The sequence below is a fragment of the Sphaeramia orbicularis genome, chromosome 17 (assembly GCF_902148855.1).
Source record: "Sphaeramia orbicularis chromosome 17, fSphaOr1.1, whole genome shotgun sequence".
Classification (NCBI taxonomy): Eukaryota; Metazoa; Chordata; class Actinopteri; order Kurtiformes; family Apogonidae; genus Sphaeramia; species Sphaeramia orbicularis.
In genome coordinates, this window is record NC_043973.1 from 53,872,816 (window position 1) to 53,944,904 (window position 72,089).

The 72,089-nt window shown below is 40.9% G+C and overlaps 4 protein-coding genes across 16 annotated transcripts in view; 2 read left to right on the top strand and 2 right to left on the bottom strand.

The window, feature by feature from the left end:
- The window catches only part of LOC115437206 (tripartite motif-containing protein 16-like), a 12,114-nt gene extending 1,576 nt beyond the window's left edge, over window positions 1-10,538 (bottom strand). Inside the window, exon 1 of one of the 2 annotated variants that reach the window (XM_030160413.1) lies at window positions 9,068-10,526. In XM_030160413.1, the coding sequence (XP_030016273.1) occupies window positions 9,068-10,505 (1,438 nt within the window). In that variant the 5' untranslated portion in view covers window positions 10,506-10,526. Of the gene's footprint in view, window positions 1-7,801 lie in introns of those variants that run through there. The other variant, XM_030160414.1, reaches the window with a different exon arrangement.
- A 6,206-nt stretch (window positions 10,539-16,744) lies between these two features.
- LOC115437179 (amphiphysin-like) lies at window positions 16,745-56,456 on the bottom strand. 12 transcript variants are annotated; one of them, XM_030160359.1, is made up of 28 exons: window positions 56,316-56,456; window positions 52,228-52,308; window positions 51,917-51,971; window positions 49,574-49,668; window positions 48,472-48,567; window positions 48,280-48,387; window positions 47,031-47,116; window positions 46,079-46,154; window positions 44,530-44,612; window positions 44,271-44,409; window positions 38,215-38,334; window positions 34,807-34,890; window positions 34,111-34,137; window positions 33,954-33,977; window positions 31,574-32,453; window positions 31,365-31,406; window positions 30,903-31,112; window positions 30,819-30,860; window positions 30,364-30,692; window positions 30,087-30,116; window positions 28,660-28,701; window positions 27,295-27,549; window positions 25,600-25,656; window positions 24,659-24,709; window positions 24,228-24,281; window positions 22,279-22,467; window positions 22,099-22,200; window positions 16,745-17,813 (listed from the first exon to the last, which is right to left on the bottom strand). In XM_030160359.1, the coding sequence occupies exons 1-28, from the start codon at window positions 56,382-56,384 to the stop codon at window positions 17,709-17,711; spliced, it is 3,531 nt and encodes a 1,176-aa protein (XP_030016219.1). In that variant the 5' UTR covers window positions 56,385-56,456; the 3' UTR covers window positions 16,745-17,708. The 12 variants fall into 12 exon arrangements, with proteins under 12 accessions (XP_030016219.1, XP_030016214.1, XP_030016212.1 ...); XM_030160354.1 differs by having other exon boundaries at window positions 31,155-31,406; XM_030160352.1 differs by having other exon boundaries at window positions 30,903-31,406; window positions 38,215-38,298.
- Window positions 56,457-64,957: 8,501 nt separating this feature from the next.
- Window positions 64,958-69,958, top strand: LOC115437213 (inhibin beta A chain-like). Its single transcript, XM_030160423.1, has 2 exons — window positions 64,958-65,485; window positions 68,753-69,958. Exons 1-2 carry the CDS (start codon window positions 65,071-65,073, stop codon window positions 69,526-69,528), a joined length of 1,191 nt encoding a protein of 396 aa, XP_030016283.1. The 5' UTR covers window positions 64,958-65,070; the 3' UTR covers window positions 69,529-69,958.
- A 463-nt stretch (window positions 69,959-70,421) lies between these two features.
- The window catches only part of LOC115437437 (M-phase-specific PLK1-interacting protein-like), a 4,148-nt gene continuing 2,480 nt past the window's right edge, over window positions 70,422-72,089 (top strand). The window contains exons 1-2 of the mRNA XM_030160656.1: window positions 70,422-70,586; window positions 71,668-72,089. The exon at window positions 71,668-72,089 is cut by the window's right edge and continues 112 nt beyond it. Coding sequence (XP_030016516.1) covers window positions 70,422-70,586; window positions 71,668-72,089 — 587 coding nt within the window. The remainder of the gene's footprint in view (window positions 70,587-71,667) is intronic.

The following is a 72,089-nucleotide window of genomic DNA, read 5'->3' on the forward strand; positions in this document are numbered from 1 at the left end:
TTGTGAACACATCTGTGTCTGACAGAGAACGCAGGAGATGGTTTCAGGTTAAACCTCAGAGCTTTGGACGCACAACCACGTCCAACTCACAGAAGAAAAACACAGCAGGTGAAGCAGCGGTGGCGTCTCCGACCATCCACACTCTCATCAGCGTCCACGCCTTCATCCTCATTGTCTCATCTCCGTCCTCATCTTTGTCCTCTTCATCCTCATCCTCATTTCCTCATCTTTGTCCTCATCCTCATCTCTTTATCTACATCCTCATCTCTTTATCCTCATCTCTTCATCTTCATCTCTTCCTCTTCATCATCATCTCCTCGTCCTCATCTCCGTCCTCATCCTCATCATCTCCTCATCCCCATTCTCACCCTCATCTCCTCACCTTCGTCCTTATCTCCTCATCCTTGTCCTCTTCCTCATCTTCGTTCTCATCCCTCATCTTCATCCTCATTTTCACCCCTCATCCTCATCTCCATCCTCATCATCTTTATCCCCATCTTTGTCCTCATCTCCATCCTCATCATCTTCACCCCATCTTCGTCCTCATCTCCTCATCCTCATCTTCATCCTCATCTTCATCTCCATCTTCGTCCTCATCTCCTCATCCTTATCATCTTCATCCTTATCTCCTCATCCTTGTCCTTATCCTCATCTTCATCTACATTTTCACTCTCATCTTCCTCATCATCTTCATCCCCATCTTCATCCTCATCCTTATCTCCTCATCTTTGTCCTCATCATCGTCTTCATCTTCATCTTTGTCCTCACCATCTTCATCCCCATATTTATCCTCAGTTTTAGTTTTGCATTTACTTTCAAGCACTTGTTGACAGATTTTCTGGACAAAAACACTGAGCATTAGTGACACTTTAGTGAAGATGCCGCCTTAAAGGCTGACAACAGAAACACATGAAGGCATGTTTTATTTCTGTGTATCTGAGACCTGATCATCACCACCCATTGAACATCTAATTTTTAATGACAGTAAATAAATTGTATTAATCTGCTTCATCAGTGCAAACGTCTGCTGCAGAGATGAATGTACATCAGTGGATTCATTATTAGTTTAGTTTTATTCTCAATAATGTAAATGTAAATGATGAAGACTAGTTACAGTGAAATAAAAGCCTTAGATTAAATACAAAAAGTCAAAATTAAAGCAAACAGATTAGAAATATTACCTTTTATGTGATTATTTCCAATAAAAATCCCATAATCTCCCCGGGTATCGCTGCCGAGGCCCCTCGTGCACCAATCACAGCGTGGGACTGGGTGTGGGGGCGGGGTTTATGGGTTTCAGAGGGAGTATAAGGTGAGTGGGAAAGTGAATTGTGAAATGTGGAATCAAACATTGATGAGAGGTTTGTTAATAATTCAGATCGGGTGTAGAGATCCGTCAGCGACAGAGGAAACATCTGTCATTTCCTGTATTTTTCTAGGCTTTACTTCCTGTTTGGATGGGGTTTTTTTTCCCTCCACTCGTTCATCTCATTAGTGTCTCAGTTTTTTTTTTTTTTTTACCAGTTATTTCCATATTTTGTAAGATTAGTTCTTGTTATTTGTCCAACTGTCCGTCCACTCCATGAAGATGAAGACGTGTTCGACATCCGTCTGTATGATGATGATAGTGGATAGTGGTGATGATGGTGGTGATGATAGTGATGATGATGGTGATGATGATGACGGTGGTGACGGTGATCATGGTGATGATGGTGATGGTGATGATGATGACAGTGGTGACGGTGATGATGGTGGTGATGATGAGTTGGTGATGATGATGATGGTGGTAATGATGATGATGGTGGTGGTGATGATGATGGTGATGATAGTGGTGATGATGGTGATGATGATGGTGGTGGTGGTGGTGATGGTGATGATGATGGTGATGATGGATGATGATGAAGATGGTCGTGATAACGGTGGATGATGATGATGGTGGTGGTGGTGGTGGGGGGTTATAATGGGATGTAATGCGGGGGGGGGGGTCACTGTGGTCGACATCCGTCCGTCTTCCCTCAGACCCAACGTCCTACATTCAGGACTTAAGGCCTCTGTTACATAAAACCACCGCCGCCGCACAAGCCGGCTTGCTGCCTGTTGCTAGGCAACAAGCCCCGGAGCCCCCGTCAGTGAGTCTCGCCGGACCACGGCTGCACCTGGAAGTCCTCAAATGGGTCAATGAGGACAAAAGACGCAGACAAACAGGGTCTGGATGCATTGACTCAGCTCTGGGTTTAGTTTTTTTTTTTTTTTTTTTAATGTTTTCGTTGTCAACTTGAATCTGTGGTCGATCGTGGAAAACTGAAGCCCAAGAAGGTCTCATGTGGTCAGATCCAGATCTGATCCTGTTCTGGGTCAGATTCAGTGGATCCTGAAGGAGCTGAAGGTTCTGGTCACGGGTGGAGTTAAAGCTACACCTTCAGACTAAAATATGACAAACCTACATCAGGGTTTGTCTGAATCTGAGGTCGATGTTCAGAAAACAGGCAAATGAATGGATTCACACTTTAAATACTGACACTTTAAAGTCTATTAACCCTTTAACCCAGGGCTCTCAAACTCATTTTCTTTCAGGGGCCACATTCAGCCCAATTTGATCTGCAGTGGGCCGAACCAGGGAAATAATAACAGAATAACCTATAAATAATGGCAACTCCAAATTTTTGACTGTGTTTTAGTGCAAAAAAACCCATTAAATTATGGAAATACTTATTCTTATAAACTATACAAAAAAAAAGATGTAAATAACCTGAAAAACTGAAATTTCTTAAGAAAAATAAGAGCAATTTTAACGATATTCTGCCTGAACTTATCATTTCTACATGTGCATTATGGATCAGATCTACAAAGACAGTTGTAGGTCCATCAGTCTTGATGACGACCTTAACTTCAGTTTTGTGGGTCCTGTAGTGGCTTGTCAGCCCTATTTTGGCCCTGAAGTATCTGCCTCAAAGACACTAAACACTGAGAAACAGGCAGAAAATAGTTCAAATTGTGCTTAATTTTCTTTAGACATTTCAGGTTGTTCACATTTGTTCAGGTTATTCACATTTTATCGTTACAGGATAGTTTGTAAATGTAAGTAAGCTGAACTGATTTAGAAAAAGAAAAAAAAAGAGAGCCCAAAACATAAACTACTGGGCCCAAATTCGAATGCCTGTTGCTTCTTTCCTTACTTAATTTTAATATATTTTTTGCAAAAATTTTCATGTTATTCATTATTTTGTAAGCATTTTATTCATTTTTGATCATTTAGTTGCTTATTTTGATCTTTTTTCTACATTCTCTTTACATGTCATTATTCTTTTCTTCCATTTTGTTCAGTTTGTGGCTTATTTTGTTCATGTTTATTATTTTGTTGGTTTATTATTCATTTTTGTTCAGTTTATTGATCACTTTGACCATTTTGTTCATTTTGTTGCTTATTTTGTTCCTTTTTTTGACGGTTTAACAGTTTTTTTGAGTTCAGCCAAGTGTCAAAAACCAGCCGGACTTATTTAGAAAAAAAAAAAAAAACAAAAGAGCCCAAAACATAAACTACTGGAACCAAATTCAAATACTTGCTGCTGATTTCATTCTTTTCTTACTTTATTTTAGGTCTTTAAGGATTAAACAGCCACATGGTGCGCCCGTTACGCCCTGTTGCATCATGGGTCGTCATGGGCTGAGTGTTTGGGGTTTTTTTTTCTTTTTGGCGATTCCTCCAAACGCCGTCTCTCTCCTCCTCCTCGTCCAGATGGCGCTCGGCTCTTGGTGGTCAGCTGAGGACCATCACCGGCGGGAAGGAGGCGGTTGCCGTGGTGACCGTGACGTCGGTTACAGACTCCGGCAGCTTCACAAAGTGTCGACTGGAGCATTTTTAAGAATTAAGGACGATGCTCCGGTGTTTGGATGCACCTTCAGTCAAATGCTGTTGATGATTTGTGTCTTTTCTCACCTCAGATTTTTCATGAATGAAGGGAAAAAGAGTGAGTTTTGCGAGAAATCATGAAATACTGACTATTTTTTGATGAACGCTTGATGAAAACGACTTCAATCTGAACCAAAAAGACATAAACTTTAACCTTTTTTATGACGTGAAACTGAATATTTTCACAGAGATTCAAGAATAAACCGTTCAGACGAGGTGTGTTTATGTGCATCAGTGTATTTAATGTGATTTTTTGGACATTTTTTCATCTTTAACCCTCTGTCCAAAGCCGCACTAATATCAGACTTTTATTTCATGCAATTTGTTTTGACTTTTTAAAATTTATTTGTTTAGTTATTTGTATTTCTTCAACTTAAGCCATAAACAAAAAATACCAAATACTTAACAAATGTCAGAATTCTAACCGTTATTATATCAAAGCAGAAGAAAAAATAAACAAGAGTCTACAACCTTTATTTGTTCATTTTTACTCATTTTATTTATTATTTTATTTGTTTTCATTCATGTTCTTGCTTATTTCATTATATTTTCTTCAATTCTGTTCAGTTCGTGGCTTATTTTGTTCATGTTACTATTTTGTTGGTTTATTAATTTTGGTTCATTTTGTTGCATATTTTATTCTTTTTTTAAGTTCACAGCCAAAACAATCAATAACATGAACAAAGAAAAAAATACCTAATAAAACAGGCAACAAAATGAACAATAAATAAATAAATAAATAAACAAACTATATGAATGAAAATAAGGGTCAGGGTTATTTCAGCAGTGCTTAGATGAATATAATAATCTGTTTCTGGTTTGCATATGGAATAAAACTTCATCTGCGGTCAATAAAAGGTCATGGAAATTTTTAAAAAACAGTAAAATAAGCAACAAAATTAACCACAGCACCCAAAGTGACCAGTAAAATGAATAACAAATCAACGAAGTAACATGAACAAAATAAGACATAAACTGAAAAAAACTGAAGAAAAAATTATGAAATAGGCACAAAAAATAGAAAAATAAATCACATAAGCAACAAAATGAACAAAAATGAACAAAAAATAATTAAGTCACCAACAAATGAACCAAATCAGGCAAAGCAATTGATAAAATGAACAAAACGAAGAAAAAATGAAATAATAAGACAAAATATTGAAGAAGAAAATTAAAAATATAATAAAACAGGCAACAAAAATGAACAAAAAAGAAATAAGTAATAGAAATGAAAATTAGGTTGTAGACACTTATTTTATCTTCAGTTATTACAATTTTTTGTACTTAGATGAATAAAATAACCTGTTTCTGGTTTGAATATTGAACAAAACTTCATCTGTGGTCGATAAAAAGTTGATAAAAGTCCTGTCCAATAGATTATAGAGGCTTGTTTTTATGTCAAATAATAAATTAAATTAACATAAATGAACAAAGAATTCACAAAATCCATAAATGAGCAAAAAAACTAAGATGGAAATTTAAAAAAAACAGCAAAATAAGCAACAAATAAACAAAGAAAGCCAAAGTGACAAAAAAAATGACAAAAATGAATAACAAATCAACAAAATAATAAATAACATGAACAAAATAAGAGAAAAACAGAAAAAAAAATTAAGAAAAAAAAATGAAACAGGTACGAAAATGTAGAAAATAAACCAAATAAACAACAAAATGAACAAAATCAGGCAAATCGTTCAATAAAATGAATAAAACAAAGAAAATATAATAAAACAGGCAACAAAATGAACAAAAAAAAAAAGAAATAAGAAATAATATGAATGAAAATAAGGGTCAGGGTTGTTTCAGACATGCTTAGATGAATAAAATCATCTGTTTCTAACTTGTATATGGAATAAAACTTCATCTGTGGTCGATAAAAGTCACTAAAAGTTCATGAAAATTTAAGCAATAAAATAAACAAAAATAGTTGAAGTGACCAAAAAATGAACAAAAATGAATAACAAATCCATAAAATAAAAAGCAACATGAACAAAATGAGACAAAAACTGAAAAAATTGAAGAAAATCAATTAAATAGGCACGAAAGAGTAGAAAAACAAACCGCAAAAGCAACAAAATGAACATAGGTGAAGGAATAATAGGTCAAATAAAGTCTTCATTTTACCTGCAGACCAGTCCAAAGGTCAAAGGTCAGAGCATCATCACATCAGACGGATGAAACATTCCTGCAGCCGCAGATGAATCTACAGATTCTGGAGGATTTTTTTCCCTTTTCTGGACAATAAGAGGAACCACTGAGCCTGTGCTGACACCTAGTGGACGACTGGAGGAACTGCACCAGGTTCATCTGCACAAACACACACACAAAACACAAAAGAACACAAATATGTTACATTTACATGGAGTTTTAGCCTCAAAGCTCAGTGTTTATTGTGTCACTTCTGCTTAAAATATGTTCATCTGCAAATTATAGTTTATTTTAAACCCTTAACTTCTATTAATACACTTTAATTTGGACATATTTAACATTTTCTTTTCCTTTCAGAGAGAAAAGACCAACTAAAAAGTAACAGTAATAAAATCTGAATAAAATGCGTGTAAATGTCTCATCTTTATGGTTTCAGTCCATGCAGTTTGATTGTACTCGGTTATTTTTCTGCTAAGCGTAAAATCTTTGTTTTTTTTCTCCTGTTCGTCCATGATTTGAGGTGTTTCTGCTGCAAATATTCAGCAAAAAGACAAAGGAAAACAAATGCATGAAATAAATAAACCCGTCTGTAGATTTACTGTCTTTAAACCATGAAAACACATAAAATCTGTTTGTTTGTTTTTTTCTTTTTTTTATAAGTCCGACCAACAGTGTTTTTCATGTGAGTTTAACTGGAATTACCTTTTCCTTCCACCTGTTTCCTGATGAATCACGGTTGTTTACAGGGTTTATCAGTTTAATTTCACTTTTCTACTGTTATTATACTTTATTTCAAAATTACACTGAAGATATTAACAGTCAAGGATGTTAAATTAATTTTAGATCAGCTTCCACATTGAGACCAATATGATGTACAGTAAAATATCAACATAACCAATAAAGAAGGACTTCTAGGTTTAATGTGAAAAAATTAAATATTATAACATGAAAATGTTTACATTTACAAACTATCCGTTAATAATAAAATGTGAATAACCTGAAATGTCTGTAAAAACAAATCAAATTTAAAAAATTTTGTCTATCAGCTTAAACAACAAAACAGAAATAAATCAGACATATAAATACATAAATAAATAAACAGGAAAAAACAAAGTAAACAAATAAAACAGACTTCAATGAATGAAAATTGAATAAAGTAGAAAAAAGCAAAATAAATGAAAAATAAATTGAAAAATCAGCAAAATACAAATATAATAAACAATAAATAATGTCAACTCCAGATTTTTCAATTTGTTTTAGTGTACAAAAGTTAAATTAGATTAAAACATTTACATTTACAAACTATTCTTTGACAATAAAATGTGAATAACTTGAAACGTCTACAAAAACAAGTGAAATCTGAACAATTTTGTCTCAGCTTAAAGCTATACCGTATGATGTGGCATTTTTACACTTTTCTTTTGTCATCTTAAAATGCTCCTAATAAGTGTGTGTCAAACTAAAATGTAAAAGAAATCCACCAGGTATTGAAACTCAAAAATGTTTAATTCTCATATATTTCTAATAAAAGTCTGACCAATCATTTTAGTCGGTCCGAATAAAATAATTGATCTAAAAACAGACAAACGCTTATGTGTGGACATTAGAACTTTACTCAACCAACAAACAGAACGTTGGACCAGGACTTTTCCACTGGACTGTAGTTGTCCATATGGTGTCCAAATGTGGAGAACTCAGAGACAATACTGTTTCTTTATTTTGTTTTTATTCATATTTTTAATTCACAAATCAACATTTTTCCATAAACTTCCCCATTATGTGATGACTGATAATTCAACTAATATTACATCTTCTCATATTTACAACATCAGTATTTTCTACGTTATTGAACTAAGTCACGCCTCAGGCTTTAAGGGCAAATGGGTCCATTTTCTAAGATGGTGGACATCTGTCTATTGAACTGGATCATCCAACATTTTCAGCCCATTTACACGACCATAAAAAAACAATAACTGTTAATAATCAGATAAATGAAATAATCAGGTATGATGTGTTTACATGCACTTCAGAAATCATGGAAAAAAACGTTTTTCAATGTTTCAGTCCATTATTGGATTTCTTTGGGGGTTTGTACATACGTAGTGATGATAGAATCCAACTTCCTGTTCTGGTCTTCAGCTCATGTTTGACTAAATCACTCGTGTTTTGTCTCATTTCTATTTTCTTGCACATGCTCAAATGGAACAGAATGAACAGATCAGATGGGGTTAGGGTTAGGGTCAGATCAGATGAACAGGTTTCCATGCATGAGCTCAGCCTCAGCCTGAGTTGGTTCATTATCTCCACTTCTATCGTCATCTCCAAATCCATGTCCATGTATTTGGAACTGAACCAATCAGGTTCCACTATTATCTGAAACCCATTCCAGTCACACGACTGAGCCTGATCAGTCCATGCTTCTACTGTAGGAAACAGGAAGGAACAGTAGATTTGAACTCAACTCCTCCAAAGTAGAAAAACAGCTCCACTTTCTTTGACTTCCTCCAAATCACAGACACCATCAAAGTCTTGTTGTGTGGTCCTCAGTTAATGACAGCTCTGTGAACACTGAAGATGCTTTTGCAAACACACTATTGGCTGGTTGATAGTCACATGGTGGGGACTATTAGAATCCTCACCAAAAAGTCTGAATGGGACCGAATCTGGATTGTGAGTTCAGGAAAAAAAAAGTTGATCTGTTTTTGTGTCATGTGGTTTAGAGACAGATACAAAAAGATTGATCTGATCAACTGGATCAAAGTCAACGATGAGTTTAATGGAGTTTAGGAAAGTGGGCAGTGGATCCATCCCAAACCCAAACTCCAGCGTAGAGAGGTTGAGTGAATGTGGTCTGGACTCTGTGGATCAGAGTCATGGTTTCAGAGACGCTGTAGAAGGACAGAATACCTGCTGTGTGATCCAGGTACACTCCGATTCTGGAGGAAACTGGACCTGGGACAGAAGACTCTACACTGTTATGATAAAATACAGGAATTAAATCATCATAACATAAAGTCCAAGATTTGTCATTGTTTCCAAATCCACATTCCTTATCGGATCCTTTTCTCTTAATATCCTTATACGCAACTGCGACCCCAACACCTCCCCCACTCCTCTCCACCTCCCAGTAACATCGACCAGTCAGACTCTCTCTGCTCAGGACTTGACACCAGTCACTGAATCTGTCTGGATGATGAGGATAGTTCTGTTTTTGACTCATAAATGTTACCTTTTTATTCTTCTCAGACAGTGACAGATCTTCATTCAATGTGTTTGGATCCAGTGTGATTTCACGTGAATACTGTAAGAATTCTGCTCTGGTCTGTGGTTCAGCTTTAATCAGTAGAACCTGTGTTTGAGTGATTCTCAGTGAGATGTTAGTCCATTCCTCTGTCAGACTGTGCTGTAGTTTATCTCTGAGCTCTGACACAGCTGTCGTCACATCCTCAAAGTAACTCTGAGGACGGATATGGACGTGGGATGAGTCTGGATCTTCTCTGAGTTTGGACACTGATGGATACTGGAGTAAAAACTGGATGTGGTCGTGTGTGTGGGACAGTTTGTCCATCTCAGCATCTTTCCTCCTCAGCTCAGTGATCTCCTGCTCCAGCTTCGACTCCAGCTCTTTAACTCGAATCACTTCAGTTTCCTCCTTGGATCTGATCTGCCGTTCCACATCACGCCTTCTTTCCTCCATCAGTCGGATCAGCTCAGTCAGGATCTTGTGGTTCTTCTCCACTGCTTCATCAGCAGAGCGTCTGATGGTTTCCACCTCCTGTTGAAGCACCTTCACATCTTCCTGTTTGTCTTTGATTCTCTGCTGGATTTTCTGTCGACTCACCTCCAGCTCTGTCTGCCTCTCAGTCCTTTCTGCTGCAGATGAGACTGTGTCATGGCCTTTATGTTCATCCACAGAGCACAGATAACAGATACACTGATGATCAGTGCAGCAGAACATCTTCATCACCTCATCATGACGAGAGCAGATGTTCTCCTGAAGCTTCTCCGATGGATCCACCAGCTTGTGTTTCTTAAATGCAGCAGATTCATAATGAGGCTGAAGGTGTTTGTGGCAGTAGGAGACCAAACACACCAGACAGGACTTGACAGCTTTAAGTTTTCTCCCAGTGCAGAAATCACAGACCACACCTTCAGCTCCAGTGTAGCAGTGGTCAGCAGCAGCAGCAGGTTCAAGTCCAGTCTTCTTCAGCTGTTCCACTAAATCTGCCAACATGGTGCTTTTGACCAGGACAGGCCTGGGTGTGAAGGTCTGTCTGCACTGAGGGCAGCTGTGGATGTTCTTCCCATCCTCTTCATCCCAGTGGGTTTGAATACAGCTCATACAGTAGCTGTGTCCACAGGGAATAGTCACCGGATCCTTCAATAGAGCCAAACAGATGGAACAGGAAAATGTTTTCTGATTCAGCTGAACTCCTTTCTGCTCCATTTCTGCTTTGTGTCGCCACAACTGGTTCAGTTTCACTTTGAGTGAAAGCAGTTTGAGCTCTGATCTGTTCAGCCTGTTCAGCGTTTCCTGTCTGCTGTCTGGAGCCGCCTCCTGTTGGCTCCGCCCACCTGTGAACTGTCAGATCTATAGGGGAGGAGTCCAGGTCATGTAAGGACAGAGTGGAGCTGCTGTGTTTGTTCCGACACAGAAGACAAACCAGCTTTTCTCAGCCCCATAGACCAGTTGTGTCCTAAATACAGTCAGGGTTTGAAGTGTTTTACTCATCTGCTCCTGTGGATCCTGGTTTTCAGATACTGTCTCCTCAGTATTTTCACCAACCCCAGATTAAAAAGGACATTTTAGATGAATAAAGTTGACTATGGCCTGTTCAGATATACATGAACTACATTTATGAGCCTTGTGAATGTCAATGACCACTGTAGAAAAAACACTATCTACATCTTGGGTTCCATTAATAGACTCTTAACAGAAACTCTACAGAGGAGCTAATAAGACCTCCAACACACACAAAGAACACACACTTACAAAGGACTCAAAACCATATGGAAATGTACTTTAAGAATACTTATGAATGACTCAGACAACTGTCCCTATGCTCGTCCTGACAACAGTACAACACTGAACACAAAACATTCATTCATTCATTCATTTTCTGAACCCGCTTTATCCTCACTAGGGTCACAGGGATCACTTGGAGCCTATCCCAGCTACTTATGGGCGAAACCGGGGTACACCCTGGACATGTCTGACCCTAACCCAGTCTAAGGTTCACCTTCAATGTTCATGAGTTTAGTGTGTCCCAGTGTCTGACATTCAGCTTTAAACTTACAAATCTGAGTTCTTCCAAGTTCCACTGATCAAGATCCTATCACTCTCCATGGAAAAGATGGACATCCTGGTATGTCCTCACCACAGTGTCCCAGAGGAAGGCAGCAGTTCTGTCCATAGAAGGAAATCTACAGAAAATAACAAAAATAACAGCTTGAACACAAGTGGACAGGCGATTACTAACACAGTCCTTATAACATACATTTAACACTATGCATCATCCAGTGTAAAAAAATAAAACAGTACATTCTAAGAATATCTTTCTTTAGCAGTACAGTACCTGACAAAAGCACCTGAAACCATTTAACACTGTTTCCTTTAAGTCAAACTGGTTGAATACATGTCAGTCTTGTGTCAACACATCCACAGCAGTAGAACACACAGCGCCATGTTCATATGCAGTATTAAACTAATGTGATAAGACTGACAAACTATATGAGGAACTCTTTGGAGAACGAATGTCTATGAATCCCTTTGTATGTTTGTTTTTTGTTTGTATGTTTAGATTGTTGTAAATTCTTTTGGCCTTGTTGATTGTATGTTTGAGCTTTGTTATCTGTAATCCCTGAAATAAAGGATTAAAAAAAAAAAAAAAAAACGGCGCCATCTTAGCTTAGCTCCACAACTCAACTCATTTGAAACGTTTTAACTTCTTAATATCACAACAACTTTCATATCATGACTGTTTTTGGACATATCGACTTTCATATGCCATCTTACATTCTACATTTACCTAATAAATCTATTAACCAGGATAAATCGCCTAAACTAAGCTAAGCTAAGCTAAGCTAAGAGCGCTGCTAATTTACCAGGATATTCAGTCGGTGAACAGAGCAGATTCACGTACTTACTGAACAATTCACAACATTTTGTCCAGTATAAATCTATATGTTGTTGCTTCAAGTTGTCAAAAAGTTTCATGATTTATCTCTGTCAGTCGGTTTCTTCATTTCCATGTGTCTTTATTAAACAGAAATATGGTTTTAAATCACACGGGGTTTCTTCTCCTAGACCTGTGAGGCGTTCAGGGTGCGTAGGGAAAAAGACGAACGAAGGCGAACAAAGGGGCATTTAAGGAAAGATATGTAATTTAAGGTTACAAAATAACGTGAGATACATCAGTTCAGTAAAACACTGTTTAATGATTTGCAGTGAAAGAAAGTACCCTTTAATCAATACAGAGAACTAGTTTTTAAAACTGAAAACAAATCAGTGGATAAATTGATAAAACGTTGTGTTTTTATGACTTACAGAGGAAAGACTCTTTCTATATTTGACTTGGCTCTGTTTTCATCTATAACATGTAAAGTGGTCCAATAATTATAATTGTATTATTACCCCGCCCGGAGGCAAGGGGTATTGTTTTTGGTTTGGTTTGTTTCTTTGTATGTTTGTTTGTTTACACTCTAGCACACAGGTGTCAAACGCCGGTCCTCGAGGGCCGGTAACCTGCATGTTTTAGATGTTTCCCTCTTCCAGCACACCTGACGGACATTATCAGGCTTCTGCAGAGTTGGATGATAGGCTTATCATTTGAATCAGGTGTGTTGGAAGAGGGAAACATCGAAAACATGCAGGATACCGGCCCTTGAGGATCTGAGTTTGACACCCCTGCTAGCAGCAACACTATTGGTTGAATTCAGACCAAACTGGGTTTATAGATTGCCAGTGACCCAAAATAGATATCAGTACATTTTGGGAAAAGTAGCTCAAAGTTTAAATTTTTTTAGGAATCTTTAAATTTTTTTTTTTTTTCTCCCATTTCCATATAATCGGTGAAATTTAAAATATCTAAATAAAAATGTCAATTTTGTTTCAATTTACTTTAAACTTGCCACATATATAGGGGCAGTTGATATGCTGATATCAGCACACACATAGACGGGATGACATCAGCTGGATCGATGCCAAAATAAGCTACAATACATGTGAGGGGCGGGGTTTGTTGTGCCTGGAACCACTTGTTCTAATGTTGATGGTTCAACAGTGAAGCTCTAAGTTAAAATAAACAAAAAAAAACCATTAGTCTCTGTTCAAACCTGTTGCTGATCACAGTGGCCACAGTTCTTTATCCTCGTTGTCGGACTGAACAATCCAAAGGAAAATTGGTAATCCACTGATAAATACCTCACAGTCCAGTAATCCAAAGGCAATGAAAATAATCCAAACGAAAAGTTTCCCAGACACGGCCGGACGTCACTGCTCTTTTCGTTACAGCAGTTAATGTACGTGGTCTATTAAAAGGTCTCACCGCAGGCTTCTTCCCGGTGGTCCTAGAGTTTTCTTTTTTAATTTTAACAGAAACTGGAACCGATAGCTCGACTCTCATGCAGACACCTGGAGTGTGTTCTGTTTGTCTTTTCCCCCAACACACCTGCACCACCCTCCTAATGAGCGTTCTGGTCCGCGTGCACTTGGACACACCCCTTCAGAATAACAGGTCATACAGATATACCAGGGATATAAGTTGATGAAACAAAACATTCTGTACACACATTCTGTGGCTGTGCTACAATCTCACAGACGAGTTCATTCAGAATCAGCTTTATCACAAACCAATGGGCTCGATGTTGTTCACTTCTCCTCCATTCTCGTGTCTCATTTTTCTCATTCAATCTCTGCTCAGTGCATTTGCCCGTAGACGCTCAGCGTCCATGCACTTCAATGGGACTGAGTGGAACAGTTTTTTTCATTGCCTCAAAACTGGATGGTAATTGGATAAATGCCACGATGTTGTCCCGCCCCTGGACGCTTGGCGTCTCTGGAGGTGAATGGAGCTGTGGGCGGAGCTCGGCTGGGCTGGACGCTGGGCTTCCACGTGCTGATTGGAAGATCAATCAAAAGGCTGAATCCCATTTGACTGACAGCTCTTTTGAGATCTACTCCTTCACTTAAAAGAGTTAAGTTTAATACTGTCGCACATTCTGCTGTGAAATGGAGAGAGAAACCACTACGAAATTACTTGTTCATTTCTTGCACTGTAAATAAAACACACTCATTGTGTGTCCTTGTTTCCATTTAACGTAATTTCAACGTTTTCTTGTTCAGCTGGTACGAGAAGGTCACTGACCATTTTCTTAAAAAGGAACGGAGGGACGAATTTATGTTTAAATAACTTGACTTTTTTTTATGTAAGCCGACAATGAGCCTCCCCTGTCTGAAAGATGAGCAGCCGCCACTGATTTGAATGGATGGTTGAATGTAGATGTGGTGTTTTTTGGGCGTATATTCACAGCCTCCTCTTACTGACTGGACACATTTACCACATGGATCAGTGATTCAGTTCCTTTAATACTCAGTCCAAGTTGAATCCATGCAGGTTTGGAAGGTTTTCCATCTTTAATGCTCCATGGATCCATATATGCTCCTTTGACTCTGTTCATTATTATTATGACTTGTATTTACGCCTCCTGATTCATGTCCATTCAACAGTTCTATAAAAGTCTGTGTGTTGTGTGTTATTCATTCCAGCTTTAACAGGTTTGATCAGTTCCATGAAGAATCAAACACTGAGCTGCAGTTTGTTGTTGTATCCACTAGAGGAGAGTAGAGGACAGCAGCACAGGACCAATCAGTGACAGTAGAAGTCTAAAGGAAAAACTACAACTTTAAACATAGAGGTTGGAAATATGCAAACAATAAAAACAATGAATAAGGTTTGTATTAGTGATCAATTATTTAAACACAAACAAATTCATGACATTAAAAAGTCCATTAAACTTCAATTTGGGGGGGAAAAAGCCAAATGGAGTTATTTCCCAACCTTCTGAAAAAACAAATGTAAACACTGATATTAATCTATAAATCCATTAAAACGCGGATCATAAACACTGATGTTTGATTTAATTGAATATGTGACAGTGGATGGATTTCCATATCATATTATGATCTGAGTTTAGTTTGACACAAATCAAGGATGTGGAAAATGATGATGTTATTAATTCAGCTCATGTTCAATTATTTTACAAGTAAATACAAGTGAAGATGTTAAAATAATATGGAGGGACTTTTAAGATCAATAAGTCGACATTTATTGAACAAACTTCATCTGAATATTCGCTGGTAAATACAGTCTGTGTCATGGACAAAAGAGCAGAAATGGACAGTTTGTCCAATAAAGGTGTGGACATGTGGACTAGTATTGGAAAAGGAGAGTTGTGGGAGGGAGGGAGGGAGGACAGAAGGAAGGAAGGAAGGAAGGAAGGAAGGATGGATGGATGGATGGATGGATGGATAGATAGATAGATAGATAGATAGATAGATAGATAGATAGATAGATAGATAGATAGATAGATAGATAGATAGATAGATAGATAGATAGATAGATAGATAGATAGATAGATAGATAGATAATGCTTTCATAGAGTAGTAGTGTGTGTGTGTGTGTGTGTGTGTGGGGGGGGGTATAACTGAAAGTGCTCTGAGTGTAGGGATGGAACAGTGTTTGTTGGCAGAGGTTTATGAATGTCAGTGGTGTTTGGATCAGGGATGCACCCATACCACTTCTTTCCAGACTGAGTACAAGTACTTACATTTGAGTACATGCCGATACTGAGTACTTATATGAGTACTTAGTTACAACTGAAAATGTGCTCTATTGTCATTAGCCTCTTTTACACAGATCCTGAAAACAGGTGAGATGGTGATCCCACCTTTTTTCCACCACTGACTGAGTTCCACATCCAAACCAAAGGAGGAACAGAGGTGAGACAGGCTGGACTGTTACACAGCGGACCTGCATACCCCCCCCCCACCCCCCCATCTGCCTACAATAGAAAATAGTTTAAACTGCTGAAATATAGTTAAAATGTCAAATATCACTAGTTTTCTTTTAAATAAAATGTTCACTTTAGAGTTTTTATGTTTCTAAATTGTAACGGTAGCGAGATAAAAAAAAAAAAAAAAAAGAAAAAAAAAGGGGGGGTTATAATAGAGGTCAATGGGGGTGACCAGAGAGAGTATGTGACACAACAGAAAAAAATATTATGACATCAAATCAATTTTGTTGCTAATCTTTGACCTATCCAAGGCTCTAATAACCATCAATGTTTCATCCACCTACTATTTATTTTATGGAAAATATTCCATTTTTTGTGTTTTTCTGTAATAACTCACTTAGAATTCAAATGATTAAACTCACATTTAACGGATTAAAATCCTGAAAACTGTTGAATGTTTGGTAGTTTTGAGCAGCGGAAAGTTGTTTAAGAGATTTAAAAAAAAAAAAAAAAAAAAAGCAAAATAAAAATGTTGGCATATGATGATTTTATAGTCATTTTTGTGTGTGTGTACATTTTTGGGTGACCAGAGTTTAATAAATTTGAGGAGGACATAAGGGTTAACCTGCACTAATGCAGTAAGTTTCAATAAAACTCATAACGATCCAAAAATTAGATTGTACTTATAATTTTTTTATTATAACTTACTCATCTTCACATAAAGGACTGTAGTATCTATATCACATGAACATGTACACCGTGGAATAATGTGTCCATCAAAGGGAGTGAACTCATCTTTATCAACACTCAGGGTTAGGGTTAACCCAAACCTTAAGTGTTAGTGTCAACCTGAACCCTTCCATACACAGACCCACAACAAAGATTGCATATTGTATTTGTTAAAAACTGCCTTCTTTGAACCCAACATGAATAATAATATGGCTGATATGAATATAATTGATCCTCTTTACAATAGTTTAGGTCATGGGTCTGAGACTAACATTTTTCATGCTGGATGACCATAAAGATGCCAGTACTAATATGACAATTAATTTGGCAAAAACACACAGTAAAAGTCTCCATTCCCTTTAGTAATTAGACAAATGATCACAACCAAACATTCAGCCATGATACCATACAAACTGGGGAACAAGTGAACAAAGGTGACCAGTAATGACAAACTTAATAGTTTCATCACTCAGAAACATTGAAATACATCACAGCATCACAAACTCTGGTATACTGAACAGCAGAGCAAGAAAACCAATACAACAGCTGGTGCAATGGTACAGGTGTGTCCTTTTCAGATTGATGCGTTGGAAGTGTTCATATGTAGTCACAGCAGGATTCCAGATAGCCTTACAGTGTTATTTGATTTGTAAAAAAGAAAAAAAAACAACACTCACACAGTTTTGGTAAGGGTACAACATAGTATCACATCATGCTTATTTATTACCAGTTGTTTTTAAGACCAACATTTCCGCCTCTGTAAATGTTGAACTTTGCAGTGCGTCGCCAGAGCTCAGCTGCTGCAGCTCGTTGGTTTCTTTCAGGAAGGGGGCGCTACATGCTGACTGGTTTACCTACACACTGACACTTCCTGATGTTGTTTTACAGCAGCTAAAGCAGCTCTGCTTTACTCCAAACGCTGGGTAAAGTTCTCTGGAAACAGTCCTCTTTGTGCACCCACGCCCATTGTTGACCAGTCGCTTTCTTTGATCCCTGTTAGCCAGCCAGCGTCCTGTAACAAACACAGTGACATTCATACGTACAATCTTAGAATTCATGATGTTAATGTCAATGACATTTTAATTAGTGCTAGGCAGCGATTAAAATTTTTAATCGCATGGATTTCTGGGATTAATCGCGATTAACTGCATAGTTATGGGGGGGGGGGGTGTGCTGGCATCAACAGCGTGAATTGCCTTTAAGTGATATTTCAGACTTGAAGTACTCCAGTGATAAAAAATAATTCCACATGTCAACGCTTCCAAACAACTTTGGACTTCTCAACCCCACCATCTGAAGACATTTAAAATGAAAATGTCCATGTAAAAGACCGCTACTTTTCTCCATGTTTATGTCCACACCAGTTTATTTCCACTTGTGAGTGATTGACAGGAGTCTTAAGCCCACTAATAAGTACTAATACTAATAAGCCCAATAATATGTGATGTTCAGTTGTTAAAAGCATACAAAGGGGGCCCTCTAGTGGTCAGAATAACTTGCACTAACATATGTTTTGTCCTTTCGGTGTTACCGTAGTCAGTTCGGACATAAGAAGGAACTAACAGACACGTTTCTTTCACTCTGTTTGTATGGCCCCAAAAACGTTTGCCTGTGAGTATTTTATGTTCAGTTGTTGTCAGAATGAATAGTATAAAATATCTGATGTGAACCTTTGTTGCTGGATAAAAAGACGTAAATTTTAAATTGATCTATAAATGCTAATCGTTAGCGTGTCTATGGATTTTCCCATTCAAGTTAGCATTGAGCTAATCACATCGTAAATAAGTAAAGGTTAGTTCAAAGGCTGGCATATTATACCTAAACACAACCAATGAATTTACATAAACTTAACATGAGCCTGGATAAAGAATTAGCAACCCATCTCCGACTACTAGCATAAACGAATTAACTTAAACGTGTTAACACATTGCAATAAACACATCCAAAATAACGTCATAAACATGTTTCTAACGGCACGTTTGCATGTGAAATTATTTAGCAAACAACAGAATGATTGACACATACAGGCAATGCTTTTGCAGGAGTTACACAAAATTTGATTCAGCATTTCTCGGAAAGTTCGCTGGCTTTTCTCCTCTCAGCTACACCAGCACCAGTGCTTGGTTCTAGTGCGTGTGGAGCACCAAAATAAAAGCATGAGTTTCAAAATAACAGTCCGTATGTATAAAGGAACAAAGAGTTGCTTGAAAGGCAGAACGGCATTAACGGGAGATTTTTTAAAAATTGTCAGCGTTATTTAATGAATGCGTTAATGCGGTAATAACGCGTTAACTTGCCCAGCCCTAATTTTAATACATCAGAATTGACCCTAACCCTCTGGTACAGTCTACATAATAAGGGTTAGACCAGGGGTCTGCTACCTTTATTATCAGTCAGAGCCATTTTGCTCCCTCTTCTGCCAAAAAAAATAGTTTGGAGCCACAAAAAATAACAGAGCTTAAAAACTTTTAGAAGTTTTCATCTTTTTTTTACATTTTAGCTGTTACAAACACTGAATACAACAAACAGAAGTGCAGTGTGGAATGGATTCTGGAGTATGATTACTCTAAAAGTACACAGTAAAAGTAGTTCATAGTATTTGTGCAAATAGTATATGAAGTACTAATACCAAAAACACCAAATTCACAAGGTACTTATTGGAAAAATTAATTTTATTCATCATTGAATTTAGTCTTAAAGCCAATTTCAGACGAAAAAAACGAACACTTTTGTATCTTGGAAGGGAATCTGTTGTAGGATTACCCTAAAAGTACACAGTACTCATACTCATACAGTCGCTCTATGAAAAGTATCGCTATTTATGGAAAGGATTCTCTTCCAAACTCAACACTTCCTCCACAGTTCCCAGCTGTACTGCTCCATATTCTCCGTCTGGGTTCACATCCACAAGCTCGCGGAAAACGGACAGAATTCCGTGAGTAAAATACAAAGGACAGACAGAACCCTCCGTCCGTCCGCCTGTGTCTTTAATGTAGAGCATAAATGAGCCCTTACTTATGTTGTTGAAGGCACATTCGCTCCATGCAGCTCATCTACAATAACTGTCGAATGAGTAGTGCACAAGAAAAACACTAGCGGCTGGTTTGACCACAGTAAAGGGAGGAGCCACTACAAGGAGGATGAAGAGACGCATGAGGCTCCGGAGCCGCAGGTTGAACACCCCTGGGTTAGACCATGAACCCTAACCGTAACCCTCCGGTACACAGTCTACATTATAAGGGTTAGGGTGGTCCACTTTTCTGTTAGTGTCCACAGACTGTCTTCTGTCTCCTGTGGGATGGTGGTCCACTCTTCCTGGTCCAAAGCCTCCAGTTGGGTCCAGTTGGATAGTCTCCAACCCATCACTGTGGTCTTCAGCTCCATCCACAGATTCTCTATATGATTTAGGTCTGGACTTGGACTGGGTCATGTCCTTGAACCACTGCTGCACTACTTTGGTGATATGCTTGGGTGGTCAGTGTTCTGCTGGGATGTCCAGTCAGGACCAGTCTGGAGTTTCTCAGCACTTTCACGTTGTTATCCAGGATGTTGATATAATCCTCTTTTTGTATGTAATGTACAACAGTGACTAACACCCCCCGATTTGTGCCTGAGCGCCCCCCTCTCAGTTTTCTCCTTCCAAACACCCCCTGAAGATGTCCCAATGCCCCCTGGGGGTTGGTACCGCCTCTGTTGAGAAACACTAGTCTAAACCCTGTAATGTAGGGTTAGGGTCAGGGTTCATGGTCTAACCCTTATAATGTACAGGGGTTGGACAAAATAATGGAAACACCTAACATTGTGGCATCATAGAAGGTGTTTCCATTATTTTGTCCAACCCCTGTAGACCAGGAGTGTCAGAGTCATGTTAGTTCAGTTCCACATTCAGCTAAATTTGATCTGAAGTGGACCAAACCAATAAAACAATTACCTAAATTCTGATGGAAATGTAGTGGGAAATGACATACACTTGGTTAAGATACTTTCCGTGGCTTGCAGAAAAGCTATTACAAGGAACTGGGGACCACCAACAAAGGACCAGTGGATTGAAATCATTGATGGAATGGAAAGGGTGACTCATAGAGTGCGACAACAGGAAGCACAAATGGACAAAAAGTGGAATAAATGGACTGTTTACAGAGCAAAGAATGATGGAAAGACTGGATAAAAATGTGTTGAAATAGGTATAATGTACCCAAGCAATGTTGATTTGTTCGTTTTTCATTTTTATTGTTTTGTCAAATATGTATAAAAAGTTTCAATAAAAACTTAAATGACAAAAAATAATAATAATAACCTAATAATATATTATTAGGTTATTATTAGGTTATTATTATATATTATTAATGTCAACTCCAAACTCTTCTCTGTTTTAGAGTGAAAAAAGTAAATTTACATTATGAAAAGGTTTACATCCAGAAAAGATGTGAATAACATGAACAAACTGAAAAAATAAGTGTAATTGTAACAATATTCCGCCTCAGTTTATCATTTACACATCTACATTAGAACTTACAGATCACAGTGGATCTACAAACACACAAAACATGTCTTAACAGACAGAATATTGTTAAAATTGTACCTACCTCTCTTAAGACATTTCAGGTTGTTCATATTTGTTCAGGTTATTCAGATTTTTTGTGAAATTATGCTTTGTTTTAGTGTAAAAACAAAAATATATACATTTACAAAGAGAAAAAATTGGAGTTGTCATTTTTTTATATGTTATCATGATAGTATTTGACTGGTTCTGACCCACTGGAGATTGAAAGGACTCTATGCACAGCCCCACTACTTCCGTGGCTTTCAGGTGGCTCCTTTATTTCCTGTCTTTCATTATTGGACACACTGATTAATCCAGGTGTGCCTAATTAATCAGTAGTCACAATAAGAAGTAGCAGGCACACCTCAATTATTCAGTGTGTCCAATAATGAAAGACAGGAAATAAAGGAGCCACCTGAAATTCAGCAAGTAGTGGGGCTGTGCATAGAGTCCCTTGGTCTGAATGTGGAACCTGAACTAAAAGGATTGTTAACATCTTAGTGTAATTTTTGCATTTCACAAATTCATCCCATGGGCTGGACTGGACTCTGGCAGGCCGGATTTGGCCCCCAGGCCGCATGTTTGACACCTGTGATGTAGACTCTGTACGAGACGTGAGTGGTAGTTTCCTACGTCCAGAACTCCGAGGAAACTGTTAAAGTACTGTAACCTTCAGTAAAAGGCGACACTGGGAGTTCATCTACACAACATTTAATAAACCTCAATCTGAAAAACTCAAGGGAAGCGTTCTCACCTGATCTTCTACAGAAGCAGTAGGAACAACCAACACGATGTCACCTCGCTTCAGTTCCAGCTCATCTGAATTCGCTGCCTCAAAGTCATGCATGGTCTCAACCTGTAGGAGGACAGGTTAGGGTTAGGGCCACTTAGGCTGGACTGGCTGAGAGCTGAAGAGTCTGCAGTAAAAGCACACCTTATACAGGAAGTCGTCTGGCAGTGCTGAAACTCCACCAGATGGACTCATGTGTTTGACGGTCTGGTTCACGGCTGAAACCCCGTTGTCACTGACAGCGGTCGGAGAGATGATGTCAGCGTCTCGGTCGTCGTCCCCTTCGTTACTGGATGCCGGCTCAATGACAACAGATGGGATCGGCATTTTCTCCTAGAAAACATGAAACTCCTTAGCCCTTTCATGCATGAATTATGAGAGCCTTAATTAAGTTTTTTTTTCCTGAATGTTTTTATTCCTCTAGGCATAAACAAACAATGCGACTGACATTTTTTATTAACCTATTTTTCATGGAGTTGCAAAAATATCCAATCAGCTGGACACCATGCATTTAATTTTTGAAGCAAAGAAACATATTTACTGATATACTGTGTGAAAACTATCAAATAAAAACATTTTTAATGCAGCTAATCTGATGTTTTCTCACATTTTAACATACACTAATACAGGTCATTACTCACTTCATGGAGATAATATGCAAAAAAGAAACCATTTTGTTTAAAAAACAAACAAACAAACAAACAAACAAACAAACAACCTGTTAATTACAGTTTAATAACAATAACAAGCACTTGATTTACACTCAAACCTGTTAGTGCAGATCAGGTTTATCTAGAACAGCAAAGTTACAGTAATGGTATGAACTGCAGTGTATGGGATGATGCATGAGCGTCCACTGTGTTGGCTGATATGGAACTAAAACAACAAAACCCATGAATATACAAGAGAACAGCTGGAGAAGAACTGTCCACTGTAGTGACCACTATGCATGAAAGGGTTAGACAGCTGTTTTCTTTATGACACATATTTATACAATATTTAGAAGAGACACATCATCACAATAGTACCCTAGATCTAAAGGGTTAGGGTTAGGAACAGGAACAGGAACAGGGCTAGGGTTACTCCTCTCTACTATACTCTTCCACAGTCTGTGGTTCTGCCAGGACAAATAAGTATGTAAATGTCACTAAATGGGGAAACACATATACAAGTTCATTACAAAGACTTTTTCTACTGCAAAAAAGAGCAATAAGAATCGTTCACAATGTTGGTTTTGGTGAACACACAAATCCACTATTTTTAAAATCTAAAACTTAACTTTAAAACTCATTGACCTTGTGGAATTCAAAACTATTCAAATAATGTATAAAGCAAAGAATAACTTACTGCTGCGTAATATTCAAGAAATGTTTTGTGAAAGAGAGGGAGGCTATGATTTCCAGGGAAAATTTAATTTAAAGATTCATAAAGTACGCACTACATTAAAAAGTTTCTGTATCAGCATCTGTGGAGTAAAATTGTGGAACAAATTGTGTGTGGAGATAAAACAAATATCAAACATAATTCAGTTTAAAAAAAGTTATAAAAAATGATTCTTGAGAGGTACACTGTTTAATAATGACAGTGAGGCCTGTTTGTTTATGGATGATGTTGTATTGATAAATCTGCTGTAATTATTGAAGAAAACTGTTGAATTGTTGAGTCTGTTTGTATGACTGTACCAACATGAACATTTTGTTGTTTATAATTCAGTCACTGCATTATGTATTTGTTGTGGTTTGATGCTAAAATTAGAAAACTGTATTGTTTGATTCTTGTATTAAGTTAGTGATAAAGGTGTAAAAGCACAAGTAAAAGCAAAAGTAAATAAGTTTATACTTCTTCCTCATCCTTTTCGACCATGCAAAATTCAGACTTGTATGTGCTTGAAGATAGATTCTGTTCATATAAATGTTTTATTTTGTTTTGTTTTATTTTGTTTCTTTGCATGTTCGAAATAAATAAATAAATAAATAAATAAGAAACAATACTCGTTAGAGCACATGTAGAACAAAACGGCTCAGAACAACAACAACAACGAAAGAAAAGAAAAAACAAAAAAGGCTATTCATAAATCAGGATGTATCATTTACCGAGGTCTCAGTCACTGGACTCTCTTTTCTTTCATCTGGAGCTGAAACCGTTTCCTGCAACACAAAACATACATAAAATTAAACATGGACCATCTGTTTGATCCTTTAATGTGGTATTTAATAGTCAGCAGTTTTCCATCATTAACATCTGTTAAATGAAAATCAAATATTCACATTAAACACCAACAAATATTTGTGAGGGTTTGATTGATTTCCAGTATGAATATAAGACTGTATATATGGCCAAACGCTGTGGTAGCTCTAGCGCCCCCTGGTGGCTAGCTGCAAAGTGCAAACCAGGATTTTTTTTTTTCTTCCTCCAGGGTGATTTCTGACATTTTAGAAAGATTTCATGACTGTTTGAGATCAGTTTCTTTTAATAACTCATTTGCTCTTATAGACTGATCGTTAGTAGTGTGATGAATACGTACTGACGGAGCTGCTTCACTCTCACATGTTTTGGCTTCTTCATCAGGAGGATTCTAGGATTCAACATAAATTACTTGGTCATTGCAGTCTTTCATTTAACACAAACAACCACATTTTATGGCAATGCACAGCTGTTGACATTAAACATGCTCGGTTTATTCCTTTAAAATAAACCAGGAAATATATGAAATCCAGAGGAGTATTGATATTTAGAGATAAGTATTTACTATTATAACTATGCATTGACCTAAAAATGTGATAAATAAGCTTCATTAGTCTGTTGACTATGACTATTAGACCAGTGGTTCCCAACCTTGTTTGTCTCCTGACCCCATTTTAATATCACAAATTTCTGGCGACCCCAGACATTCAAAATGGAGACCTTTTTTTTTTTTGCTAAAATTAATTTATTTTTGATCCTGTAATAGTTTGCTATACCGTGTTTCAAATACAGGTTAATTTTAGAGGACATTTAGTCTATATAATGTATATTATTATGGGCGGAGGCAGTAGATCCAGGTGTAGATTACTGCACAAAGTGAGAATTTGATTTTCCTTGGTCAGGATCTGTACAGTCAGTCCAGCTGTGATTTACAAGGAGGACAATTAATACTGAACAAACAAGAACTCAAACTATGAATTATGAAAGAGCTGCAGCATCTGAAACCGACCACAATGAACATTTGACAGATAAACAGAACCACAGTGCTGCAGTTTCAGACTCACAGTTTGTCTTTTATGGACTGGGATTGTCTCTGTCAACTCACCATATATTTTTTATAAGTAAGGTTTTTCTTTTTTTTTTCCAATTACCAGAAATTTCAGGCAACCCCTTTTGAATTCCAGGTGACCCCACATGGGGTCCCGACCCCAAGGTTGAAAAACTGTATTAGAACAATCACAACTTAAATTGACAGAGTAATGAATGTAATAACATGCTTACCTCATTGACGTCTGCTCTGTCCAACACTGCAACATCAACTGGAGACCCCACTGTGGACTAGATGAAACAAAACATTGGTTAAGGTTAGAGTGGGCTAACCTTAAACAGGGTTAGGTTTATTGTTAAAGAGGGTAAGGGTGGGTTAACCTTGAACAGGCTTAGGGTGGGTTAGAGCTGAGGTTATCCTTAAACAGGAAGGGTTGGTAGGGTTAGTATTAGAGCAAAGATGTCAAACATGCGGCCCGGGGGCCAAAACCAGCCCGCCAAAGGGTCCAATCTGGCCCCTGGGATGAATTTGTGAAATACAGAAATTACACTGATGATATAAACAATCAAGGATGTTTGAATCATTTTAGGTCAATTCAACCTAAAGTGGGTCAGAACCAGTAAAATATTATCAAAATAACCTATAAATAATGAAAACTACAATTTTTTCTTTGTTGTAGTGTAAAAAAAAAAAAAGGTTACACAAAAATATTTACATTTACAGACTAACCTTTTACAAAAAATGTGACTCACCTGAAAATTCTTGAGAAAAATAAATGAAATTTGAACAACATTACACCTTAGTTTATCATTTATACATGTGCATCATAACTTACAGATCACAGTGGATCTACAAATACACACAACATTTAGTAACAGGCAGAATATTGGCACATTTCCACATACTTCATATTTGTTTATGTTATGTCCAAGTACAGTTCGTAGATGTAAACCTTTTCATTACGGAATTTGACTTTTTTCACTCAAAAACAGAGAAAAAAAATTTGGAGTTGACATTATTTATCAGTTCTTATCCTATTATTTAAATTATTTTACTGGTCCGGCCCACTTTAGATCATATTAGGCTGTATGTGGAACTGAACTGAAATGAGTTTGACAGCCCTGTGTTAGAGGGTTAGACTGGTTAATGTTTGGGTTAAGGTTGGTTATCCTTAAATAGCTCGTGGTGGAACGATTCTAACAGTTGTTTATGGTCAGGCTGTGGCTAAGTGGTGAATGAATGAATGAATGAAATCTTTATTTTAAACATGTACAACAATGAATAAATACATGAACTTACATAATATCCACATTTAGTTCAAAAAGGAGTAGTCTAAAGCAAAAGCTTCTTCATCACTAACCCAAATAATAATAATAATGAAGGAAACATTTGCCTTTTCTACTAAAATAATGAACATTAACACATACAGCAGCTTTCCACAAACAATGGATTAGATTTATATAGCGCTTTTCTATGAACACATAGTCAAAGCGCGTACGGTGGATCCATTATTCATTCGCTCTCACATTCTCCCTCTGGTGGTGGTAAACTACATCTGTATCCACAGCTGTCCTGGGGCAGACTGACGGAAGTGTGGCTGAAAATCTACGCCTGTGGCCCCTCCGACCACCACCAAACATTCATACACATTCATACACCAGTGTGAGTAGCAGCACTGGAGGCAAGGAGGGTGAAGTGTCTTGCCCAAGGACACAACAGCACATGGACGGAGCGGGATTCAAACCACCAACCCTTCGGTTATTGGATGACCCACTCTATCAACTGAGCCAACCAAACAAACAAACCAAAGTCAGTGTGAATGGCTGGAACACCACTGGATGATGATGAAATTGATGATGATGAAATTGATGATGATGATGATGATGATGGTGATGACAACAGTACAATGGATTCACTTTTTCACTCACTGCAGGCTTTTCTTCCTTGGGGCTGCCTGAACCCTCTCCTCCATCTCCAGTTGATTGTGGTATAGGCTCCACCTCCTCAATGGCAGGTGGTGCTATAGGGTCCACCTTGTCAGTGGAAGGTGATGCTATAGGCTCCACCCCCTCAGCGGCAGGTGGTGCGATAGGCTCCTCCCCCTTAGCAGTAGGTGGAGTTGGAGGCTTCTCTTTTTCTTCAGTTGGTTCTTGGATCTCATTTGAATCCGTGTTAACTTCATTCTTTTGCCAAATATTCAAAAAGTAAGTTCATAAAATGTTCAAACATTTTAAAGGCTTAAATGTTATTCTATTAAAATTTTTCTGGTTAGTAATTTCCATTTTACGTAAATGATTTTCATAGCAGAGTATGTACAAATTATGTCCTATCTACATTACGGTGAACATGTGGATATTCTTGTAAATATCAATTTTCCACCTCAATTCAAATAAAGGTTCTGTGCACAAAACTTTGAGCCTTAAACTAACCCAAATCCTTACCCTAACTCTCCAAACCACTCCAAATACTGAGGCAACCAGTGACTGGTGGACAATGTAGATGGTCCCATAATTCTATATTCAGTAGTTGTGGAGGTTCCGGTCTGTCATAAAGTTAAGTCGCCATCACATCTTGAGTCTTAAGAGTTAGGGTTATTCTGTATATGGTACAGATTTCACCAGGACACTGGTACATGTGTCCATCTGTCATCAACTGCAGGTCTGAGGGCTAGGGTCAGGGTTAGGGTTATGGCTAACTTGTTTAGGGTTAGGGTCAGAGTTAGGGCTAACTTGTTTTCTAACGTCAGTTTTAGTGACGAACCACCTTCTTTGTGTGTGGATGAGAGAAACACCAGAGAAAAAAACTCACTGTTCTGTCCAGTATCCTTACTGTGGACAGAACAGTCGACATCACTACACTGTATGGAAACCACCTTATTCTGTCTGTGCTCAATAACACAAATACACAAACACATACATGTTTACAACTGCTATCACCAACCACAGAACAGACACAAACGATAAAGACAACCAAGGCAGATGTACCCTGGAAAAATAATGCAAAGATCATTCAGCCACTAACACTTAATCATGCGTGTCAAATGAAATATTTTCTCCAAAGTCTGTTCATTTGGCCACATGTCCAGGGTGAGCCTTGTCTTTGCCCAGTGCTAACTGGGATAGGCTCCACCCCCACGACCCGACAACTCGAAGGTCAAATTGATCAGGAAATGAATAAACAAATTAATCTAAATTTAATCAGTGAATTTATGCGCAAAGTTCCAGTTAATACAAATAAACGGCAAACAAAGTCAAAGCAAACAGTTGGATAAGACTTTAAATGTGCACACTCACCATTTTATCAAAATCCGCAAAAAAAGATGGAGCTGCTGCGTCCTTTGGGGTGCATGATTTATATTTGAAAGAAAATGGAGACAGAAGAGCCAGATGAGTTAGGGTCAGGGTTAGGAGTGGAGTTATGGTTAGATTCTCATCAGTCAGGCATCAAGACAAACGTTCAACATACATTAATAGTTTCTTTTGTTACCTCCGCCAAGGAGGTTATGTTTTTGCCAGGGTTTGTTTGTCTGTTTGTTTGTTAGCAAGATAACTCAAAAAGTTATGGACGGATTTTCATGAAATTTTCAGGAAATGTTGATACTGGCACAAGGAACAAATTATTACATTTTGGTGGTGATGGGGGGGGGGGCAGATCTGCCTTGGCGGAGGTCTGCACTCTCCAAGTGCTTTTCTAGTTTTATGTGTTTTATATGTTAAAACTCTGCTCTCTGTTGTCAAATTTGTCGCTGTAGATAGTGAAGGCACAACAAAATTCATTGGTCTATTTATTTTGTAATTCAAAGACTTCAATGCAGACACACTGACTCTGCTTTAGTTTCAACAATACAATAACTAAAGGCTTTCCATCTGGATGTAGAAACAAGGTTGTTGTTCATCCACTAACTCTAACCCATGTCTTTGCTGCATGTCTGAGTCTGAGCAAAGAACAACTAGTCACATCATGGACTTCAGATTATTAAATATTATAGGAGCTGCTACAGTCAATTCCTGTGACAGTAAATAAGAGATGTCAGTGTTTATGGTCAATAGGTCATTATTTAAAGGTGCGGGAGACTTTCGTGACCAGTTTTTCATCAAATCTGTTCAACCTCAGTCATATCCTCAGTTTCATGAATCTGTAAGTCTGTCTGTCATTACTCACCTGAATCTCTTCCATTACAGTGAACAGTTTCTTAGTTCCATCCACCAGAAACAAACCATGTGTTTACAAACAGAGCCAGGAGGTAACTCAGGCATTTTTGGAATTTTGTCACGACATGCATTGTGGGAAACGGAGGTTTGCGCAGCCGCCTGGCAGCAGCTACAGTCACAACGCGGAAACGGCAGGAGCTCCCTCCCCTCTATGCATATTCCTCCAGCTGTTTCAGCCGTTTCCGCACGTGTTTGTTTCATCCATATAGTATCATATGGTTGCGCTGCCGCTGTCAGGCAGCAGTGCCAGCCTTCGTTTCCCACAATGCACGTCACAACAAAATTCCTCAGAAGCCCGAGTGACCTCCTGACTCCGTTTGTAAACACATGGTTTGTTTCTGGTGGATGGAACTAAGAAACTGTTCACCATGATGGAAGAGATTCAGCTGAGTAATGACAGACAGACTTACAGATTCATGATACTGAGGATATGACTGAGGTTGGACAGATTTGATGAAAAACTGGTCACAAAAGTCTCCCGCACCTTTAAGTCTAGGAGGTCCATTTACCTGTGAAAATCCATTGAATGCATTGGTCACCTATGTGAAAGATCAAAGACATTTGTTAGAAGACTTGACACATTCTGAGTCTAAAATGAAAAAGTATGACATGGTCAAACAGACAAAGCAAGCAAGAAGAAGAGCATCTGAAGGAGTTCAGGTTGGGATCCAGGTGAGGTTTCATGTTGTTCATTCTGTGGGACGGGAAGAAAAAGGAAAGGGGACGTCCACTAATTTCTGATCTATTCTATGCTAATCAACTGGATTTACAAGAGAAGTCAAGTACCTCTTCCTTCTCTGTATCTAGCTCTTGGTACAACTTTCCAAATCTCCGGTTTGCAGCCTCATCTTCAGACATGTCAGAATTTTCTGGATCTCTGTGAATTCTGGGAATGTTTACATCTCTTGTTCCTTCTCCTGTTGTGCCAGATGTGTTGGTGGCAGGAACCGCAGATTGTGAAGAGGCTGCTGGAAAACTGTTAGCAAAGGGGTCTACATCCCACCCAGGACCAACACCTACACCGCCCTCACCAGAGGTCTGAGCAAACAGGTCCAACGCACTTGGAACCTGTGCTTCAGCTACACCTCCAGCTGAAGGAGCAGAATCAAATGCACCTCTTCCCTGCAATTCAGCAAAAGGATCAGAATCAAACGCACCTCCTCCCTGTGTTTCAGCAGAAGGATCAGAATTTAACGCACCTTCTCCTTGTAATTCAGCAAAAGGATCAGAATCAAACGCACCTACTCCCTGTGTTTCAGCTGAAGGACCAGAATCAAACGCACCTCTTCCCTGCAATTCAGCAAAAGGATCAGAATCAAACGCACCTCCTCCCTGTGTTTCAGCAAAAGGATCAGAATCAAACGCACCTCCTCCCTGTGTTTCAGCAAAAGGATCAGAATCAAACGTACCTCCTCCCTGTGTTTCAGCAAAAGGATCAGAATCAAACGCACCTCCTCCCTGTGTTTCAGCTGAAGGACCAGAATCAAACGTACCTCCTCCCTGTGATTCGGCAAAAGGATCAGAATCAAACGCACCTCCTCCCTGTGTTTCAGCTGAAGGACCAGAATCAAACGTACCTCCTCCCTGTGTTTCAGCAAAAGGATCAGAATCAAACGCACCTCCTCCCTGTGTCTCAGCAAAAGGATCAGAATCAAACGCACCTCCTCCCTGTGTCTCAGCAAAAGGATCAGAATCAAACGCACCTCCTCCATGTGTTTCAGCAAAAGGATCAGAATCAAACGCACCTCCTCCCTGTATTTCAGCTGAAGGATCAGAATCAAACGCACCTCCTCCCTGTGTTTCAGCAAAAGGATCAGAATCAAACGCACCTCCTCCATGTGTCTCAGCAAAAGGATCAGAATCAAACGCACCTCCTCCATGTGTTTCAGCAAAAGGATCAGAATCAAACGCACCCCCTCCCTGTGTTTCAGCTGAAGGATCAGAATCAAACGCACCCCTCCCTGTGTTTCAGCTGAAGGATCAGAATCAAACGCACCCCCTCCCTGTGTTTCAGCTGAAGGATCAGAATCAAACGCACCCCCTCCCTGTGTTTCAGCTGAAGGATCAGAATCAAACGCACCCCCTCCCTGTGTTTCAGCTAAAGGATCAGAATCAAACGCACCTCCTCCCTGTGTTTCAGCTGAAGGATCAGAATCAAACGCACCCCCTCCCTGTGTTTCAGCTGAAGGATCAGAATCAAACGCACCCCCTCCCTGTGTTTCAGCTGAAGGATCAGAATCGAACGCACCCCCTCCCTGTGTTTCAGCAAAAGGATCAGAATCAAACGCACCCCCTCCCTGTGTTTCAGTCAGAACATTTGAATTTGCATTTCTTTCCATGACCTCCCTCTTCTGTGGGGTTCCTTCTGCTGTTTGAGGCCAATCTGCTGCGACCCCATTGGCTGGACCTTCTACGAGCTCCGCCTCCATGTCCTTTAGCTGACCTTCTCTCTCATCACAGAGTTCATCATCAGCACTGGCCCAGCCTCCTCCCTGGGCTCCATCACACCATTCCTCAGCTGTCTCATATTCTGAGCCAGACCCGTCCGGAGACCTGGACCACTTGTCCCTCCCGTCCTTGGTGCTGTCCTGGATCTGTTCCCCATACTCGTTGGTGAATATGAGTCCTGGGGTGGACTGTCTACGTTGGTCCTGCCCTGACTCTGCCTCATCGCTACTCCCTGCACCTGTTTGGAGGTTGGGGGTTTTGGGACAACTGAGTTCCCAGCGGCTAACCTCGTCTTCACCGCCTGGTTTGTCTGCCTGGGTCCCGTCCAGCTCTACAGCCGGGGCCTCAGCAGGTGAAACCGAGTCTTCATTGGCTCTCACTGAACCAAAATCTGCAGACCAGTCAGCAACGAAGCCGCCCTCTCCATCCTGCTTGGAAAATGCAGCTTTAAGTTTGGTAATCCCTACAAGTCTGACTAGTATCAAAGGTCAAAGACAGGGGTAGGCAACTCCAGTCGTCAAGGGCCGGTATCCTGCATGTTTTAGATGTTTGCCTCTTCCATCACACCTGGAAGCCATTGCATCATTATCAGGCTTCTGCAGAGCTAGATAATGAGCTGATCATTAATTGAACCAGGTGTGCTGGGAGAGGGAAATATCTAAAACAGGGGTGCCCAATCCAGGTCCTCGCGAGCTACTATCCTGCCTGTTTTAGATCACAGGTGTCAAACATGCATCCCGGGGGCCAAATCTGGCCCCCCAAAGGGTCCAGTCCGGCCCTTGGGATGAATTTGTGAAATGTAAAAATTACACTAAAATATTAACAGTCCTTTTAGTTCAGGTTCCACATTCAGACCAATTCAATCTCAAGTGGGTCAGACCAGTAAAATACTATCATACTATCATAATAACATATAAATAATGACAACTCCAAATGTTTCTCTTTGTAAATATAAATATTTTCTTGTATTTACACTAAAACAAAGTATAATTTTGCAAAAAATGTGAATAACCTGAAATGTCTTAAGAGAAGTAAGTACAATTTTAATAATATTCTGTCTGTTATTAAATGTTTTGTGTGTTTGTAGATCCACTGTGATCTGTACGTTATAATGTACATGTGTAAATGATAAACTGAGGCAGAATATTGTTAAAATTATACTTATTTTTTCAGTTTGTTCATGTTATTCACATCTTTTGAAAGGAACGTTTGTAGATGTAAACCTTTTCATAATGTAAATTAACTTTTTCACTCTAAAACAAAGAGAAAAGTTTGGAGTTGACATTATTTCTATATTATTATGTTATCATTTTACTGGTTCGGCCCACTGCAGATCAGATTTAGCTGAATCTGGTCCGTGAACTAAAATGAGTTTGACAGCCCTGTTTCAGATGTTTCCAGCACACCTGACGGTCATTATCAGTCTTCTGCAGAGCTTGACGATAGGCTTATCCTTCGAATCAAGTGTGTTGTAAGAGGGATACATCTAAAACATGTAGGATAGTAGCTCTCGAGGACCAGGATTGGACACCCCTGATCTATTCACATGCAGGATACCGGTCCTCGAGGACTGGAGTGGCCTGCCCCTGGTCTAAGAGCTCTGATTGGTGTGACTGTTCCAACTGGAAGGTTAGAACATGGACAGAAACTACACACAGGCCTTCTTTCTGACATTCCTGGGATTGGTTCCATCTACAGTCTGTCACTTTTCTGTTGTAAGAGTCATTTGATTTGATCATGGATTTTATTTGGCATTATACAGGCTTCACAGACAAAAATAAGATATTTATGTTAAAAAAAAAAAAAAAGCTTAAAGGTACCATAAAATATCTGTAATGTGTTTTCTGTGAAACCAAAACCAACTGATCATGGGGGTCTCTATCAGTGAAATTAAGACTTAGTAATGATGAGAAATGAGGAGTACTTACAGGCTCGGCTGCCTGAGCGTTTGCCTGAAAAAAAGGGGAGGAAAAAAACCAAAACAAACCAAAGGTTAGTCTGTAATCATCAGGTAACCACGGTGATTACTCATTACTATTCACTCTCAACCTGTCAGTACTGTCTGATATTTTAGACTTTACTCACCGACCACATATCCCACGGTACAGCTGTCTGAAAAGGTAGAGCACATGTTCAAACATCCTTTTACCACCACAAAGACCAAACATATTTACTAATCATTCCTTTGAGTGGTCGTATTATGCTCAAAAACCTTTATACTGATATCACCATTAGTTCATCATCGTATCAGGTTCTACATTACCTGATCAGAATCACGATCCTCAAAGCATCTATTCAGTGGAAGAGCTCAACCCAGACCCAAAAGATATCAATGTTTGTTGTAATGTCTGTGAAATTTACACTAAGACTGGAAAAAGCAGTGATAAAGCTACAAATTTATTTTAAAATATTTTAAAATTAATAGATAAGTTGAGCAGAACTTCTTAAGTGGAATCCTGCATTTTAGTTCCAGGAGTGGCATTGGGCAGGTACCAACAGAGTGGAAAATGGTTCTGAAAGTTCTGGTTCCTCCACCAAACATTTACACCTGAGAACTTGTTCAAGTATTAGAAATATGTTGGTACAAATGAATATGAGCTGTTGGTTTTCTTTGCATTATTTGACACCCATAAAAACTGAACATTATAACAAAATCATAAATGATCCAACAATTAGGGAAAAGAGCAGAATTGACCAAGGCTGTGAGACCAATAAAATCTGATCCATACAGAAGGGTCAGGGTAGTTCCGTGTGTGGTCTACAGCTTGGTTTTCTTCTGACCTGTGGGATCGGTGAAACACTTTCATCAGGCTGAAAAGCGTCAAAGTCCAGGTCAAGCAGAGATTCCCCTGGTCTTTCATTGGGCTGTGGATGATAAGACAGACACAAGAGTCAGGGCAGGGTTAGTGTAGACCTGTGACACTTGTGCTGTGTTTCCACTACATGGAACCGGCTCGACTCGACTCAGCTCAACTCTGGTACCAGGTCCTATTCCTGGAGACCGTTTCCATTACAGGATACTACCGACTTTACAGTACCTGGACGTCATAGCGATGCGGCGCGTTACTTCTGTGTCGTCTGCTCAGAGTTATTGATAAACTTGTTCATTGTGTGTTGTCTTGTCAAGCTCATGCTGAATTTTTACGTCGGCCACCAAAGACTGAATCTCCTCCGACCACGGTGTAGTTTTACAGGCTGTCATCATGTGGATTAACCTACCGACAGATTTACTGTAAACTTCCACATCTGTTCTTTGTAAAACGGTGGGTTACAGAGACGACTGTCTGACCAATCAGTGATCTGCAGTGTTCACACGTCACCTTTTAGTATCTGGTCCCCAGTCCTGGAACCTCGGCAGAGGTGATACCAAAAACTAGTACCAGGTGCCAGATTCCTGGTCCGTTTTTGTAATGGAAACGCAAAAAGGCCGAGTCGAGTCGAGTCTGTACAGCGTAGTGGAAATGCGGCATTGGACACTGGTTTCACAGTCAGCTGTGATATATTTACAGTAATTATCAGTGGGTTGGGAGTTTGTATCTGTAGACCACCATTCTTATCAAAGTCACTTTAGTACATTGTACAGACTATGGTCTAAAGGCTGTTTCTCGATACGCGTTCTTGTCTGTTCTTCCGTTCTTGCGTTCTAGTGAAACGTCATCAGTCGTGGCCCAAATACTGTTCCAATTGCAAGTTCGTATAAACCAAGAACGCATGGAATGCCCTGATGTTGTTCTTGTCAGCTAGCTTAAACCAAGGATGCGTTGGTTGGTGACTCGTGTAGACTTGGCTGAGAAATGATTCCCAAGATGTAGTTCATGCCGGCTCGACCGGGAGCCCACCATTTCAGCCGGGACCCGGGAGGCTGTGCTCGGCTGAACTGACGAAATGTATTACAGTTTTGAAAAATATACAAAATATATAAATGACATGTAATTACTAGTACAAATGTATTGAAATCATATCAGTGACATTGTGGTGATTTGAGGGAAATACTTTAGGGAGCAGATGGAGCAAATACAGCAGACACAGGGAGGAAAGTTCACAAGTACGCAGCCATTCCAATTACAGATAGACTTGCTTTCTTAGGAAGTACATTTTCTGAGGCTGTTCTTACCAAGTCCATACTCACCAAGTTCACAAGACCGTACTCTGCATTCTTGGTATTGAGAAACGGCCATAGAATGTGTATGGTTGTTGGTACAAGTGTCACATAGCGTTACCATGGCAACACAGAGGGAACACCAGATGCCCCCAGGTTAGGGGACCGGGTTAGGGTACCAGGTTAGGGTAGCCGGTTAGGGTACTGTATTGGGTTTAGGGTACTGGGTTAGAGTCAGGGTGCCTTGCTAGGGATAGGTTTAGGGGTACCAGGTTAGGGTACCGGTTTAGGGTACTGGGAGTAACCGGGCTTAGGAGTACCAGGCAGTGGTGGCTGCTTGTCCTTCAGACAGGGGAAGCACATTGTCGGCTTACATCAAAAAAAATTGTCAAGTTATTTAAACATAAATTCAGCCCTTCGTTCCTTTTTCAGAAAATGGTCAGTGACCTTATCATATCAAGTAGGCGTCTTTTCCAGGGACTGGACCAGTGTCCTCTCTGCTTAGACGACCTTGGCCCATTGTGTTGTGGGTGTAGGACTTCAGCCTTTATAAACAAGAGATGCTCCTTTCACTCCGACCTAGCCGACAGTTTGATTGATTTAACTATCTACAAAACGATATTAAACTTGAACAAGAAATGATTAAATTATGTAACTGAAACAAGAAAACGCTGAAATTATGTTAAATTGAAACAAGGAAGTCCAATGAGTGTGTTTTATTTACAGTGCAAGAAATGAACGAGTAATTTCGTAGTGGTTTCTCTGATTTCACAGCAGAATGTGCGACAGTATTAAACTGAACTGTGTCAGTGAAGGAGGAGATCTCAAAATAGCTGTCAATCAAACGGGATTCAGCCTTTCGACTGATCCTCCAATCAGCATGTGGGATTCTGGCGTCCAACCTGGCCGAGCTCCGCCCACAGCTCCATTCACCCCCAGAGACGCCCGGCGTCTGGGGGCGGGACAACATCGTGGCATTTATCCAATTACCGTCCAGTTTTGAGGCAATGAAAAAAACTGTTCCACTCAGTCCCATTGAAGCCCAGAGACGGACACAGTCTACGGACAAATGCACTGAGCAGAGATGGAGGAGAAAACAGTGCAACGGGAATGTATGAGAAGTGAACAACATCACGTTTGTTGATTTGTGATAAAGCTGATTCTGATCGAACTCATCTGTGAGATGAACATGCTCTAACACATTTGTAGTCAATAAAATGTCAACACAACCGTACATATTTAACCATTTAATTTTCATAATTTTAGGGGAAGCCGGGCTTCCCTTGCAGTCTATGAGAAATTGCCACTGGTACCAGGGTAGGGTACCGGTTTAGGGTACTGGGAGTAACCAGGCTTAAGGAGCTACAAACATTTAGTGGTTCATGTCAAAGAATAATAAAGTGTCCCACATTTACAATAGTCCATAAATCTTTCACACTACTTTTACAGGTGATATTTAAGAAAACAATTAGTGTCAATGTCATCACGAACAGTGTTGTACAACCTACTGAACATGACTAATAAACAATAGCTAAGGCTTAATTCTCTCAAAAGTAATTAAATTTAAATATGAGTTAGTGCATATAAATGTAATTGATTACTACGTAGTTTAGTGTCACCTAAATGTTGTAATGCTTGTCACTGGTATTTAATAGTTATCTGTTGATTTACATATCAGGAGAACACACTGATTACATGTAATCGGTGTGTTCTCCTGGTTTAGGGTTAGTGTAGGGTTAGTGTAAGATTAGCGATAATGTAGGATTAGTGTAGGGTTAGGGTTAGTGTAGGGTTAGTGTAGGATTAGTGTAGGGTTAGGGTTAGTGTAGGGTTAGTGTAGGATTAGTGTAGGGTTAGGGTTAGTGTAGGGTTAGTGTAGGATTAGTGTAGGGTTAGGGTTAGTGTAGGGTTAGTGTAGGATTAGTGTAGGGTTAGGGTTAGTGTAGGGTTAGTGTAGGATTTGTGTAGGGTTAGGGTTAGTGTAGGGTTAGTGTAGGGTTAGTGTAGGGTTAGGGTTAGTGTAGGGTTAGTGTAGGGTTATGGATAATGTGGGGTTAGTGCAGGGTTAAGGTTAGCCTAACACTAATTACCTGTGAAGGTGAGGGTGCAGGAAGGAACTCTCCTCCAAACAGGTCGATGATCTGATCCTCTGCCACCTCTTTAGTAGGAGTGACCTTCGGAGGTGGAGGCACAGGTGGACCCTTTCTCAGCTGCAGAACAAGACCAGTGATGAACACACAACAACATAGTGAAAAACTAAACGTAATTAACAAACTCTACGTCAAAGAGAGCAAACTAAAGCAGCAATATATCAAGCTCATAGGGTTAGTGTTAAACACTGAGGGTTAGGGTTTAGGGATAGATTGATCTGGATCATCAGGGTTAGGGTTAGATTCATCCAGATCATCAGGGTTAGGGTTAGGTCGGAGCCTCTCGCTCCCACTCACTCATGTAGATATTGGTGTAAGATGGAGCAAATTTTTGGCCCATGGTGGTTACATGAATTTGGAGGTCGGTTTTACTGTCAAATTCAAACTCATTGTGGGTGAGGCAGATTTCCATGAGCTGTAAAAGTGTGGTGTCTGGGCGATCTGGATCTGGGTATGTGTGAAAAACATTTCTAATGGCATTGAGTCCGGCTAATGAGTCAATGTTAGTGTATAAGCTGTGTACATCTAAGGTGAAGAGGAAGGTGTGGTTGGGAACCACCATGGGCCTGATCTTAGCTAGGAAGTCATAGATGCCCTTCAGATAGCTAGGGTGACTTGTGGAGAGGGGGTTCAGGAAGGGGTCGATGTAAATGGAAACATTATAGGAAATCCAGTTGCAATCAGAGACGATGGGGCGGCCTGGGGGAACTTCAAAGGGGACAGTCCACTACTCAGGATTTTTATGTATTTTGGGGAAGTGGTAGAAGATGTGGGGTGTGGGTTTTTCTGGTCCACAGAGAAAAGTAAGTTGTTTGTGGTATATGGATTTATCTATGTCTAACTGTTCAGTTAATCTGTGGATTTTTTCTTTTGTATATGGTTGGAGGGATGTACCAGTTGGTCTGTAGTGCAGCGTGCTTGACATTTGCCAATGCGCTTCCAAGATGTACTGATGAATGTCCATGATTACAATCTTGGAGCCCTTATCATCAGCTTTGATGATTATAGAATCGAATCAAATCGAATAGAATAGAATAGAATGTCTTTGTCACTGCACAGGTACAACGAAATTGAAAAGCGCAATCGTCCTAGGTGCCATAAAAAGTATAAATAATGTATATAAAAGAGAAAAAAAAAAAAAGACAACAAATATAAAAGAAAAACCCTGACGGCATAAATATCTTTCCAAAAAAAAAAAACAAACCCAAAACAGCAGCATAAAAAGGAGGTCCTGGATGGATGTAGAGCAAAGTTCTAATAGTTTTGGATTTTTCATTATAGTTTAGTTTTATGTAGTTTTGACTTTCTTTTCTCTAATTCAGTTAGTTTAAATTTGTTTTTAGAGCAGGTTTGCTAGTTTTTATTAGTTTTTGTTATTTTCTAAATGCTTAGTTTTAGTATTAATTTAGTTTTTCTGTATCTCTTCTCTTCTTCTCCGTCGTATTCAAATAAATCCCAGACAGGACTCTGCTGCTTTCTCCCAACTTTAGTCTCCGTGTTTCCAGGTAGAGTGGGGACCAGAAGACGACTGGAAACCACAAGTGACGGACCGTTAAGTATCATATGGTGCCAGGAGATAAAATTGCTTGAGGGAAACAAATCGATTTTACATCAATCTGACACTGACAAAGACGAAAACTAAGGGAATTTTATCCATAATTTTTATACGTTTTAGTTCGTTTTGTAAGCACACAATAGTTTCAGTTTTTTCTTTTAATTGTAGTTATTATTTATTTCAGTTAATGAAAATGTTTTTACAATTCTAGTTTTCATCATTTCATTAGTTTTTGTTAATGATAATAACTTTGGTGTAGAGGTGTTGGTCCAGGTGTGTAAATATGCCTGTAGTGATCTGGGGATATAGCTGGGGGAGGGGGGGTCAGTCTGTATGGAGTTAGAGGGTGATATGTTTCAGCTGGGTCCCAGTTGCAGATAGGGATAGGGTTAGGGTTAGGGTTAGGGTTAGGTCTCTGCAGGGTGGGATTGCGTCAAGTGTCTGGATCATCAGATTTGTGACAGAATGGTTCAGGGTGAATGAGACATCATTTACACATGGATTAGACCTCCATAACATCCAGACTCTAATCTGGGATGTGATGAAGACTTGATGCAGCAGTCCGATTCTCCATCACCAATATTCGCAAATTAATGCAACTATGTATGGAACAAATATTATCAACCTTATTGTGACACGACATAAGCATTATGTGGGTAAAAAGATGTGACAGTGAATGTGTCCTGGAAACAGAACCAAAGGGGGTGGAGTCAAATATGGCATGGAAGACTTTTTTTTTGGCTTGGCTGTGTACCTTTCCAGTAAGAATAACAGATGATGATAATAATAACAATAATAATAATAATAATTGCTGCTGCTGCTGCTGGAAATTAAAAAAATACAGATGAACAAGACCTCATATTTTTGTTCATTTTAACTTAATCCTTTAACTTAAACGATGATGCACTTGATCTGAACATTCAGGCAGATCACAGTTTTTCCTCTTTTACATTCATCTTATTCAGAAATAACTGAGAGAATGATTCAATTCTAAGGTGAGAATCTCATTTTTGAGCTTTTTTCTGAGCTCCAGTGTTTCTTCAGATCATAACAACCTCTGCATCACCACAAAAAAATGATGGAGTATGTTTTATCAGAGTGGTGTTGATCCATCTTACTTATGGGTTTAGGGTTAGAGCCTTAACCTCCTAAGACCCAGGAAATGTCAGCAAAGTACAAGCTTTTTTGTTTTTTATTAAATAAGTGCCTATATTAGAAACATCATGATGCAACAGTTTTTTCAGATGCAGTTTTTAAAATTTTTATGGAATGTCCTTTGAGGTGGACAGTTTTCTTTTCTTTATTTTTTTGTATAAACTTGTGAAACTCTTGTCCACAAAGTTGGACAGAAAACCCAGAGCTGGGTCTGAGGAGGCTAATCTGTCACCTGTTAGGGATAGGTTTAGGGTTAGGGTTAGGGTTTTAATCTGTCACCCGTCTGTATGTCTGTGCATATGACATGTTTAGATTTCCTATAAATCATCAGTAATTCTTTAAAAAGTCTTGGCCTTCTACAACAGAGGGTGATGAATAGCACATGTGACTGCATTACAGCACTAGAGCAGACCTATCACATGTTTACATAGTTGCCATGGTTACTTACCATGACACGACACGACACAAGACATAAGCATGATGAAGACACATGATAAATGAGTGTGACAAACATCAGCACATCCAACACAAACAGCTACAACATGAAACAACACTGTTTTGATGGTCCATGATATTTTCTACAACACCGGTTCCCTGTAGTCATCCAGTCCCAAACACTGGGTTCGGGTTCAGGTTAGGGTTAGGATTAGAGTAAGGTTAGGGCTCGGGTTAGCGTTATGGTTCGGGTTCAGGTTCAGGTTAGGGGGTCATGCAAGGGTTAGGATTTGCGTTAGGCTAGGGCAGTGGTTCACAACCTTTTTTGAACAAACGCCCACTAACGTCATCATGAGCCTCCTGATGCCACCCCCTACCATCCCCCAGAAATATATGCAATGGGGGGGGGGGGGGCAGTGTTCAATGCTGTTTTGGAACTGACCTGTTTGCAGAGGACGGGGTGGGTTATATAGCTCAGTAGGTGTATTTTGCCTTTGCCTCTGTTACACAATGGACCTCATTCTGTATGACGGGGGGAGGTTTGACAGATTGCGCCATTAAGAGCATAAGCAACACTGATTTTTCTAATCACACCTCAAATCCATACCCAAATCCAAAGTTTGTTCAGATATACTGTAGATACTTATACACTGTAATGAATAACAGTGACTAACACCCCCCATTTGTGCCTGAGCGCCCCCCCTCTCAGCCTTCTCTTTTAAAATGCCCCTTGACATTGTCCCAACACCCCCTGAGGGGCGATACTGCCCCTGCTGAGAAACACTAGGCTAGGGTTAGGGTTAGGATTAGGGTGAGACAAGGGGCCAATCCCAATTCATCCCTTGGCCCCTCCCCCCTCAACCCGTTGCACATTCACAGGATGGGGTAGGGTTGTTCTCGATGACTCAGAGGGGAAGGGCTAAGGGGGAGGGCTGTTTGGCCCTCCAAACTGAGACTTTTCAGGACCACACTACGAATAGAAGGGTATGAGAAATTTCCCGTAATTCTGTTTGAATCATTGGCATAATGGAGGTAAACACAGCACAAAAGTGCAGCAGTGTGATGAAAGAAACACACAAATGTACGTATTTTCGTTGTAAACAACTTAATCATTTGATCGGCCATTTAATGCTGTTTCAATGTGTTATAGGTCGCATTTCTACGGTTTGCGGTTGATAGAAGCAAAAAGATGCCCAAAGCCCATGGAACAGAGACGGACACAGCTGCTGACGACATGGGGAATTCTGTAACAAACAACACTGTCGCATCTGTTCATAGTGGCATGGAAGGGTTGGACCATTTCATAGGGGAATGTTTCAACCCCTACCCCTTGCAACTCCATTTCAAATGCCAAGTGCAAGGGGTAGGGGTAAAGGGGAGGGCCAAGGCTGAATTTGGATTGGGCCTCGGTTTAGGGTTCGGGTTCAGGTTAGGATTACAGTTAGGGTTCAGGTTAGGGTTATGGTTCGTGTTATGGTTAGGGTTTGAGAGTTACTATTCACTCCTTCCTGAATGTTCAACCAGCTTCATGGTGTTCACCACCGCTCTGTCACATCTCATGAACAGGGTTAGAGTTACACTTAGGGTTCCGATTAGGGTTGGGGTTAGACTTACGCATGTCTGTTTATCCCATGAACAGAACCAATGACCACCAGAATGATAATCTGTGAAGTTTTAAAATCTGCTCTAATTCTACAGTGACACTGGGATGACACAGGGTTAGGGTTAGGGACCAGTGTTTAGGGTTAGGGACCAGTATTTTAGAAACATCTCACTTCACAAGCATACACATATTTGTCCAAATCTATTTGACAAACATGGAGGCTACAGAAGGCTAAGACTGACACCTAGAGGTCACCACCTGCAGACGGACAGACACTAGTTGGGTTAGTATTGTATTATTGTAAATAACAATACTGGATTAATTTATTCACTGAACAGATACAGGAACACAAACAGGAGACCAAAGCTGTTTTATATATTCACTCACCAATAACAGACAAAAGTGTGCAGAAAAGAAAAACAGCCACAGAGAGTTACTGAGAAGTTTGGCATCAGACTGAACAATCAGACGAAGACAACAGAGTCTTCATCAAAATTAACAATCAGACGAAGACAATCACATCTTCTGCTGCTAAACTTATTCCAGCTTTAACAGTGGTCATACACTGCATCTTAGCAACAGCAACAACCTGAATTAAAGGACTCTAGGTAGATTTTACTCAGATGAAGATGGAGCTAATGTCCTGTCACTGCAGAACTAACAAAATATTTTTTATAAATTCTCCTGCAAATAAAGTGTGGTCTGCAACTATAGAACACACCCAACATCCTTCAAACCCTGATCCGAAACCTTTATCCTTCTACTGCTCAAACATGGTCTAATAATTAAACACGCTCTTCCTGACCACTAACGTCATATTCGATTGATTTCACTAATTTCTTCAGTTACAACTGAAACCCAAGGGTTAGGGTTAGAGTTAGGGTATAACTCATTCATTTTCTTGTCATTTTCTCTGGTTTCTGGAGGTTCAGTCTATGTGCGATGGCTCTGTGCTGTTGTTATCCCTGTACAATCTCATGTTTGCTTTATTTTGGACTAGACCTATTGTTTGTCTCAGGCTTTCATTAGAAAAAGAACTGTAATGTATTTATCAAATAGCCTGATATAGACGCTTAATCAATAAATATGTTAAGTAGCTACTACCAGCAATTATCACAAATGTTCTGAGTCACTTATATTCACAACACGTGGTGTGATGGGTCTGTTACAACATAAGTTTTGGAAAGATTTCCAATCAGAAATGCAACCAGAAACCACCGCGGTGAACCTGTAATGGGTCATGTTTACCTGTGAGGGCGACTTGGGCCGAGGTGGTCCAGGTGAGACGGGCCGGAGCATGTGATTGGAGCTGGCATCTGGACTCTCAGGTGGACTTTCATCGTCCGGCGGTGACGGAGTTCGAGCGAGTCGCAGCGGTCCTGAATCACTGAGAGACCAGACAGAAATGACCACAGATGATGAAATGAAGAAGAATCTGAGGATGGACGAAACCAAAAATACTGGAGCAAATGCAGTGAAGTTCAACCAGTCCTCAAGTCCATCTTACCTGGGAGCTCCTTGGATGGTGAACATTTTGTCTGAGTGCTGCTCTCCAAGCTTTGTCATCACTTCATACAGCTGTTTACAGAGCTGAAGGAAGTCAGTTATGACAGATTAGAAAATGGTATGAAGTCATGAAACACTGGACGACAGCAAAAATAATCAAAGACAAGTTCATTATCCCAACATGACACCAGATCACTAAGTTGTCCAGTTATTATACATCTGGGATTGTCTCTACAAGGATAAAACTGTACAAAAAACAGCATAATTACTACTGGTAATTCAGTGTTTCCTGTGGAATTGATCTCTTGGTGTGGTGGTGTGTAATCTCGGGGGGGGGGGGGGGGGGCATTTGTCCTGGCCTATTATATATTATACACATGTATAATAAGACTAATGCGACAGTGATGATTGTTTTGGATGAAACGTATGGTATGGCGGCAAGGCACAAGGCGCCATGGTAAAACCCAGCAGTAATGGTGTAATTACTGGATAATTACTGAATAATTACTGGGTCATTACTGTACATTTGACAACACCGATGGAAGACCCTGGAGTCAAAAACACAAAGTCTATGTTTTGTATCCTTTATACAAAGCCTGACTGGATTTAATGGCAGTAATTAATATCTTCCTGCTGATGCAGGTCTTTAAGGGTTAGGGTTAGAACATATTCACTTTATCTTCAACTGATGCAGTGAATATGTTCAAAAAAACTGATGGTTGTTTTGCAGAATGAGAAGTTAAAGATTGGACTGTGCTTCAACAGAAAAAAGTCATATGGTCTGATGAGTCCAGACTGACCCTGTCCCAGAGAAGAGAGGTGGAGGAGCTGATTACCCATCATGCTTAATGCCTACAGTGTTCTGATGTCAATCAGTCAATCAAATTTTATTTATATAGCGCCAAATCATTACAAAAGTTTTCTCATGACACTTCACATATAGAGCCAGTCGAAACCAGACTCTCAAGCCAATTTACAGAAACCAACAGAAACCTCCAGGAGCAAACACTTGTGACTGGTGACAGTGGTGAGGAAAAACTGAGAGATTGGCTCAGTTGGTCTGGTGTAGGTTCAACCTGAGTGAATTGAATGAGCAGATCTGAACTTCCTATTCAGAGACGACAACACCAGGATTCATCAGGATCCGACCAAAACCACAGTCCAGATCAGAACTACAGAGTCCAGATCAGAACCACAGAGTCCAGACCAGAACCACAGAGTCCAGATCAGAACCACAGAGTCCAGACCAGAACCACAGAGTCCAGACCGGAACTGCTTTGAGGATCTGGACTGAGTTTGGAGAAGACTTTGACTCAACATCATCAATAGAAGATCTGGATGAATATTACTGAAACTATGGACAGAGATAAATGTTTTGACTTTACATTATGTGTTCTGTCATCGGAGCTAACGCTGATCCAGTGAAACTGTGTGAATTTATATTATTTTTGGTTGGGCTGTGACATACATAAATAAATACATTAAAACAAAAACATGCATAAAAGCCACATGACATAGATTGAGTGGAATGAACACACAAACACACTGACCACAGAAATCTCTCGGTGAAACCTGGCCTCCAGAGATGTCACACTCTTGTAGGTGTTGATGTAGAACCCGACTCGGCTGCAGAATCAGAACACGCCATCTGTGATACAGCACTGCTCCCCAAACCAAACTAAACCAACCTTTCAAACGATACATGGCATCTTTTATTCACATATTATCTGGGTGTGATATCTTGTGGGAATGGGGGACATTTTTTCTGGTATGTACATCTCTAATTAATTAATACATTTTATTTATAGGCGCCTTTCTTGGCACTCAAGGACACTATACAATAAATTACATGATACATGATGATGAACGCTGTTTTCACAAAGCCTCACAGTTCTCTCTCTACATATCAATATATAATACCTAAACTAATAATGTTTTAATTACATGGACAGGTCTCCTTTACAAAGAAGATCCAATATCAAGGGACTTCCAGGTAAAATAAAGGTTAAATATATATGGAGATAAACCAGGGAAACTGAGGACAGAAACACCATAAATGGACTCTCAGTGGTTTAACCATTACCCCAACCCTAACCCTAACCCTAAAGGCCACCTCTGCAACTTCACCTAGGGTTAGGATCAGGGGGTTAAGGTCAGGGTTAGAATCAGGGTTAGAGTTAGGGTTAACCTCTTAACCCTAACCCAGATTCTAACATTATTATTATTATTATTATTATTATTATTATTATTATTATTATTATTATTATTATATAGCTTTTCTTGGGTTACAGTTAGGGGGTTAACCCAAACCCTAACCTTTAATTTATGGCTTTTCTTGGGTTAAGGTTAACCCCCTAACCCTATCCCAAGAAAAGCTATAAAATAAAGGCCCTGGAAAACCTGTGACCACTACAGGTGACCATTGAAGGTGAAGTCTGCTCAGACATAGAATTCTTTCCCAAAATGCACCCTGCATTCAGGTATGTTTGTCATGTGACTCACTTGTCCCACAGAGTCGGCAGCTCATCCTGCAGACCAGCATTCAGCTCATCAAACACCCTCTGGGCCTTTTTCAGCTCCTCCTCTGCCTGAAAACACACACAGATGTTTGAGGGTTAGGCTTAGGGTTAGGGTTAGAAGCAGATTATAGTTTGGTTTTTAGAATTTTTATTCTGTATAAATACTGTTCATTTTCATTTGATCAACTAACTGCTTCAGCATTTGTAGGGTGGCAGAAGGTCTGGAGCCTTTCTCCAGGGGAAGATGGGGTTCACCTTGGACAGGTCTCCAGGTTAGGGTTATCCAGGAGAGGTTCTAATGGTTTTGGATTTTTCATTATAGTTTAGTTTTATTTAGTTTTGACTTTTTTTCTCTAATTCAGATAGCTTTAATTCATTTTTAGAGCAGGTTTGCTAGTTTTTATTAGTTTTTGTTATTTTCTAAATGCTTAGTTTTAGTTTAGTTTTTTTAATATCTTTTCTCTTCTTCTCCGTTGTATTCAAATAAATCCCAGACAGGACTCTGCTGCTTTCTCCCAACTTTAGTCTCCATGTTTCCATGTAGAGTGGGGACCAGAAGACAACTGGAAACCCCAAGTGAACACAAGTGACGGACCCTTAAATATCATATGGTGCCAGGAGATAAAATTGCTTGAGGGAAACAAATTGATTTTATATCAATCCGACGTTGACAAAGACGAAAACTAAGGGAATTTTATCCATAATTTTTATACGTTTTAGTTAGTTTTGTAAGTGCACAATACAGTTTCAGATAATTATCATTTTTTTCTTTTAATTACATTTTTTTATTTATTTCAGTTAACGAAAATGTTTTTACAATTCTAGTTTTCGTCATTTTGTTAGTTTCTGTTAACGATAATAACCTTGATCCAGGGTTAGGATTATCCAAAGTTAGGGTTATCCAGATAAGGAAAAACACATCCATGCAAGGTGCCATGACTGGACTGGACCGGACCACCGGAGTTAGGGTTAGCCCTAAACCCTTAACCCTAACACCACGCATATGGCGTATTCACACCTGTACCTACATCATCATTCTCCTCTGGCCTCTGACCCATGACTAATACTAAGCATTCACTGGTTACCTATGAGCTGCCATGGCAGGACAACACATCCAACCTCAATGAGCAGAACAAGAATGCTTTAAAAATACCAGGTGTAAAAACAAAACCAGTTTAGGGTTTATCTGGATTCAGATCCCATCTTCGAACCTGAACCCTGGAACAGCTGACCTTCATCATCTTGCGGTCGTTCTTCATCCCAGATGCTTGCAGAGTTTCCACATGATGCCGAGCACTGTCGTAGTCGATGAGCTTCCGGCTTCTCTTCGCCACACGGGTCTGTGGACAAAATGGACAAAAATTAGTACAAATAGATACACTGATAGAGATACACAGATAGACTGTTGTGAATCACAGTGAAACCTTGAGGTCAGGAAACTGCTGAAGGTAGGCGTCAAGGTTCAGAAGAGTGGAGTCCACCACTTTGTTATGGAAGTCTTCCCACAATGCATCACAGTCCTGCAGGACAGCAACAACAACAGGTTCTTACAACAGAGAAAGGTTTTAAGTCCAAAGTAACACAATAATCTGTTATTAATTATGAATATGTGTAGATACAGCAAATGATGAGGACATGACGCTATACCCAGGTAACTGATGATAACCCTAACCCTGATGTCCAAATGACCATCAAGACCAGGGCCCAATCCCAATTCCCCCCTTGGCCCTACTCCTTGAAACAGAGTTGAAAGGGGTAGGGGTCGAAACATTCCCATATGAAATGGTCCAACCCTTCCAGACCTGTTACATCATCAGCAGTCATCGCTGCCACTATAAACAGATGCGACAACTTCGTTTCCAAAATAATTCTCTGTGTCGTCAGCAGCTGTAACTGTCTCTGTTCCATGGGCTTTGGGCATCTTTTTGTGGCTATCAACCGCAAACCGCAGAAATGCGATCCATAAAAGGCATTAAACGGTCGATCAAATGATTAAGTTGTTTATGAAGAAAATACGTAAATTTGTTTTTGTTTCATCACACTGCTGCACTTTTTTGCCGTGTTTAGCTCCAACTTGCCGATGATTCAAAAAGAATTATGGGAGATTTCTCATACTCCTCCATTTGTAGTGTGGTCCTGAAAAATCTCTGTTTTGAAGGCCAAACAGCCCTCCCCCTTAGCCCTTCCCCTCCAACTCATTGAGAATTGGGCACCCCTACCCTTTCACGTGAATGCACAAAATGGAGGGTCGGGGTAAGGGGTAGGGCCAAGGGGTGAATTGGGATTTGGCCCAGAGGTATGGGGATGGGCTAATTCGGGTTAGGGCTGGTGCACCAAGGGCCTGTGGTGGGTCAGGGTTAGGGTTGGGGTCAGTCAGTTCTGTGGTTGGTCAGAAGGGGTTCATGGTATTACTGTAAATCTATCATTTGTGAAATCTGTGTTTTAAGGGAAAAACCCTCATTTCTTTTGTGCGAGTTCTACTTTGATTCTGTCATTTTCCATCCATGATCATGGGTGAATATGTACCTTCCCGATGCTCATCACGTCATCCCTGCCATGCCAGTCGGGTTCATAGACTTCATGCAAAGACTGACTCAGGTTGATGGAGGCCTGCTGCATTCCTAAACAACAACAGCACAGTTGAACTCTGAGCTTTACCATGGTTGGTGGTAACTGTCCATCAGCTGGATGGAGGGTTAGGGTTAGGGTTAGGGTTAGGGTTAGTCCAGTCCTTCTCACTGCCTCTACATTCACTCAGTGTATTTATGTCATGAGTTTATGGGTTCGATTCTGATTGTAATCAAAGGTTAGTATTTACTGAAGCTGTGGTGATTAGGTTCTACTCGACCACGTAAACTTATCTAGGCTCCAGGATGAATTTATTTTACTAGACCAATCTGAAACATACTGTTCACATTTAAATAACAAGAGGAAAGAAAAACAACCATAAATGACTTTGAGTCAAATGAACAGAAACAATTACAATTATGTGTAACCTATTTAAGTGGTTATTAAATGGTGTAGTTAACCTGGAGCCACTTTATTCTTTATTGGTCATCGCATCACCTGACAAAATATACTGAAATGCACACATGTTAATGACAATGGCTGTTCAGGGAATTCAGCGTCAGTCAAACTAGAAAAAAAAAAAATCACATGAAAAGTAAAAAATTCAATGATGGTTAAACTACACTGTACCAGAGCAGACTTTAGTAAAACAGCACTAACTCTAACCCTGACCCTATTCCTAACCCTAACAGTACTCACCCTAACCCTGACCCTAACCCTAACAGTACTCACCCTAACCCTGACTCTGTTCCTAACCCTAACAGTACTAACCCTGACCCTGTTCCTAACCCTAACAGTACTCACCCTAACCCTGACCCTAACCCTAACAGTACTCACCCTAACCCTGACCCTGTTCCTAATCCTAACAGTACTAACCCTGACTCTGTTCCTAACCCTAACAGTACTAACCCTGACCCTGACCCTATTCCTAACCCTAACAGTACTAACTCTAACCCTGACTCTGTTCCTAACCCTAACAGTACTAACCCTGACCCTGACCCTATTCCTAACCCTAACAGTACTAACTCTAACCCTGACTCTGTTCCTAACCCTAACAGTACTAACTCTAACCCTGACTCTGGTCCTAACCCTAACAGTACTAACCCTGACTCTGTTCCTAACCCTAACAGTACTAACCCTGACCCTGTTCCTAACCCTAACAGTACTAACCCTGACCCTGTTCCTAACCCTAACAGTACTCACCCTAACCCTGTTCCTAACCCTAACAGTACTCACCCTAACCCTGTTCCTAACCCTAACAGTACTCACCCTAACCCTGTTCCTAACCCTAACAGTACTCACCCTAACCCTGTTCCTAACCCTAACAGTACTCACCCTAACCCTGTTCCTAACCCTAACAGTACTCACCCTAACCCTGTTCCTAACCCTAACAGTACTCACCCTAACCCTGTTCCTAACCCTAACAGTACTCACCCTAACCCTGTTCCTAACCCTAACAGTACTAACTCTAACCCTGACTCTGTTCCTAACCCTAACAGTACTAACCCTGACCCTGTTCCTAACCCTAACAGTACTAACCCTGACCCTGTTCCTAACCCTAACAGTACTAACCCTGACCCTGTTCCTAACCCTAACAGTACTCACCCTAACCCTGTTCCTAACCCTAACAGTACTCACCCTAACCTGTTCCTAACCCTAACAGTACTCACCCTAACCCTGTTCCTAACCCTAACAGTACTCACCCTAACCCTGTTCCTAACCCTAACAGTACTCACCCTAACCCTGTTCCTAACCCTAACAGTACTCACCCTAACCCTGTTCCTAACCCTAACAGTACTCACCCTAACCCTGTTCCTAACCCTAACAGTACTCACCCTAACCCTGTTCCTAACCCTAACAGTACTAACTCTAACCCTGACTCTGTTCCTAACCCTAACAGTACTAACCCTGACCCTGTTCCTAACCCTAACAGTACTCACCCTAACCCTGTTCCTAACCCTAACAGTACTCACCCTAACCCTGTTCCTAACCCTAACAGTACTCACCCTAACCCTGTTCCTAACCCTAACAGTACCCACCCTAACCCTAACTCTAAGAAACAGATTAACTTACATTAGTGAAGTAAAAGCAGGAAACCAGCAGAAGGCTGCGTTGTACATGATCCCATACTTGGGATTAGAAAGATTTTCATTGTCTTGTTAATCAAACAAAGTTAAAGAAAAGCAGAGACAAACCCTGATCTGCTGACATGGAACTGAAATACTGATCAAACTACATCATCTGATGAATGAAAAAAGTGATTAAATAAAGAAGGAAAGTGATGTGTGGATGTGTTCTGACCTTTAATGGCAGCCATGTAGGACTTCATTTCCCTCTGCAGCCTGGAGCCCTCCGACTGAACACCAAAGGTACAATAATAATTAACAATAATAATAACAACACAAAATCATGAGTTAAAAACACAGTCAGACACAACTCTGTGAACGAAGAAGTGAAGACTCCACAGCTTTGTGTTACCAGAAATAGGGTGAAAGATCAGCCCACCGTGCATCATTTGTTCATTCATTTTTCAAGATAACACTAAACTAAAATTTCATTTCACTGTGAAAAAACAGACGTGGGTTGAGTCATCACTGTACTTCTGTTTTTACCTCTTGTCTCCTGAAGTTGATGACCACTTGTTCAAACTGCTCATCTTTAGTCTCGTCTGCTTTTCCAAGTTTCTGCAAAACCTGTTAAGTCATAAAATGACACAGATTTAAAGTTTGCCGTGTGCGCAGACATTTTAATCGTGTGGGTTTAATGTGGTTCTTCACAAACACAACAGACAATGTGCTAAACAGGAAGACTTTACATCTTCACATTAAGGTACAGATTAAAGAAACAAGCGGACACTAAAAGAGAGACGATTCAGGAACCGATCAACTGAAACAGCTGAGACACACGATCACCTCTTCAATTATTCAGACTCAGATCATATGTTTGGGTTTCAGCTCCTCAGACTGACCTGAAGGAAACAGCACAGTCCAGAATCAAGTCAACAAGTCCATCAACACAGTCCAGAATCAAGTCAATAAGTCCATGGGGGGAGGGGGGGGGGGCTGCTGAGCCTTAATGGAGTAAGACATGTGTTTAGAGGCTCCTGCCGATTTCGTTTAAAAGTGTTATTCATCTGCGTTTTAGATCATGTATTTTGTTTCATCTTAAGTCTTAATACTTTATGGTGGGAAGGTTCAACTCTGGTCTGAGTAAAATGTCCAGAAACAACTCTAAAACTCACAATACTATTCAGACTCGGCTGAGGACTGTTCCTCCAGTTGCGACAACATCCTCAAGTGAGCCGTCTGTTCCCGCACAAGTTGCTTCTCTGCAGGCTAATCCTGACATGGATGCCCTTAAGCTCGAGCTGCTGGCTGTGCTGGGGATAGATATTGCCAAGATTTTCAAAAGGGAACTCCAGGACACTCTCGGGGATGCATTGTCAACTATCAAGAACGACCTGCTAGTGGTGAAGACACAGCTGACTAATGATAAAGCTGCTACCAATGCTACGATGTCCAAGCTAAAAGGTACAGTTGGAGAGATGGAGCACTCTCTCACTGAGTGCTCCAATGACATCGTTGAGATTAAAACTACTACTAAGAGCCTCACAGTGAGTGTAGCCAAGCTGGAAAATAAATGTGAAGATTTGGAGTCCAGATCACGACGTAATAACATTAGGTTCGTGGATGTACTGGAGGGCCCTGACACCAGCTCCACTGCTGCTGTAGCCGCCTTACTGAAGGAAGCTTTTGATATGGAGAAGGAGCCGCTCCTGGACCGGTCCCACTGGACCCTTTGACCCAAACCCCAGCCTGGCAAACCTCCTTGTGCCGTTGTGTCCAGATTCCACGACTACAGTGACTGTGTTGACATCCTACGCCAGAGAGCTCCAACGGATCAAAGTTAGAGGCCTGACCATCTCAATCTTTCCTAACCACACCGCCAAGGTAGCCCAGGCTCGGGCTGCATTAAATGATGTTAGGTGTCAACTTCGAGGCATCGAAGGCTTCGGTATGTCCTAATCCATCCAGCTTGGCTCCACATCACATTTAAAGGTGTTGAGAAGGATTTTGTTTCAGCGGAGGAAGCCAGTAAATATGTCAAAACTTTAACTTCTGAGTGATCTCCTGTGCTTCTTCAGGTCTCTGTGTTAATTTTTGCTCTGGCTTTATGGATTTATTTGCCTTAGTTATCCATCTGTACGATAATAAGTGTTTTTTGGATTTGTTGCATTAATTAAATTAATATATCTATTGCTGGAACATAGCAGATATCTTATTTTATTTATTGTTTTTTTTTTTTTTTTTTTTTTGCTTTTTTTCATGATAATATTTCAAAGACACATTATGTGTTGCATTTTTGTACTTAAGATCAGATTAGTACTACCTCAGTTTATGTTCTGTTTCAACTTGCACAGGAACTGGGGTCTATAGTAATTTTTTTAAGGTTATATTTGCACATACTTTACTGTATCCACCTCATGTAGGTGGAAGAATTAGGTGGCGATTTGATTTGTATTATTGAGGCAGCCACCTTAGTTCTGCTGGAATGTTAATCTTACAATGAGACAATATTTTGTACTTTGGGTTTTTCATTATACGCACACTGTCAAACAGTGTTGAGGTTGGTTTTTCTCTTCTCTCCTTTTCTCTTGTGCTCGTCTTGGACTTATTCAATTTAAGGTCTTGTACAGGGTGCATCCTTCTCAGTCTCGGTTATCAGAACTGGATCCAGAAGTGGAAGATAAATGTGTTAAATGCCATGGCTCTCCCTGTCATCTTAGCCACATGTTTTTTCTTTGTCCTGAGCTAAAGGGTTTTTGGACAGGTTATTTTTCTACCATGTCTTCTGTCCTGGGGGTCAATCTCCAACCTTGTCCTCTGATTTCTGTGTTTGGGATTCCTGACCCTTCACTATCACTTACTCCGACACAGTAAGACCTTATAGCCTTCACTTCCTTACTGGCAGATGTTCCCTACTGTTCCATTGGAAGGCTGATAAATATCCTTCTTCTTCCCAGCAGCTCAAAGATGTCATCTTTTTTTGTAAAACTTGAAAAGATAAAATACACATTGAGAGGATGTACAGACACATTTTTCCACAAATAGCAGCCATCTATTTCTTATTTTACTAATCTACAGATACTACCTAACTGATTGTGTGCCTGTAGTGGATATACTATTGCATAAATAACCAGTATTTTGTTTTGGCCATGATGAGCTGAGGTGGGGGGTTGGTTTTAGGGCGTTTTTGCATTTGTTTTTTGTTTCTTTATGTTTTTTTTTTCCTTTCTTTCTCTGACTGTGTATATATGCGAAATGGAAATGGTAAATTGTATTTTTGTAATTGTTGTAAAAGTTTTGTATTGCATTGTTTCCATTAAAATATTCTGGGGGAAAAAAAAACAAGTCCATCAGCATAGTCCAAAATCAAGTCAACAAGTTCATCAACACAGTCCAGAATCAAGTCAACAAATCAATAAACACTTGTTGAATGAAATAAATGATGATTTGGTCTGTTTTTAAAAGATTTTAACTGTTCAGAGGTAAGACTTTGAATCTAGTTTTACTGCTTCTATTTAAGTCCTGGACTCTAAACACAACCAGAATACTGTCAAAATTCCAAAATCACATGTCTAATTTCTATTTTTTAGATGTAGCTTCCTGTCTATAAATGCATGTGTGATGTTTTCGGACATATCTACTGTTATATTCATGTCTGTCTTCAATGTTCACAGTTAAAGCTGAGGTTCTCTATATGAGTCTGGATTCAACACTAAATCCAAACAAACTGAGACAATATGTTCAAGTCCAAATGTCCTGTGGCTAACCCCAACCCATTTTTTGCTCGGGTTCACTGATTCATCGATGAATTATCACATACACCACATTACAGTTGCTACATGTCAAACTTTAAACAGTTTGGACGATGTTGGACTTTACAACAAAACAATAACAAAAGGAAAAATTAATTCAGAAACTCAACCAATAAAGAGAAAAAAAGAATTCAACCTTCACAACATCACATGGAAATACTGACCCGTACTGACTCCATCTGAGCACTAACTTGGATTAAAACACGAGTTAACTCCATGTTCTACATAGAATCACCTGGATTTTGTTCTGATGGTTGTTTTACTTAATTTAATTTATTTTTATTTAGTCATTTTTGGGGGGGTTTGCTTTATTTGATGGCTGCAGATCTCCTTCTATAAATAACGTTAAAGTCTCAGGCGTCATATATGACGTAATCACGTCGAAGGCAGGGTATCCCCGCCCCCCTCCCGCCGACCTTGGGGCAGGAAAACACCTCATCACGGTTTATAAACAATAAATAAATAAACAAATAAAAAGATGTGACATTTTCCACCACACATATGACGTCACGACGTGATCCGATTCACATTAAAAATCCGCACGACCTGCTGCTGTTCTGATCAGTAGACAGGTTTGAATTCCATCTGATCACAGATCGATCACACCCTGAATCAGCTGATACGAACACATGCACGTGAACATCCCAAAATATGGGTCGAAATACACGTTAAAAACCCCTGATGATCAGAGGCTGCGCAGCGGCCTGGAGCTCCATCAGGACCAGAGCTGCTGCTGCTGCACCTCCTCCTCCTCCTCCTCCTCCTCCTCATCATCATCATCATCATCATCATCACTAACACTTGGTCGGTGCTCAGTCTTACCTTCTCCTGCGCTCGGTTCAGCCTTTTCTGCACGTTTTTAGCGAAGATTCCCGTTTTGATTTCCGCCATGATGACTGCAGAGAGAGGCGGATTAACACCGACGGAGAGACGGTGGATGGAGGAGGGGGTGGTGCGGGGGGGGGGGGATTAAGAACCGGAGGAGGGGGCGGGGTTTAAAGGGACAGGATTCAGTCAGCTGACCGGTTCCTTTCACACGTGTTTCAGGAAAGTCAGTGCGGGAAACATGAAGTCAGTAAAAATGAATAAAATTAAAGATATATTATAAACCTTTTGATAATTTTTGCCAAATTTCACATTGATTGCACCACATTTGCACACCAACGTCCAAACATTACTGTTTTTAAAGCCCCTTTTTCCAATTATTTAGACAATTTGAGGAACATCATAAATTCTAAAGCAAATAAAACCAAAAAACTACGTCAAGTGTATAATCTTATTTAATTTGTATAATTTCTATTTACACCTCGAGCATTCTTCTTCTTCTTCTTCTTCTTCTTCTTTTTTTAAATATGCTTTTACTTACATGTGTTTATTTATATTTGAAATGTAAAATATTTTGTGAATTGTGAAATTTTCTATTCTTTTTGTTTATGTTTATCATTATGTATATATACAGTTCAATTGTTCAAATAAAATGGAAAAAAGAGAAAAAAGAAAAAAAAAAAACGAAAAAAAAAAACAAGGAGTCAGTAGTCTGTTTTCCATTGGACATATTTGCAAAACTTTACCCGTATTTACTAAATGTAAAAAAAAAAAAAAAATACAGAAGCACATAATGTCAGTTTTTCCATTAAATCACAAATGCGATGATTTGTTTATTTATTATTGCAAGATGACACAAGAAGTCATTCCATAAACATGGCAACAGATATAAATACCACATTGATTTACAGATATATTCATTATTATTATATCCTGTACTAAATTTAAAAAATGATTGGGTTTCCTGGTGGGTCCACACATACCGCACCATGTTTGGTTTAAAATTCCTCTTCTTTGCTTGTTGAAACATCTGCCAACATCATTTTTTTTTTTTTTAATTCACGTGACTTGTTGTGGAAAAAGGTCTTTCCATTGCAGTTTTGCGTGATATACCAATTTTGCTACGCCCGAAAAACCACCTCTTGCATGCAGTTTTTATGCCCAAGTTCTATTTAGTGCAATTTGAGGTTCAATGGAAAAGCGACTAGTGTGCACTGGAGGTTTTGAGGAGTCACATCTGTCCAATGAAGCAGAAAGGTCTCTGAAATGACATTTGATAGTCATTCTACAGACCCGAACCCTAATCCTGATCCTAAAGCTTGACCCTCTACAGAGCCTGTAATAAAAAAGGACATATGTCACAGACCCTAACCCTAACCACAGACCCTAACCACAGACCTACCCTAACCCAGGTCGGTAACCTGCGGCTCTTCTTCCTCCTTGTTGCGGCTCCCTTTACTGCGGCCAAGCCAGCCGCTAGTGTTTATCTTGTGCGCTACATAGGGCTGCACGATTAATCGATTTTAAATCGAAATCAGATTTTTAAATTACGACGATTTAAAAAAAAAAAAAAAAAGGAAAATCGTCAAATCCATTTCATCTCTCTCATGCCTCCGGGACGCGCACCTGCGGGCTTCCGTAGGCCCCTCCTCCTGTCTGTGACAGCTGTCTGTCACAGAAGTCCGTGGGATGACCAGGTGTCCTGTAAAATCTGTTCATGAACCCGCAGTAGTGATACCAGTGTAAGTGGTTTCACGCACGGATCCCGCATTTCAAACAGAACTGCATGGGGATCACTCACCTTACGTTGTCCCGGATCCGTACCGTACCGTTTTCTTCTGATCCGGGTCTGGGTCAGGGGGTCATCAGCCTCAGCAGAGTATTTCCCTTACTTGCTAATTTTTTCATTCACAAATGTAAGTTCTGTGACATAAAACCAAATATTATTTATTTTTTGAAAGATGTTGAACTTTATTTAAAGCTTTGCATATTACTTATGTAATTCTGTCCGTTTTCCAGGAGAATATGGAGCAGTACAACTGGGAACTGTGGAGGAAGTGTTGAGTTTTGAAGAGAATCATTTCCATAAATAGCGATACTTTTCATAGAACGACTGTATGAGTACTGTGTACTTTTAGGGTAATCCTACAACAGATTCCCTTCCAAGCTACAGAAGTTATTGTTTTTTATTCTGAAATAGGCTTTAAGACTAAATTCAGTGATGAATAAAATTATTTTTCCCAATAAGTACATCATGAATCTGGTATATTTGGTATTAGTACTTCATATACTATTAGCACATATACTATGAACTACTTTTACTGTGTACTTTTGGAGTAATCATACTCCAGATTCCCTTCCAAGCTCCTAAAGTGTTTGTTTTTTCGTCTGAAATAGGCCTTAAGACACACTGCACTTCTGTTTGTTGTATTCAGTGGTTGTAACAGATAAAATGTAAAAAAGATTAAAACTTTTAAAAGTTTATAAGTTCTGTTATTTTTTGCAGCTCCAGAGTATTTTTTTTTTTTTGGCGGAAGAGGGTGCAAAATGGCTCTTTTGATAATAAAGGTTGCAGACCCCTGCCCTAACACTAACCCATCTGAAACCTTTCTCCTGTAATGTCACTTATGAAGGATCTGGTGTTGGATGTGTTGATGTTTAACTCTAAACATTTGAGTTTTATTTTATTTTATTTTATTTTATTTTATTTTATACAAAGTTTTTGGTCCAAGACGGTGGCATGTACAGATACAGCGGCTTCTCCCTGTCCAGTCAAAACTGTGTTTTTGTCCTATGAGACACATTGTTTATGTTTGTCCATTTACATGCGCATATACAGTTATGAGGTTCTTCTTGAAATAAACAGAACCTCTTTTTCTGAGTTAGGGCGCTTTCACACTGTGTACCCGAATCTGTATCTGAGTACGTTTGACCCCAAAGTCCGCTTAATTTTATCAGTGTGAATACAAATGTTCCGTGCTCAAGTGTCCAGCTGAGAGGGTAGTCCTGGGAACGGACTGTGTGGACTCCAGGACAGTACGTCGCAGTGTGAAATCCATGCCTGAGACCGGAAGTGATAGAATCACCACTGACAACGTAAGTGACTTAATCACCATGAGGCCATAGACGGCACTCCTGTTTTCTCCTGAAAAAGCCTCGGATCCACGCGGCATGGGCTTGCCTTACCCACCAAACCACTGGAGGATATATCAGGGACAATGAAGGTCGCTCTTCTTCTCTTTGCCTCAAACAGGAGAACAGATGGAAAAGTACTGTTGCCATTGTAGACAAATGAACAGAACAGTTGCTCGGTTGCTGATTTAAGGGTTTGTCTTCTTCTGACTTCTGCATTTGTTAGATGGTAACAGAATTCCTTCCACACCAACACCTACTGTTTCGCCCTGTAACACCCACTTGTACTCAGACACAGGCTGCGGTACGTGTTTGTGAATGTAACATCTGTGGGAAAAGGTGTGAATGTATCCAAGTACAGTACGGACGTGGGTGTGCAGTGTGAAAGTGCCCTTAACCTCGACGAGTGTTGAAGCACTATATGGCTGCGGTCTGCTCCAGGGGCTTGTACCATCACCAACCCCCACCCCTGCATCTCACCCACCCTGGAGGTGCCACAAGCGGCGTATGAAGAAACAGAAGAGGGGTAAGCGCAGAGGTATCCAGGCTAGGCTAGCAGCTAACCCACACAAGCCGGCTATCCCCCCATTGTACATCAGACTGCTTCGCTCATCCATGAGGACTGTGAGAGAGTACTGCGTTTTTGTGTTTGTGTAAACGTAGCTCAGTAACGGAGTCCCGGACAGTGCCACTCAGCTCGACCGGCTAATATGCTACCGAGCGGACAGACCTCACACTGAGAGAGGTAAGACTCGCAGTGGGGGACTGTGTTTATGTCAATGATGCCTGGTGCCATGATGCTGTTGTGGTCTGCAAACACTGCTCACCTCTGGTAGAGGCTATGATCATCAAGTGACGGCCATTTGATCTACCAACGGAGTTTACGGTTATACTGCTTGTTGCTGTTTAAATCCCTCCCAGCTCCAGTAACAACAACAGGAGTGAGGCACTGAATGAACTTTAGCAGCACATCAGTGAGCAGCAGACAGCCCACCCAGATGCTTTTCTGATTCTGACTGGGGATTACAACCATGCAGACCAAAGACCATATTTCCCAAAATCCACAAGACAAGGCAAGGCAAGGCAGATTTATTAGTATACCACAATTCCTACACAGGGCAATTCACAGTGCTTTACAAAAATGGAAAAGAGACAGGTTAAAAACACACAACAACAATTAAAACCCTAGAAAAGCACTCGGAGAGCGCAGTCCCCCCCCCCAGTCACCACCAAAATTCAATCATTTGACCACTGGTTAAAGTCACCAAACCAGTTTGGAGGTTCAGAAGTAAAAGTTTGGCCAGAGGGATCCTCTGAGGCACATCAGGACTATTTCAGTTCCACTGACTGGAATATGTTTAAGCAGGCTGCCACCAACAATAACAGCACAGACCTCCAGGAGTACACAGAGACTGTCACTGCCTACAAGTGCCAAGTGTACTGATGATGTCTCAGGCACCAAGAGCATTACTGTCCTGGCCAATCAGAAGCCATGGCTGACAGGTGAGGTCTACAGGCTCCTGAAGGCTCCGGACACTGCCTTCAGAGCTGGAGACGAAGCGGGGTTGAGGACAGCCAGGGCCAACCTGTTACGTGGCATCAGAGAGGCTAAGAGGCAGTACTCCAGGAGGATAGCCCACCGCTTCAGCGACCGCAGAGATACCGGGAGTTGGTGGCAGGGAATATAGACCATTACAGACTACAAGCCCGCACCACAGACCTGTGACAGCTCCACCTCCATCTACTGAATCAGCTGAACGGCTTCTTCACTCACTTTGAAGCACACAACAGCACCCCTGCACAGAAGACCCCACCCCCTCCCTCCTGGTGACCAGGTGATGGCACTGTCCCCAGTGAGTGTGAGGAGATCCCTTAGCAGGATCAACGCAACCAAAACCCCAGGTCTGGACCAAGGTTATTATCGTTAACGAAAACTAATGAAATGACGAAAACTAGAATTGAAAAAAAAGATTTTCATTAACTGAAATAAATAAAAACTATAATTAAAAGAAAAAAAACGATAGCTAACTGAAACTGTGTTGTGTGTTTACAAAACTAACTAAAACGTATAAAAATTATGGATAAAATTCTCTTCGTTTTCGTCTTTGTCAACGTTGGATTGATATGAAAGCGATTCATTTCACTCTAGCAATTTTAGCTAGCGGCACCATATGGAACTTCACAGTCCGTCACTTCTCATCACTTGTGGTTTACAATCATCTTCTGGTCCCCGCTCTACCTGGAAACATGGAGACTAAAGTTGGGAGAAAGCAGCAGAGTCCTGTCTGGGATTTATGTGAATACGATGAAGAAGAGAAAAGATTTGACAAAACTAAAATTAATACTAAAACTAAACTAAAACTAAGCATTTAGAAAAAAATGAAAACTAATAAAAAGTAGCAAACCTGCTCTAAAAACTAATTAAACCAATCTGAATTATAGAAAAAAAATCAAAACTAAATAAAACTAAACTATAATGAAAAATCCAAAACTATTAGAACCCCAGGTCTGGACAAGATCCCTGGTTGTGTACTGAGAGACTGAACTCACAAATGTCTTCAGACATCTTTAACATCGCTCTGAGTCAGGTTGTTATCCCCATGGGCTTCAAAGCCACCACCATCATCCCAGTCCCAAAGAAGATGCCCTCCTCCTGTTTCGCATGACTGTGGTGGGTCAACGGCAACGGCGATGAGGCGGACTGTAGGAGCGAAGTGAGCCATCTGGACACATGGTGCAGAGACAACAATTTTTCTTTGACGCACTCTTGCTTCCTTGGGTTTCCCTTTCATGTACATCTGTTGTAAACTGCTCGTGTATAATAGGTTTTCCTTTCTCTGTGCATGAATAAAAAAAAAAAAAAGGTGGACAAGACAAATGAGGTTGTTGGGGATTTTAGGAGTGCTCACCCAGGACACTGCTCTGACCATGGACGGTTCTGCAGTGGACACGGTAAGTGATACTGGCTGTCCACTTCACGGAGGACCTCTACTGGACTAACAAGACCACATCACTGGCCAAGAAGACCCAGCAATGTCCGTACTTCCTCTGTAAACTGAGAAGAGCCAGAGCCTTCACTGTTGCACCTTTATTGTCTATTTATTGTCTCCTCAACCAACGGATGTTTATAGTTATATTCTATGTTATAGTTTTATTCTCTTCTTTTTTTCCTGCTATGTTCATTTGTACACTGTGGGACCTTTGAGTTTTGATGTACATACGGAAAAACTGACAATAAAGCCCCATAACCCTGCCACCTGTTACCCTGACCCTATAACCCTAAGCCTATGACCCTATCCCTAACCCTAGAACCTGATCACCTATAACCATCACTCTAACCCTGTAACCCTAACCTTATAACCCTAACCCTATCACCTATAACCATAACCCTAACCCTATAACCCTATCACCTATAAACCTAACCCTATCACCCATAACCCTAACCCTATAAACCTAACCCTATCACCCATAACCCTAACCCTATAACCCTATCACCCATAACCCTAACCCTATAACCCTATCGCCTATAACCCTAACCCTATAACCCTAACCCTATAACCCTATCACCTATAAACCTAACCCTATCACCTATAACCCTAACCCTATAACCCTAACCCTATAACCCTATCGCCTATAACCCTATCGCCTATAACCCTAAACCTATAACCCTAACCCTGTCACCTATAACCCTAACCCTAACCCATTGAGCAAGATGAGGTGAAAATGTAAAGAAAAAAAAGAGGAAAAAAATACAGTGTTGGACAAAAATGATGTACAAGATCTAACAAACTGAAAAACAACTAAAGTCCCTGATTGTGTGAGGCTTTTTTTTTTTTTTTTTTTTTTTTTAATTATGTTTACTTTGACCTGATATTGCATAAGCCAACATCTTTCCAAAAATTACCCAGAATACAATGTGAAACCTTATTCAGCAGAAAGAATCATTCGGGTGAATACATGGAAGAGCTAACCAGGTGAGAGGCCTCCTTTGGACTTTTATGAACTCATTTCAGACCCTGTACTTTTCCTCTTTTACTTCAGTAAACAGTTTCATGAGTATTTCTACTTTCACTAGACTCTCCTATCTGCTCTCACCACCTCTCATCGACGACAGCGTCACTTTTCAGAATCAAACAGATGTTGACCTCATTCTGTATGAGCACAGCTGTAATGCCAGAGTTCTGCCAGCAGAGGGCAGATGTTCACAACCCTGGTGTGTGAGATCTGAGCTCCATCTGCTGAGTGCAGGACTCTGGTCGCAACACACTCGTCTCTTTTCAGTCTAAAAATGAGTTTCACACTGACAGAGTGTCTCCTCCACGTGACGCCACGCTGAGTCATCGGTGTGTGTGGTATGAATGAATCAGGGGGACACTCTTCCTCCTCTTCCCTCCTTCCTCCTCCTCTTCTGTCGTGACGTTGATTCAAGAGGAAACACCACAAACAGTCCTGAGATATTCTGAGTGGACTTTACTCACAGTGTGTGTGTCACAGGGAATACCTCTGTGTGTGGACGGAGGAGGGATTAAACCTCCACAGACGTATAATTACAGTAACTGAGACCGGTTCAGATCAGACCTGCAGCTCCACCAGGACTGGACCAGAACTACACAGGATCAGACCTGCAGCTCCACCAGGACTGGGCCAGAACCACAGAGGATCAGACCTGCAGCTCTACCAGGACTGGACCAGAACCACACAGGATCAGACCTGCAGCTCCACCAGGACTGGGCCAGAACCACAGAGGATCAGACCTGCAGCTCCATCAGGACTGGACCAGAACCACACAGGATCAGACCTGCAGCTCCACCAGGACTGGGCCAGAACCACAGAGGATCAGACCTGCAGCTCCATCAGGACTGGACCAGAACCACACAGGATCAGACCTGCAGCTCCACCAGGACTGGACCAGAACCACAGAGGATCAGACCTGCAGCTCTACCAGGACTGGACCAGAACCACAGAGGGTCAGACCTGCAGCTCTACCAGGACTGGACCAGAACTACAGACAAGAAAGAGAAACCTAGGACCCCAAACCCATGACCATGAACTCAGGACTGGACTGAAGCAAACATGATGTGGAAATTACTTTATTGTTGGATTTACTACTAAAAAGGTCAAAAACCTGGTGCATCATAACAGGATACTGACAACAGATCCAAGACCGAGAATCTGGGACGGCAGTCCTATAACCACAAAAATCCCAGATCACAAACCTGAAACTGAGAAGCCAGGACAAGAAACTTCGAACCAGAAACTCAAACCTTGGATCTGGATCAGCAATCCAATAGAATCAAACCTGAACCCTGATGAGACAAGCACGACCTCAAAATGACTTTACTCTGAAAGAAAGTGTTAAAACCGGACTCTGCTGACTCTACTCTCAGGTGCAGCCTTAACCTTAGCCCTGTTCCTAACCCTAACCCTGATCCTAACCCTAGCCCTGTTCCTAACTCTAATCGTATCCTTGTTCCAAGCCCAACCCTAACCCTGTTCCTAAACCTAACCCTAGCCCAACCTAACCCTATCCCTGTTCCGAACCCTAACTCTAACCCTATTCCTGTTCCTAACCCTAGCCCAACCCTAACCCTAACCCTGTTCCTAAACCTAACACTCTACCATGGCGTCAGCCTCATTGCTGCTTGCATTCATTCTTCTGGCTCACTCGTTACATGCTGATTCTTCACCGACCATGTCATCGTTGTCTGAGGCGGAGCTCCAACCTCAGGAATCGCTGTCAGGCTCCATCTGTCCATCATGCTCTTTGGATCAGGTGAGGAGGAACTCGTCGACGGCGGGTCAGGCTGATATGGTGGAGGCGGTGAAGCGGCACATCCTCAACATGCTGCAACTGAGCGCCAGGCCCAACCTGACACAACCAGTCCCTCGAGCGGCACTACTTAATGCCATCAGAAAGCTGCACGTTGGCCAAGTGGCTGAAGATGGCAGCGTGGAGATACAAGGGGAGGGGCGGAGTCTTGATGAAGCCACACCTCCAGAACCTCCCTCTGAAATCATCACTTTTGCAGAGCCAGGTGAGTTTGGCAGTCAGTTAGCAAGCTTGCATAACTTCCTGGATGGAAATGGTAAAACCAGATAGGGGTTAGGGTTAGGGGTTAGAGTTTGGGGTTAGGGATAGGGTTAGGGGTGTGGCTCCAGGAGTATCTGGACCTGATGCAAGGGTTAGGGTTTGGGGTTAGGGGTGTGGCTCCAAGAGCATCTGGGCCTGATGCAAGGGTTAGGGCTTAGGTTTTGGGGTTAGGTTTTAGGATTAGGGGTTAGGGGTGTGGCTCCAAGAACATCTGGACCTGATTCAAGGGTTAGGGTTTGGGGTTAGGGGTGTGGCTCCAAGAACATCTGGACCTGATTCAAGGGTAAGGGCTCAGGGTTTGGGGTTACGGGTTTGGATGAAGAGTTAGGGGTGTGGCTCCAGGAGTATCTGGACCTGATGCAAGGGTTAGGGTTTGGGGTTAGGGGTGTGGCTCCAAGAGCATCTGGGCCTGATGCAAGGGTTAGGGCTTAGGTTTTGGGGTTAGGTTTTAGGATTAGGGGTTAGGGGTGTGGCTCCAAGAACATCTGGACCTGATTCAAGGGTTAGGGTTTGGGGTTAGGGTTAGGGGTGTGGCTCCAAGAACATCTGGACCTGATTCAAGGGTTAGGGTTTGGGGTTAGGGTTAGGGGTGTGGCTCCAAGAACATCTGGACCTGATTCAAGGGTAAGGGCTCAGGGTTTGGGGTTACGGGTTTGGATGAAGAGTTAGGGGTGTTGCTCCAAGAGCATCTGGACCTGATGCTAGGGTTAAGGGTTACCATAGACTCAGCACAAGCTAATATGGTTAACGAACATTAACTGACCACTACTGTTCAAATGTGAGTTTAGTGTCCATTAGAGAAGTTTCAGTTTGGTCCATTCCTTCTGTAATTTTAGATACAGTGAAACACATGCACTGTTACTTCCATGTCCACATGTAGGACACAGACAAAGAGCTTTAAAACTATAGCTGCAGAGCTGAGAATCCAGATCTGAAATCCCAACCAGGATATTTCATGAAGGCTGAACACACAGCACCCTCTGTCAGATTTACTGTCAGTGAACTCATAAAACCTCCAAGAAGGCAAAGTGATTGAACCATCCCAGACTCCTATACCTGCTGGATGGATTAGGGTTAGGGTTAACTAGGACTATGACAGTCTGTATTTTCTGCACCTATTATCTTACCAGTGTAGTTGTTGAATGAAGTGGTTCTGGAGCTTGATTGGGTCATTTGGATGATTTACTCACAATTGAAATCACAGAGCTGTCAGTCAGTGTATAAAAGAACCCAAAGCCTCATAAACCTAACCCATAACCCATTACCCTAACCCATTACCTATTACCCTGACCCATTACCCATAGCCCTAACCCATAACCCATTACCTGTCTCATAATCCATAGCCCTAATACATAATCCCCAACCTGTAATCCATAACCCTAACCCATAACTCAAGATCTAAGCCATAACCCATTACCCTAACCCATCACCCGTAGCCCTATCCCATACCCCCTAGCCATAACCCATAGACTATTGCCCTTACCCTAACCCGTAACCCATAATCAACAACCCATAATCCATAACCCTAACCTCTAACCCATTGCCCTTTAACCCTTAACCCATCACCTATCATGCATCACCCAGTGCCCTAACCCTTAACCCATAAAACTAACCCATAATCCATTACCCTAACCCATATCCCATAGCCCTAATCCATAACACATAGCCACAACCCAGATCCATAGTCCATAGCCCTAACCCATAACCCCCAACCTGTAATCCATAACTCTAGCCCATAAACCAGATCTATAACCCATTACCATAACCCAAATCCCATAGCCCTAACCCATAACCCTAACCTATTACCCATAGCCCTAAACTTAACCCATAACCCATTACCCTGATCCATTACCCATAGCCCTAACCCAAAACCCATTACCCATAAACCTAATCCATATCCCATAACCCATTATCCTAACCCATCAGCCATAATCCATAGCCCTAACTCAATCATGGTCCAGGGTTGTTAAATGTGAAATGGCTGCTCAGTATGGTCTGTGCCTTTACTCTGTCAGACCAATCATCTAAATGAAGACTGAACTAGACGCCACTGATGGAAATTCAAATTAAAGGAGCCATTCTGAAAACTCAGCAGTAAAATGTAAGGATGACAAGCTGATTTCTGAGAACATGAAGCCATTTGTGACCAAAGTCTTTGCCCTGTGGTTTGTTTGCTTACATAAATGTACATAATAGCTTTGTGCTATTAATAGATCCCCCTTTGAGTGGGATCTTCAGTCAGAAGACCCTCAAAGGAAATTAGTGGGACGGTAACGATGGGAGGGGGCATACCCAGTGGTCTCGAGCCATGAATAATCACTTCATTCATCTAAAATGGGCCCCACTAATTATTGTGAGGTGAATGAACACAGAACAGGACGGGTTGGCCTTGTTCACAACATTCCCTGAAATCAGGACTTTCTTTTTTTAGAGTCTCTGCTCATGTCACTGCTGAGTATATTTAGAGACCAAGTTCAGTCAAATAATGGGAAGGGAGGTAGCAGAAAGTAAAAGTACTGTCTGTTAATGATTATAGTTTATATAGACTAAGGATTTGTAAAAACTAATTACTTGAGGTTGAGACAGTATCCTTTAATATCCTTTAGTGGGCGTGTCCTGAGGAGGTGGCCGTGTCCTTAGAGGGTTAACAACAAGGTGTGAACCAGTGGAAACTGAACAACAGGAAGAACACATTAGAACCAGAACCACAGAGAAGGAACGGATCAGCTGATCCACATTAGATCACATCATGTGTCCAACATGTGGACGGTGAGATGGACATGTATAGATACCGGTGGAACCGGGACACCAGTGGAACCGGAACACTGGTGTTTATCGATGGAAGGAACAGGATCCAAATCGATCCTCTGATCACATTCACACCAGTGATGAAACCCTCATGTGACATCTGTTCATGTCGCAGATGGATAATTTAAATTTAGAAGTTATATATATTTAAGGTGTATGACTTAACAGATGCAAAAAAATCAGGTGCACAATCAAAATAATGGACAATTTATCTCAAATATATTAAAACTGGAGCCTGTTTGGAAATATGAGTAGAACATCCACATATTTGTATTAAAATACTCAAGTACAAGTACCTCAAGGCTCTGCTGAAGTACATTCATAAAGTCTTTGTATTATTACTGTGTATACTATTTGCTACCTCTGCTAAATGCTAACACGCTAACTGTTTTCTTTGTACCAGGGGACTCTCCATCTGTGGTGACCTTTGACATTTCAAAGGAAGGCAGTGGTTCAGCAGTGGTTGAACAGGCCAATGTGTGGATCTTCCTGAAGGTGGCGAAGGGAAACCGAGCCAAAGGCCGCGTGAAACTGCGGCTACTGTGTCGTCATGGTGACGGGCGGGTGGATGAGACAGAAGAGGAGCCTGTTTCAGAGAAGATGGCCGACACTCGGCGCAGCGGCTGGCACACACTGCCCGTTTCACGCAGTATCCAGGAACTGCTGGACCGCAGACAGAGCACACTCAGTCTGCACCTGTCCTGCCCACTGTGCAGTGATGCTGGAGCCACGCCCACTCTGGGATCTGAGCGGGAGCAGTCCCACCGACCCTTCCTCATGGTGGTGCTTCGGACTCAGGAGGACACGGGGCCACGGCGTGTCCGTCGAGGCCTGGAGTGTGATGGAAAACTCAGAATGTGCTGCAAGCGGCAGTTTTATGTTAACTTCAAAGACATCGGATGGAACGACTGGATCATTGCTCCGTCCGGTTACCACGCCAACTACTGCGAGGGTGACTGTCCAAACCACGCGGCAAGCGTGAGCGGCTCGTCACTGTCTTTCCATTCCGCCGTCATCAACCATTACCGACTGCGAGGCTTCGGGCCTTTCCAGAACACCAAGTCATGCTGTGTACCAACGCGCCTGCGCGCCATGTCGATGCTGTACTACAACGAGGAGCAGAAGATCATCAAGAAGGACATCCAGAACATGATTGTAGAGGAGTGTGGCTGCTCCTAAACTCACTTATAGCAGAAACGTTTAACAAAAAAACTATAAAAGTGGAACCAGAAGGACATCTAAGACAAACATAGAGGAGTGTGGCTGCACGTAAGGAAAAAAACAAAACAAACAAAAAAAAACATTCACAAGAAAAGATGAGTTTTATGGCCAGATTCACCAGCAGTGAAAACTCTCCTTTGGAGTCCAAACAACGGTGGGAATTAAAAACCTGAAGACCTGCAGAGATGCAGTAACTCTAACCCTAACCCAGGGAAGGAATGGACACACTTCTTCTGGGGACTTGTTGCTTATATCTCTGTAGAAGTTTCTCTTTCTTTGGAAATAGTAGATTTCAAATGATTGACACAATGTGATTTACAAAGGTTTGCAGTTGTCAGTTTGTTGCCAATTGGGCCATTATATAATAAATAAAAAATACATTTCTTAATCAGTTTGATGTCTGGATGAGGTGCTACTGAAGGGCCTACCTATACAACCCTATACAACTTTATACACTCAATTTCATGCTAGTGCCATAAGAGTTTATCATTCACACCAAAAAACTGACATAAAAACCATGAAAACTAACTCTAAACCTAACAAACTTTAACTCTAGCCACTAACTCTAACCTAAACTAACTCTAATTCTAACCACTAACTCTAAACCTAACAAACTTTAACTCTAACCTAAACTAACTCTAATTCTAACCACTAACTCTAAACCTAACAAACTTTAACTCTAACCACTAACTCAAACTATCTCTAACCTTAACCCACACACCAAAAAACTGACATAAAAACCATGAAAATGAACTCTAACCCTGACTAACCCACCACTGAGGTAACGCCGGGACACCTAACCCCAATCCAAACACTAACCACAAACACCTCAGACCTGCTCACATATAAGGATGGACCAGGTGGAGGCAGAAGTCCAGGTGGAGGCAGAAGTCCAGGTGGAGGCAGAGGTCCAGGTAGACGTCTGGGTGCGAGGTATAGTTGTACTGGCCTTCAGACCTGATGGAGGTCTGGATGTGATGGTGCAGACGGAACGTGACGAAGTGGACAATCGTCATGTGAGGATCTATTTTTTGTGTGCGGGCGGCTACAGAACACGTCAGTGCTGTTAACTGAGGGAAGGCCTGATAACCTCAACACCACCTCCACCACAAACTGTTACTCCATCAGTGGCTCAGACTCACTGCTGCTATTCAGAGACATCCACCCACCCACACCGCAGAAGGACATCTGAGAGTCTGAGTCCTGTGAAGAAGCAGATCATCCACAGCCTCATCACTCAGTTTAGCATCAGTTTGTTCATCATTTATCTTCATCAAGATGAAGAGGAGGAGGTGGAGGAGGAGGTCCCAGGATGTTTGGGTCATTAGGTTTTATTTACAGAGTGAGCAGGTTAGGAACAGGATTTGGAACAGGGTTAAGAACAGGGTTAGGGTTAGGGTTAGAAACAGGGTTAGGAAAAGGTTTAGGGTAAGGGTTTGGTTCCTTGTGAGCTAGTGTTTCTCTTTTAGGTCAGGATCCTTTACTCATATGCTAATCTCTGCAGAACATTTACATCTCTTACTGAGGCTTTTATTGGGAAGGATCAAAGCACAGGAAATATCCCCTGCTACCGGCCAATCAGAAGTGGTCCAGGGCCTACCGTGGTGGTCCAGGACCTACTAGGGTAGTCCTGGGCCTACGGAGGTGGTCCAGGACCTGCCAGGGTGGTTCAGGGCCTACTGTGGTTGTTCATGTTCTACAGAGGTGGTCCAGGACTTACTGAGGTAGTCCAGGGCCTACAGAGGTGGTCCAGGACCTACCATGGTGGTCCAGGGCCTACGGAGGTGGTCCAGGGTCAACCGTGGTGGTTCATGCTCTACAGAGGTGGTCCATGTTCTACAGAGGTGGTTCAGGGCCCACAGTTGTGCTCACAGGTAGAACCCAGAGCCAAACGTGTCATATGATAAAGATGAATGAACAGATTCCAGCGACGCCTCATAAAGTCAAACAAAAACACATTATGTGGTAACATTAGAATGTATCGATTATTTAACAACATACATTCTGGTCACTGAATCATTGTTTTGGTCATATTTGTTGAATCCAGTTAATGACGGTTCGCTGATATCTGTGTTCTTCATATTAAATGTCTTTCAGCAGGAGGAGCAGTGGGCTGTAAACACACAGCCTGCAGGTCAGTTTCCTCCGTGGCCGCTGGGGGCGCTGCGCCACAAAACGCAGGCTATGGGAGTTTCCGGTTCCGGGTGGTCAGTGTTTGTTGTGGTCCGTTGTGGTTCTCTGGCTTCAGTAGCGTCCCTTTTACCCACACAAATGTACCGAGCTCCGGTCAGACCACAACGGAGTCCCGGGGCTCCGCGGCCGCCGAGCAGGTTCCCCTCTCCGTCCCGGGACGCTCTCGGCCATCGCTCTCCCTCCGCGGGTCTCCGGTTCGGAGGCTCCGGGCCGCACGGAGGCTCCCCCCGGGGCTGCCCGCCTTTCTCGCCGGGTTCGCCGTGTTACTCTCCGGGTCCAGTCCGGGGCTACAGGAGCTGTTCTCCAGGCGGGTTCAGAGACTCTCC

Excerpts from the sequence above, each read along its gene's own strand:
- LOC115437213 (XM_030160423.1), top strand. The coding sequence starts at position 65,071 with ATGGCGTCAGCCTCATTGCTGCTTGCATTCATTCTTCTGGCTCACTCG. Across the intron at positions 65,486-68,752 it reads CATCACTTTTGCAGAGCCAG|GGGACTCTCCATCTGTGGTG; the intron begins GTGAGTTTGGCA and ends TCTTTGTACCAG.
- LOC115437179 (XM_030160350.1), bottom strand. The coding sequence starts at position 56,384 with ATGGCGGAAATCAAAACGGGAATCTTCGCTAAAAACGTGCAGAAAAGG. Across the intron at positions 22,201-22,278 it reads CAGACGACTTCCTGTATAAG|GTTGAGACCATGCATGACTT; the intron begins GTGTGCTTTTAC and ends GTCCTCCTACAG. Across the intron at positions 17,814-22,098 it reads CTGCTTCTGTAGAAGATCAG|GACGCTGGCTGGCTAACAGG; the intron begins GTGAGAACGCTT and ends TGTTTGTTACAG.